The 72,089-nt window shown below is 47.3% G+C and overlaps 1 long non-coding RNA gene and 1 pseudogene across 2 annotated transcripts; both read left to right on the top strand.

Moving 5' to 3' along the window:
* Positions 1–24,524: 24,524 nt before the first annotated feature.
* LOC123095386 (uncharacterized) lies at positions 24,525–25,536 on the top strand (annotated as a pseudogene).
* Positions 25,537–27,112: 1,576 nt separating this feature from the next.
* LOC123095402 (uncharacterized) lies at positions 27,113–28,474 on the top strand. Of its 2 annotated transcripts, XR_006446252.1 has the most exons (4): positions 27,113–27,441; positions 27,519–27,731; positions 27,826–27,969; positions 28,076–28,474. It is a non-coding gene; the product is annotated as an uncharacterized lncRNA (long non-coding RNA). The 2 variants fall into 2 exon arrangements; XR_006446249.1 differs by having other exon boundaries at positions 27,826–28,474.
* The last annotated feature ends 43,615 nt before the right edge of the window (positions 28,475–72,089 follow it).

The raw sequence follows: 72,089 nt of genomic DNA on the forward strand, positions 1-72,089 counted from the left end.
TAAGGGAACTATTCTCCCTGGAAGATGTTTCTTACTAACCATGTAATATAACATAACTAGTTGGGCACTTGTCTGATAAAGCACTAATGACCCCTACACCTGGTCTCCATGGATGCCCCGGTTCTTACATAACCGAGAGGGTATTCGGACCACTCCGGACTATCGGTCCTGAGTATAAGCGAAAAGGTCCGCCATGACAAACGAGCTACAATCTGGCTAGAAGGCATTTTACATGTCATTTTAAATTACATAGTCAATTTGACTGGGTATATTCTTCTTCGATACCATCCAACAGGCTGTCTAATTTACAGTCCTGTTGGGAATACTTGGCGGCCAGCTCTACCTGGCCGTACACTAAACTGACAGGGATCTCCTTCCCATCGGGCCCCACAGGTCTGACCTCAGCCATGTGGTTTGGGTCAGCCTTCGTGTACCGCGTCTTCACCATGGCCCGGGCCTCCCTGGCGCCTGAACAGCAGGCCGATATCTTCCATAATCGGAAGTGCCGCCGCGCTCCCTTCAGCTTCTCTGCAAGCTCTCCAAGGCCTTCGGGGATGGACACGGATGGCCACAGAGCCTGGGCGATGCCTTGCATCACCTGCCGAACTCGTTCGTGCAGTTGTGAGAGCTCGGGAAGAAGGTCACCTGTAGAACCGGGCATTTCCTCCGCAGGTCGACCTATCAGCATACCTACAGACATAACTCTGTCAATTCGACTTCCTCGCCGAACTCTTCTTTTCATAGTTCGTTCAAGCACTTAATAAAAATACCGCGTTGAAGCCGCTGATTCTCCTTCACGGAGTCCGATAGCTGAGCACCAACATCCTTTAGTTCCTCGCCCAGCTGGGTGTTGGCATCTTGAAGCTTGTTCTTCTCTTGCCTCACCCTCGTAAGCACGCTCTCGCCGGCCTTTAACTGGCGCAAGAGTTGCTGCTTGTCCAGATCCACTCTGGCGCCATCTGCACTGTTATTGTCACAATTTCACAAATGCCGCACTTCACAACATACTTATCTTTCGAAGCGTATATTACCAGAGGGGGTATCATTGGCCTTCCCTGTTGCGGCTAGTGCAGCCTCAAGTTGGGCTTTGCACTCTTCCAACTCCTGGGACAGCTGGGTATTCTTTTCTGTAAGATCCTGCATTACAAATGATCCTTAAATCAGCTATTCTAATTGTTTCAAGTCTCGGGGGCTACTGACATATATAACCATAAAATTTTCTCACCCGTATGTCTTTTACATACTGCTCCGTGGCTCTGGCTAGAGCATTTTGAGCGGCACGGAGGTACGCATCTCCCGTATTAAAGGCGTCCAACGCCTCTTGGGAAAAACAAGCGTCACGAAGAACATTCCGCCGACGCCTGTGGTTCATGGCACTCTCCACCTCTGAATTGGTGGCAGATAGCCCGTCCGCATCCTCTGTCGGAGGAGCGTCTGGTGCGCGCCCCATGTTCGCCTCCGCTTCCGGACCCGGCCTTGAAGCCTGGCCGGTGGATATAGTCCCGCGGGCGCTCTTCTTCCTGAAGAGAGCATGAGTGCTAGTATGCCTTGAGGGCATAAATCCTGGGCATTAAAGTTGCACGCCATACCGTTGCGCCGGCGTCTCGATCCGGTCCGCACTTCTTTTTAGCCCGCTAGGCCTCGATGGCCCTTGTTGGCTAGCCACCGCGGGCTCGGCCCTCCGCCTCAAGGACTTCCCCTGCAAAAAACGCCATTGGTATACAGCGATCAAAAATAATCACGGATGGATCCTCTTAAAAGTACTGGGACTTCGGTCTCGGTTACCTTTGAGGCTGGAAGTAGTCCGGGATAATCGGCCGTGATGGCCACTAAGATGTTGTCCTTACTCAACTGATGAAACACCCCATCAATCAGCTCCACACATAAGTCTGGGTCCTCTTGGGAGTCCGGGTCGAGGGACCGTTCTGGGTCCTCGGGTTGTGTAGGAGGGCTGTTTATCTCCTTTACAGTCTGGCATAGCTCCTGCGTTAAAATGTCTAGACTAAGTACTTACTATGGGAATATGAAAACGGATGGGCAAGTGAAAGTGTTTGCTTACCCAGCTTGGAGGATTGTACATAGAAAATCCGCCATGTGGGTTGACACAGAGGAATTCCTCCTCCTCTCCCTTGTACAAAGCGGACAAGATCTTCATTAGAGTGGCAGCCGAATCCGGCCCCTTACGGCCGCACCGCTTGGCGTTGTCCTCCCCGTTGAAATCCCACATGGGGTGGCCTCTGTACTGAAGCGGCTGCACCCCCCGCGTAATGCATGTGGCCATGACCTCGATCATGGTCAGTCCGGAATGAGCTAACAACCTTATCCGGTTCATCAGGTAAAGGGCGTCCCTGTCATTTTCCTTATGAGGTCTCCGTGGGCGCCAGCTCAGGCGCTTCTTCGAGGGAGCAGTATTGAACTCAGGGAGGCCGACCCGTACAGGGTCCGGCAGAGGGACGTCTTCTATATAAAACCATTCTGAAGGCCCGTCTACGGACGCCTTCTTTGGGGTTCCGGATAGATATCTGGTCTCGGCGATGCGCCATAGTTCGGCTCCGCCCACTTGATATATCGCCCCCTCCTGAGAACGGGGCACGAGGCATAACAACTTATTCCACAGAGCGAAATGGGCATCCCTGCCTCTTTTATAGGCGGCCCATTTACGCAGCTAGGGGGGTAAAATGAAAACACACCCTGTCTTTTCGCATTCTTTTGACACGTGAAAGATGGACATTAATGGGCGCAAAAGCCAAGGGGCGCAACATTCACCAGAAGCCGAACACTATTCGACAGGTATATGGGATTTGGAGAAGAACCCGCCTTGCAATGCCGAAGACAAATCTGCGCGCCGGACTCATCGTCATTGAAGCCTGGTTCGGGGGCTACTGAGGGAGTCCCGGATTAGGGGGTGTCCGGATGGCCGGACTATGACCTTTGGCCGGACTCCCGGACTATGAAGATACAAGATTGAAGACTTTGTCCCGTGTTCCGATGGGACTTTCCTTGGCGTGGAAGGCACGCTTGGTGATACGGATATGTAGATCTCCTCCCATTGTAACCAACTCTGTGTAACCCTGGTCCTCTCCGGTGTCTATATAAACCGGAGGGTTTTAGTCTGTAGGACGAACAACAATCATACCATAGGCTAGCTTCTAGGGTTTCGCCTCTCTGATCTCGTGGTAGATCTAATCTTGTACTACCCATATCATCAATATTAATCCAGCAGGAGTAGAGTTTTACCTCCATCGAGAGGGCCCGAACCTGGGTAAAAACATCGTGTCCCTTGTCTCCTGTTACCATCCGCCTAGACGCACAGTTCGGGACCCCCTACCCGAGATCTGCCTGTTTTGACACCGACATCTGGCGTACCGCAGAACGGAGGAAACGGCCTTGTGTTTGATCGGCCACGTTCGAAACGGGGTCCAGTTGATCGGGAGGGGTGTGGCATACCGCAAAACGGAAGAAATGGACCTCCTATGGTCGAAACAGGGGTCCTGTTGATCGGGAGGGGTGTGGCATACCGCAAAACGGAGGAAACGGACCACCTACGGTCGAAACGGGGGTCCTGTTGATCGCGAGGGGTGTGGCGTACCGCAAAATGGACGAAACGAACCTCCTACGGTCGAAACGGGGGTCCTGTTCATCGGGAGGGGTGTGGCGTACCGCAAAACGGGACTCCACGGGATACTGTTCATCTCCACCGGCGACCTCCTCCAGCCTTCATGGGCTACCATCGACCTCCTCCGGCCTCCACGGGCTACCGTCGACCTCCTCCAGCCTCCACGGGCTCCTGTTCATCCAGCCTCCACCGCGCGCTACTCCACCGGCTACTATTCAACCACCCCTCCACCGTCTACTATTCATCTAGCCCTCCACTGTCTACTATTCATCCAGCCCTCCACACCAAGGGTCCTGTTCAACCACCCCTCCATGGCCACCCCTCCATCGTCTACTGTTCATCTAGCCCTCCACACCACGGGGTCCTGTTCATCCAAAGGCAACGCCACCGCTCAATGTTCAGCCAACCCCCCCCCCCCCCTGCAAAGCTCACTGTTCATCCAATCGATCGGCTTCAGTTAGCAGCAGTAGCGAACAAATCGCTCCATCGAGTTCAGTTAACAGCCATCGATCGATCGCTCGGGTTCAGTAACGCGTAGCCTGCAGTGCAATCGCTCGGGTTCAGTTAGAGCCCAACGCCTCGCTCGGGTTCAGTTAGAGCCAATGCCTCGCACACATGCGCGTACGTGTACGAGAGAAACACTCATCGCTCGGCCCCCAACCTCCCACCGTAACCGGCAACTCCCCGAAATTTTCCTCCCCCTCGTTTCTACCACGGTTTTTTCCGTCATGGACGACCCAAAGAATGCCATGCAGCTGCATCTCCGTCCCATCCAGGACGAAAAGCCCATTTTCTGTCATGATTTTTTGTCATAGAAGTAGGAGTGTTGGTGTCAAAACCGGCGGATCTCGGGTAGGGGGTCCCGAACTGTGCGTCTAGGCGGATGGTAACAGGAGACGAGGGACACGATGTTTTTACCCAGGTTCGGGCCCTCTTGATGGAGGTAAAACCCTACGTACTGCTTGATTAATATTGATGATGTGGGTTACAAGAGTAGATCTACCACGAGATCAAGGAGGCTAAACCCTAGAAGCTAGCCTATGGTATGATTGTTGTTCATCCTATGGACTAAAGCCATCCGGTTTATATAGACACCGGAGAGGGCTAGGGTTACACAGAGTCGGTTACAATGGTAGGAGATCTACATATCCGTATCGCCAAGCTTGCCTTCCACGCCAAGGAAAGTCCCATCCGGACACGGGACGAAGTCTTCAATCTTGTATCTTCATAGTCTTGGAGTCCGGCCGATGATGGTAGTTTGGCTATCCGGACACCCCCTAGTCCAGGACTCCCTCAGTAGCCCCTGAACCAGGCTTCAATGACGACGAGTCCGGCGCGCATATTGTCTTCGGCATTGCAAGGCGGGTTCCTCCTCCGAATAATTTATAGAAAATCGTGAACACCAGGATAGTGTCCGGCTCTGCAAAAATAAATTCCACATACCACCGTAGAGAGAATAATATTACACAAGATCAATCTGCTGACGTATTCTGCGGCGTGACGTCACACCACTTCCAAGCCTTTACTCGAATTGTTTTTATTGTTCCACCTCAGCGTGTTTAGCGAGGCGGTTTCCTTGGCATGTCTTGTCGAAGCAGAGATAGTGTTCCCCTTATTCCGAGATTCCCATTAATACGGACGTGGGTAACCCAACCGCGCCCATTGCCACGCCCCCTCCATCGAAGGCGGGTTCCAAACGGTCACGGGGACGGCTCTTGGTATTCTTCCTCTTTATAATGAGACCAAGGCCTGTTCTTTTTATTCAATCCTTTATCGAATCTGCCCCTCTCCCTGAGTTCCAACACCCAGGGCTCCGAATTCAGGTACCTTCGATCCTCGACAATGTCCGGTCCTAATCTACGAGGCCGGTGGATGCCCTCCTCCGTCACGGAGGAGGATGTGCTAAAGCTGAGAGATGCCAAGTATTTAACCTATGAGATTTCGCATAGGCTGCCTGCCCGAGGGCAAGTTATCCCAACTCTCGAGCCTGGCGAGATCGTCGTGTTCACGTCTCACTTCCGTCGGGGTTTAGGCTTCCCGACGGATCCCTTCATGAGGGGCTCATGTTTTACTATGGGCTGGAATTCCACGACCTAGCTCCGGAGTCCATCCTCCATATCTCATCATTCATTGTCGTCTGTGAAGCCTTCCTCCGCACTACCCCTCACTTCGGCTTATGGCTCAAAACCTTCAACGTGGAGCCGAAGATGATCGAGGGGCGTCAGGCAGAGTGCGGCGGGGCGGTTATAAGCAAGAGGGCCGAAGCTCCATGGCCCAAGGGCTCTTTCCTAGAGGAGCTCGGCTTGTGGCAACAGGAGTGGTTTTATATCACCGCTCCCCAGGGCAGCAGGCAGAAGCCGCCGCCCGTCTTTTGCTCGGGCCCTCCACAGTAGCTGACGTCATGGGTCAACAAGGGGCGTGACTGGGGGCCGCCCAAAGACGTCCCCCTATTGCAGGACCGGATTCGAGGCCTCCAGGAAAGGGAGATCAATCTAGTCGCAGTGGTGCAGGTCATGTTGATCCGGCGCCTACTGCCCTGCAAACGTCGCCCCCTCCGCCTGTGGGAATTTAATTCGGAGGGGCCGCGAGCTCTTCAACACTTCGTGGGTTTGACTCCCATGGAGATGTATAAACTGTTCTTCGGATCGCAAGAGACGCATCCGGAATTGACCGAGGACGCTGGCCTAAGCTGCAATCGCCCGGATACTCAAGTAAGTAGCCCTGTGTCCGGACACACCATCCATTTATTTATCGTGAGCTTTCCTTTTAACCAGCTATCCCTGGACAGGAGTGGATAGCGCAAGCAAAACTGATACGGTGTCCGGGCCCCCTCCCTGAGACCACGCAGGATCCCGTGTTAATCAAAATCTTGGAGGTTGCCCCTTCGAATGAGGGTGAAGGGGGGCACGGGGAAACTGTCACCTCTGCCAAGGAGGCGTTTAGTAAGGGAGGAATCGAGAGTCCCTCCTTCTAGGGGGAGAAGAGGAACGCTTCCGAAGACCCAGAGGCCAAGGCCTCAAAGCGGGGAAAGAAATCTGTACCAGAAGGTCCTGCGCCAGAAAGAGCTCCGGCCGTACTGTCTCCTCGGAGGTATCAGCCCTCTAACGAGCCGTAAGTGAAAAGGGGGATTTTATAATTATCAGACACCCCTGCTTAATGTCTAAAGGTAACGAAGTTTTTACCTTGTAGTTCGGATCCCAGCCCATCTCAGCACAGCTCATCTTCGGGAGACCTTCGTCCGGAGATTATGGAAAGCGAAATGCCTTCATCTGCCGCCCCATCGTGCGGGGCGGACGACCCTGAGGTGTCGTCGCAGAGGGTCTCCCCGAATCTGGCGGGACCGGAGAGTTCGGCGCCCATTGGAGTACGGCCGGTGGAGCTGCAGGATTTGCTTAAGAGGGCGTCCATGTCAGAAGATCACCGCACATTAATGGGTGATGTGATTGAGAGGATCTCGTCCGCCGAAACCGGGTTGTATGAGGCCGTCGGAAGTTTACTGATGGGATTTGAGGTACGCAAAAAATGACATACCTGTTGATAGTTTTGCACATGAAGTGCGCCCTGTATAGATAGTAGCCCCCGAGACTTGGTATGCTGTCGAAAACGACAGCATGCCTAGGATCGCAATCTCGGTTATTAACTGTCGCCTTTCCCATGCAGGTGGCGGAACGTTCGGTGGCCAGCCGGACTGATGAATTTGCCGAGCTGAAGAAGAAACTCGACGCTGCAGATGCGGACATCTCGCTGGTCAATAGACGACTTGATGAGTCACAAGGTATGTGGTTGCCCCGCGGTTGGTTAGTAAGGGAGCTGACACCCATTCCTTACAAATTGTATGCTTAGATGCAGATGGTGCTGCTGCTGTAGAGGACCTTTGAGCAGAACTTGCTCGGGCCAAGGAGCAAGCCAGAAAAAGATGGGCGGCTGCCTTGAAGGCAACGGAAGGGCTAGAAGCCGAGAAGGCTGCTCACTGCCGAAGCAGGGAGGAGATGGCTGGAATGGCCATGAAATTAAGAGTTGCTACCGACCGCCTGGAAGTTCTTGAAGGAGAACACGAGCGGAGCAAGAGGACCTGAAGAAGGCCGATGCCGAGGCCAAGGATGCCCGTAGTGCGATGCAGGCTATGAAGGAGGAACTGCGTCAGGTCAGAGACATTGTGGCTGGAAAGCCCTTTATGCTGTGTAGGAAGTTCACGGATCCGAAGTATGCTCAGCTGGGCCGATTGTACGGCGCGGAGGATCCTTATCTGGACTTGGCGGTGAGTGCGGCTGACGCAGTCATGCACTTTCGAAGCCAGGAGGATCATGAAATGGAAGAGCTTTTCTGGTCTCAATTCCATAGTCCGGAGCGTCCACTTCCATTGAGTGATCGGCTGGTTGAGTGGGCTGAGCTGAATAGATTGTCCGGACTGGCCATAACGGATGTGGTAACTCATCTGTGGCCGAAAAGGCCCAAGCCGAAGAGTTATTTTGGCTTGTTGCAGCAATTCCTTGGGGCAGTGCCGCATATTAAGGCGATGAAGCGGTCGGCATGCATAGAAGGTGCGCGGATGGCTCTCGCCCGTGGTAAAACATACTGGGTGGAGATGGATGTCACCGCTGTTGCATCCCGGGGTTCGGAAAAAAGCCGATTCCCCACCGAGCATTACTTTGAGGAAGTCCTGCAGGGCGCTCGTATAATAGGGTCGCAGTGCTCGAAAGATGTTATGTTTGAATGACATGTATGATTTCTAAGATCATGTTTATAATGCAATGACTTTTTATACTTGTGTGTTCAAGTAGTGAACTATCTCCTGTGCGGCCGTATATGTATGTATAATCTGAAAGATGGCAGTCTTTGGCTTCAGCCCCCACGCACATGGTGCGGGGGTGTTTGCAAAAAGAAAAACGCTTTTTCACACTTACTCCAACGTCTTGGTCCTTTTAAGGAGGTGATAGCATAGCAAACTAGGCAACCGGACTATAATGCTTTATCACTTTCACTTAGCCATAGGAGCTCGAATGTGGGGCTACTATATAGCCCCTGATGGCACCGCACTTCTCCGAACTTGGGGCGCGTATGTGCCTAACAGGGAAGCGGTCCTTCATCAAAGCGGAGGAATTCTAAACATTCCAATGGTCGATCGAGTGGTTGACCAGTCTCTCGCTATATCATGATAGTCAGTTTTCGGCTTTCTCTACTGAGGTGCTCTCCCGGCCGAACCGGGGCACAATTGCAGTAGTTCTCCTGGTGCCACGTTAGCCGATGATACGGAACGTAAGGCAGCAAAACACAGAAGCCGGGCAAACCCAACATTTGACCAAAGACATGATTCGGAGCTGATGCATATAAGGCCTAACTCAAGATGCCGAACACTCCCTGAGGTGTTCGGTCTTTATGATATTGGGCAGAATAAACGCCCTAAGCCCCTAGTGTCCAGGTACAGGCGGGAACTTCTGACGCGGCCGATGCCAAAACGCCAGCCTCCTCCTCGGCTCTAGTAAGAAACCGGGGGATGTTTATCAACAAGAGACAGTGAGAAAGGTTTACGCAGGGTCTTAATCTAAAAAGAATCCTTGCAACGGGTCCTTACTGCACGTCTGCGCCCGTGTCTCCGTTGTGCTGTATCCTGGATGGGTGTCGCACGTGCTTCATCTGTAAAAGAGAAGGACTTAGTTTCTAAGAAATATCGTGCAAAAAGTGTATCAAAATAAAGTATAATTTGGAAGATGAAGAAAGTTGAGCTTTATTAGCTTTCATCATTTATGCGCGCGGCCCCCTAAAAAAAGGGGTATGCGGCTGGGAAGCCCCTTGTTAAGTTACGCCGGACTTGTCTAACCATGTCCGAGGTCTAAATGACCTGTTTTTAGGGGCTTTGACCTGCAAGGTCGGAATAATGTGTGGCTGTCTAGGCAGCCGCACATTCTCCGTGGTCGAGAGACACCTGGAGTCTTAAGAATATGCCAAGTGGACCGGGCATTTTTAAGCGTAAGAGACGCATAATGTGGTATTGCATTAAAGCGGGCGAAAGCTGCACGCCCCAGTAGTGCTTAAGGGCTACTGCTAAATGGGGCGATGGAGGGTGAGCTTTTCGCGACGGAGGTTGTCGGATGAACCGAAGACGACCCCTAGTGGTACAGAGCCTGTAAAATTGGCTAAAAAGGCCTGGCGTCACTCCTTTGAAGGAAGTGCTTGCTATAGCGAATTTTGGTGGGTTCTATCCCCAGTCTGCGGACGGTGTCCTGGTATAGCAGGGGCCGCGCTGTGTGTTATCACGTGAAGTGAGTTCACTGTTTTGACTTCTAATGGGAAAGTCTTTTGGTTTCTGGAGCGCTTCTTTTGGGTTTTGTCACTTTCACTTGGTGTGTCGAGCCCTTTGTGTTCGGCGTTAAGTCGGCCGGACTGCTTGAAGACCCAACAATCTCTGTGGGTATGGTTTGCAGGCCTCCCGGAGGTACCGTGTATTTGACACAATCTATCCAGAATCTTGTTGAGGTTGGATAGCTCGTCACTGTTATCCTTTAAGGGCAGTGTTTTGTTGTTCGGCCGAGAGCTTTTGAATCCGGCGTTGACCGCCGTACTATTTGGGCCATTCTCCTTGTTCCGGCGCTGATCTTTTTTGCATCGTGATTTCCCATTTCCATCCCTGATTTTGGGTGTACTCGGGTCGCTGGTGCTGCATCTAGCCAACCAGTTGTCTTCCCCCGCGCAAAAGCGGGTCATGAGACTTGTTAGTGCGGCCATTGTTCTTGGTTTTTCCTGGCCGAGGTGTCTGGCGAGCCATTCGTCTCGGACGTTGTGTTTGAAGGCTGCTAAGGCTTCAGCGTCCGGACAGTCGACTATTTGGTTCTTTTTAGTGAGGAACCTGTTCCAGAATTTGCGTGCTGATTCTCCGGGCTGTTGAGTTATGTGACTTAAATCATCTGCATCCGGAGGCCGGACATAAGTCCCCTGAAAATTTGCTCGAAACGCATCCTCAAGCTCTTCCCAACTCCCAATCGTATTTTCTGGGAGGCTTTTAAGCCAATGCCGGGCCGGCCCTTTGAGCTTGAGGGGAAGGTATTTTATGGCATGGAGATCGTCTCCTCTTGCCATGCGTATGTGTAGGATATAATCCTCAATCCAGACTCCGGGGTCTGTTGTTCCGTCGTATGCCTCTATGGTTATGGGTTTAAATTCCGCTGGAAATCCATGATCCAGTACCTCGTCGGTAAAACATAGTGGGTGTGCGGCGCCCCTGTATTTGGGTGTGCCGTTGTCTTCAAATGCTCGGCTGGTTGTGTGACTTCCTGGAGTCTTCTTTTTTGGCCCATAGATAGACCTGGCCGGGTTATCCTTTTTCTGAAGATCTTTATGCTGATCATATGCCGGCTTGTGTGTGGCGCCCCGTGTTGCTCTTGGCCTGTCATCTGGTCGTCTATCCGGCCAGGTGGCCCCTTTATTTTTTGAGTGCGGGGGCTCGAAGGCCTCCTCGTCAAATTCGGGCAACAACTTGCGCTTCGGGTAGCTCTTTGTCTGGTGACTAGTGCCATATTTATCTGCGGTGTTGAGTACTTTGCTCCATCTCATTCTGAGTGTGTCTTCCGCTGTTTTGAGCTTCCGCTTTTGCTTCTTCAAACTTCTTGCAGTGGCGACGAGCCTGTTATGGAGATTCATATGCTCTGGTGATGTGAGATCATCTTCGCCGGGGATGGGTTGCTTGTCTGGTTCATGTCCGGCTGGCTGCTTGTTGACGTGTGTGTCGTCCATTGCTTCGCCCTGCTCTAGGGCTGGGTCCATATGGGTACTGTTTTTGTCGATGCCGGTCTTCGGGCGGCGCTTGCGTCGCCGCTTTGTTTGTCTGTTGGGGGAGTTGTCCTTCGCCACGTCCCGTTTTTCCTCATTGTCGCTTCCTTTTGGTGTGTCCACCATGCATACGTTGTGGGATGGGGTGGCTTTCCTGCGCCCGTTAGGCACTGGTTCTTGGTCATCCCCGGCATCGTCGTCCATACCGTCGATGCCCTCGGAGTCGTAGTCTAGCATGTCAGTTAAATCGTCGACAGCGGCTACCAAGTGGGTGGTGGGTGGGCTTTGAATTTCTTCGTCGTCCGCATCCCAGCCGTCCTGACCACAATCTGGCCAGGTCTCTCCTGATAACGAGAGGTATTTTAGCGAACTCAAGATGTCACCGAAAGGTGAGTGTTGAGAGACGTCCGCTGCGGTGAACTCCATGATCGGCGCCCAGTCGGATTCGATCGGGGCGGGCGCGGGAGGTTCGGAGTCCGGCGAGGAGTCCGGCACCTTGGAGTCACGAGCTTTATGAGGGACGAAGTCAGTGTTTGGCTCTATCGCCGTAGAGGTTGCAGCCCCCGAGGCGGTGTCTAGGCATCCATCCTCAATCTACGGAGCTGGCTCTGAATTGAAAATCGGAGTGGTTTTGAGTGCGGCCTCCAGGGTACTGTCCGGCGGCAGAGCTAAATCATGCCCATCGTGACAGTACGGCATGCTCGGCTGTGGCTCGAATCCGTCGAAGATCAAGTCCCCGTGGATGTCAGCCGTGAAGTTCAAACTTCCAAATCTGACCTGACGGCCAGGGGCGTAGCATTCGATCTTCTCCAACTGGCCAAGCGAATTGGCCCGCAGTGCGAAGCCGCCGAATACGAAGATCTGTCCGAGGAGGAAGGCCTCACCCTGGACTGCATCGTCGTTGATGATCGAAGAAGCCATCGAGCCTATCGGTGACGACACAGAGGAACTCTCAATGAAAGCACCAATGTCGGTGTCAAAACCGGCGGATCTCGGGTAGGGGGTCCCGAACTGTGCGTCTAGGCGGATGGTAACAGGAGACGAGGGACACGATGTTTTTACCCAGGTTCGGGCCCTCTTGATGGAGGTAAAACCCTACGTCCTGCTTGATTAATATTGATGATGTGGGTTACAAGAGTAGATCTACCACGAGATCAAGGAGGCTAAACCCTAGAAGCTAGCCTATGGTATGATTGTTGTTCGTCCTATGGACTAAAGCCATCCAGTTTATATAGACACCGAAGAGGGCTAGGGTTACACAGAGTCGGTTACAATGGTAGGAGATCTACATATCCGTATCGCCAAGCTTGCCTTCCACGCCAAGGAAAGTCCCATCCGGACACGGGACGAAGTCTTCAATCGTGTATCTTCATAGTCTTGGAGTCCGGCCGATGATGGTAGTTCGGATATCCGGACACCCCCTAGTCCGGGACTCCCTCAAGGAGCCCACCACATCTATGATGATACCGGGTTTTGTCACAATTATCGTCATAGAAGTGTCATATGTATGACAGAAAAAAATTCGTTCGGCCCAAAATGTCGCGGATGTGTCTTTTTTTTGTAGTGCACACACATATGTAGTTCTAGATGATATCGAAGACAATCATCATCCTCAAGCCTGTGCGGTTGGTGTTCCTGATAGTAATTAGGATGCCCTGTCCAACACGAAGATTCTTGCCATCGAGGAATTTCTTCCACCCAATCGAGTTTAAGTGTGTGCGACCGTCCGCGTCCACGCGGTAAGTACAGGTTGTGACGGAGCCCCTTGCAGTAAGGCGTAGTCCAGCTGAGCCTTCTTCATCAGGCTCGATACCATAACTCACAGATATGCTCTTTGCCAATTTCTGAATAAGAAAAACATATCAATTAATAAATAGCCTCGCAAATAAGTACATATGGATTATCTACACTATTAATAGTTTCCTTAGATTCTACACTAATAAGCATGTGATCGAATTCTACACTAAAATATATCATTGACTAGATTCCACACAACATACCATATCATTGGACTGTACACTAAGTATTTCATCGGATAATTTGCATTTGTAAGTATAACATACCATATCATGTCGATCAACCATGGTATTTGTCAGGCGGGTCACGAATGGCACCCCGACAAAGTCAGCACATGGCAGAATTATGTCCCACAGGTTAGATACCTCCTCCTCGCTCAGCCTTGTTCTTTGAGCTACGATGGCTTCATGAAGTGGGTCCTCATCATCTTCATCGAGTGGGTCCTCATTATCTTCATCATCTTCGTCATCTTCATCATCTTCCACCAAGTTGAGATAAATGACGGCCAGCTTGGGTCTTTCTGCTCTGAAGGAGAAGCTGATCAACTCACCACCAGTAAGATGCATGCGAGCAACAAAACGGGCCCATTCATCTCCTTCAATCTGCAACATATTGCGTCCTTTGTCGACCTCCATAATGTACGGCCCCCAGGAGCCTCAAATGTCACAGTGTCTCCTACCAGCTTGTTGAATTTCAACCTCACATTGCATGGACGATCTGTGTAAAATAAGCAAAAATGACACAATGCAGTAATGCCAACACTAAAAAATAAAATAGTTATTACATTTCATCTAATTTCTTACCGCCGCATGACGAAAACTCGGCTGTAAGAAGATGCCGAACAGCTTGCCAGTTGCAAGGCTGCTGGTGCACCTTGACTTGCACAGTCGACATAGTGGTGGTGGTGGTGGCGTCATTTTTCCTAAAGCAATATGAGCAAAGGATTAACGATCCACTTCACAGGAAAGAAAAACAGTAGCATGTGATATTTTTGGTTCATACTAAATCAACTAAATGGTGCATACTAAATCAACTAAATGAACTAGCCTACTAAATCAACTAAATCAAAATGTTCTAAATCAACTAAATGAACTAGCCTACTAAATCAACTAAATCAAAATGTTCTAGATCAACTAAATGAACTAGCCTACTAAATCAACTAAATCAAAATGTTCTAAATCAACTAAATGAACTAGCCTACTAAATCAACTAAATCAAAATATTCTAAATCAACTAAATGAACTAGCCTACTAAATCAACTAAATCAAAATGTTCTAAATCAACTAGATGAACTAGCCTACTAAATCAACTAAATCAAGATGTTCTAAATCAACTAAATGAACTAGCCTACTAAATCAACTAAATCAAAATGTTGCATATGAACTAGCCTACTAAATCAAAATGTAGCAGGCAGGAGGAAGAAGGAGGGGCGACTCGAGGAGGGAGAAGAGAGTAGGACGGAGGAGGAAGGCGGAGCGAGGAGGGGCCGGCCGGCGGCCAGTGGAGGGAGGACGGAGGAGGAAGGCGGAGCGAGGAGGGGCCGACCAACGGCGAGTGGAAGGAGGACGGAGGAGGAGGCCGGTACCGAGTCCAGGAAGGAGGAGGAGGTGACGGCGGCACAAAGGAAGGAGGGGCGACGAGGGAGGACCGGCGCGGGGGATTGAGAGGGGATCCAGTGAGTGTGTGACTGTGAGTGGATCGGATAGAGGAGATGGGGGTGGGAGATGGAATGGCTTAGCAGTAGCGCTCTATAGAGAAAGACGTTACTGCTAAACTACCTAGCAGCAGCGCCTTTCACAAAGAAGCGCTATTACTATGTGTCAGCATGTAAAAATAGACTTAGTTCAATGTATCAAAAATACATTGATTATCAACGATCTTTTTGTGTACAATCTGATTTGTCAATATGAGTCCTCACCGGTTTAGAAACTGGTGAAGACTCATATTGCAGCCACAAATTCTACACATAGAGTTCAATGAAGATCAAGTGCTTGTCAAAGTTTAAGAAGTAACATATTTAAGGTGGTAGAAACTCTCTTCACGAAGCGAGGTGGGACTAAATTTTTGTAGTAAACGTAGCAGTAGCGCTTATTGGCGAAATGCGCTGCTACTATGCTACGTAGCAGTAGCGCTCGTCTTTATAACGCGTTGCTGCTATAACTAGCCTCGCGGCGACCTCGTGGGAATTATAGCAGCAGTTCGTCTTTGAGCCGGCACTCTACTGCTATATATATTTCAGCAGCGAGTTATGCTTGAGCTCGCTACTGCTAATTGGCAACAGCGTCTTATTTTAAAGCGCGCTGCTGATAAGATTTTGTGTATAGCTTTTTCCCTAGTAGTGAGGTGGTCAATCGTTGGGCAAGGTTTCTAGGAGGGAGGGTTTACGGGAGGGGTTTATTCACAGTCGAAAATGGATGAATAACATATACTCGGAAACGGGGGAATATCGCTCATGCCTATCCTATCTCCTAACCTATGTGTTCGAGTTGCAACGAAATGCGCATAGTAGCGAACATTCCTTCTCTATTCTATGAGCCATGTCTGCTCAAGTTGCTCTCGTTTGTACCTTTGTATTTCTAGCGAGAGCTCCTATTGGACGCCCGTGCCCGTCAAATAGGGGAGGCTCCACCTGATGCCAGGGCAAATGGATCGGCCCACTCTGCATCTGAGCATGTTTTCTCTCTTCTATTTTTTAGTCATTCTCACCCCTTAGCCGTGTTTTTTCAGGGCTAGATATATAAAAAAAACCTATTTTAAAATTTTAAAATATTTTATAAAAATGTTCAGTATCTCTTTTAATAAAAATAGTCTATACTAAAAAAATTCATCATATATTATAAAATCAATATTCACTAACAAAGTTCAACGTATAATTTTAAAAATTTCATCATATATATTAAAAAATCATATGTATATTAAAAATGTATTCATCATATATTAAGAAAATGCTCGATGATTAGTTTCAAAATATTCTCTGTATACTAAAAAAAAGTTAGTGTGCGTTCGAAAAATGTTCACAGTACTCAATTAAAAATTTCACGTTATTAATAAAAATGTAAGCTTAAAAATGAATAAAACAAAATCAATATATGAAAAGAGAAAAAGGAAAAATATAAATGAATAAAGAACAAAAACTAAAAACCATACTAGGAAAAAATAACTTATAGCAAAAAACAAATAAAAAAACTAACAAAAAGAAAAAAACGAAAGAATTGAACCAGAAAATAGTTCATCAAATTTGGAAAAAAATATCGAATTTGAAAAAAAAATTATCAAATTTTAAATATAATTTATCGGATGCAAAAAAGTTCATCGAATTTGAAAAAAAGATTGTTAATTTAGGACAAAGGTTCACAAATTTTTAAAAAGAGTGCATTAAAGGAAACAAAAAGAACTAACACAAAAGGATAAGAAAAAGGTAAAAGAAAAAAGAAAAGAAAAGGAATGGAACTAAAAAGAAGGGTAAAAGAGAACAATAGTTCGACAACTATAGCTTTGCCTGGAGGTTGGAAGGTTGAGTTCTCGTCCTATAGGTTGGGGGTTCGAATCTCAGTTGCTCCATGTTTTTATGCGTCTCAAAAATACGTTGATTTTATGATTATCAAAAATACAAGATGGGCCGGCCAGCGCGGGGCGCTGCAGGCGCCCATTTGCGGAATGCACGTTAACGGGCGCCTGCAGCACCAAATAGGATTCGCCAGATCGACGCGCACCGCAGGCCGCCTCGGACTGGGCCGGTCAACCTATGGTGGGCTGTGGGCGAAGCTAGCCCTATTTTCCGCCTATTGGCGACATATATGATCCACCATTCCTAGGGAGTAATAAGTACTTAAGAGGTAGGCCTCGGATCACACCAAGTATTATGCCAAACTGTCGTCACGCCCTCAATATTTCTCTTTTTTCAAATAAACGTGTTTTCATGTCTTTTTTCGGGGGGGGGGGGGGGGTCAGTTCTTCGGTTTTTCCTGCGTTTTGATAGTATTTTTTTTGAAAGTAGTGTTTTTCCATGAGAAATGTGCTTGTGCGAACCATGCTTAAAATGAGAAAACCGCAACCTATTCTTTCGCAAAAAGCATAGTTGTGTTTTCCCAAACAGAGAAAGTATAGATGTGCTTCCACGAGAAAGCATAGCTATACTTCTCGAAAAAGAAAAGCATACTTGTGCTTCCCAAAAAGAAGAAAGGACAAATGTGCTTCCATGAAAAGCACAATTGTGTTTCTCGAAAAGGGGACAAGACAACTTGTGTTTCCGCGAGAAGCACTTCTGTGTTTTTCAAAAATGAAAAAACACAACATGTGCTTCTGGAAAATGGAAAAGCACAGCTGTGCTTCCCAATTTTTTCGCAAAAGCACATGCTTTTATGCGGCCCAAAAATACGATGTTTTTATGCGTATCAAAAATACTAGATGGGCCGGCCCAACGTGGGGTGCTGCAGGCACCCGTTTGCAGAATGCACGTTAATGGGCGCCTGCAGCGCCAAGTAGGATTCGCCTAATCGACGCGCACCGCGGGCCGCCTCGAACTGGGCCGGTCGACCTATGGTGGGTTGTGGGCCAAGCTAGCCCTATTTTCCGCCTATTGGCGACATATATGATCCACCATTCCTAGGGAGTAAGTAATTAAGAGGTAGGCCTCGGATCACACCAACTATTATGCCCAACTGTCGTCACGCCCTCAAGATTTCTCTCTTTTCAACTGAACGTGTTTTCATGTCCTTCTTTGGGGGGGGGGGGGGGGGGGGGTCAGTTCTTCGGTTTTTCCTGCGCTTTGATAGTAAGTTTTTTTGAAAGTAGTGTTTTTCCATGAGAAATGTGCTTCTGCGAACTATGCTTAAAATGAGGAAAACGCAACATATTCTTCCACAAAAAGCATAGTTGTGTTTTCCCAAACATAGAAAGTATAGATGTGCTTCCACGAGAAAGCATAGCTATACTTCCCGAAAAAGGAAAGCATAGTTGTGCTTTCCAAAAAGAAGAAAGGACAAATGTACTTCCACGAAAAGCACAATTGTGTTTCTTGAAAAGGGGACAAGACAATTGTGTTTCCGCGAGAAGCACTTCTGTGTTTTTCAACCTGTTGGCGACATATATGATCCACCATTCCTACGGAGTAAGTAATTAAGAGGTAGGCCTCGGATCACACCAAGTATTATGCCCAACTGTCGTCACGCCCTCAAGATTTCTCTCTTTTCAACTAAACATGTTTTCATGTCTTTTTTCGGGGGGGGGGGGGGGGGGGTCAGTTCCTTGGTTTTTCCCGCGTTTTGATAGTAACTTGTTTTTGATTTTTTTTGAAAGTAGTGTTTTTCCATGAGAAATGTGCTTCTGCGAACTATGCTTAAAATGAAAAAAACGCAATCTATTCTTCCGCAAAAAGCATAGTTGTGTTTTCCCAAACAGAGAAAGTATATATGTGATTCCACGAGAAAGCATAGCTATACTTACCGAAAAAGGAAAACATAGTTGTGCTTCCCAAAAAGAAGAAAGGACAAATATGCTTCCACGAAAGGCACAATTGTGTTTCTCAAAAAGGGGACAAGACAACTTGTGTTTCCGCGAGAAACACTTCTGTGTTTTTCAAAAATGAAAAAACACAACATGTGCTTCCAGAAAATGGAAAAGCACAGCTGCGCTTCCCAATTTTTTTTGTAAAAGCACATGTTTTTATGCGTCTTAAAAATACAATGTTTTTATGCGTATCAAAAATACTAGATGGGTCGGCCCAGCGCGGGGCGCTGCATGCGCCCGTTTACAGAATGTACGTTAACGGGCGCCTGCAGCGCCAAATAGGATTTGCCAGATCGACGCGCACCGCAGGCCTTCTCAAACTGGGCCGGTCGACCTATGGTGGGTTGTGGGCGAAGCTAGCCCTATTTTCCACCTATAGGCGACATATATGATCCAACATTCCTAGGGAGTAAGTAATTAAGAGGTAGGCCTCGGATAACACCAAGTATTATGCCCAACTGTCATCATGCCCTCAAGATTTCTCTCTTTTCAACTGAACGTGTTTTCATGTCTTTTTTCGGGGGGGGGGGGGTCAGTTCTTTGGTTTTTCCTGCGTTTTGATAGTAAAAAAATTTCAAAGTACTGCTTTTCCATGAGAAATGTGCTTCTGTGAACTATGCTTAAAATGAGAAAAACGCAACCTATTGTTCCGCAAAAAGCATAGTTGTGTTTTCCCAAATAGATAAAGTATAGATGTGATTCCACTTGAAAGCATAACTATACTTCCCGAAAAAGGAAAGCATAGTTGTGCTTCCCAAAAAGAAGAAAGGACAAATGTACTTCCACGAAAAGCACAATTGTGTTTCTTGAAAAGGGGACAAGACAATTGTGTTTCCGCGAGAAGCACTTCTGTGTTTTTCAAAAATGAAAAAACACAACATGTGCTTCCGGAAAATGGAAAAGCACAGCTGTGCTTCCCAATTTTTTGTAAAGCACATGTTTTATGCATCTCAAAAATATGATGTTTTTACGCGTATCAAAGATACTAGATGGGCCGGCCCAGCGCGGGGTGCTGCAGGCGCCCATTTGTAGAATGCACATTAACGGTCGCTTGCAGCGCCAAATAGGATTCGCTAGATCGACGTGCACCGCAGGCCGCCTTGAACTGGGCCGGTCAACATATGGTGGGCTGTGGGCGAAGCTAGCCCTATTTTCCGCCTATTGGCGACATATATGATCCACCATTCCTAGGGAGTAAGTAATTAAGAGGTAGGCCTCGGATCACACCAACTATTATGCCCAACTGTCGTCACGCCCTCAAGAATTCTCTCTTTTCAACTGAACGTGTTTTCATGTCTTTTTTTTGGGGGGGGGGGGGTCAGTTCTTTGTTTTCTCCTGCGTTTTGATAGTACTTTGTTTTTGATTTTTTTTAAAGTAGTGTTTTCCCATGAGAAATGTGCTTCTGCGAACTATGCTTAAAATGAGAAAAACGCAACTTATTCTTCCGCAAAAACCATAGTTGTGTTTTCCCAAAGAGAGAAAGTATAGATGCGCTTCCACGAGAAAGCATAGCTATACTTCCCGATAAAGGAAAGCATAGTTGTGCTTCCCAAAAAGATGAAAGGACAAAGGTGCTTCCACGAAAAGCACAATTGTGTTTCTCAAAAAGGGGACAAGACAACTCGTGTTTCCGCGAGAAGCACTTCTGTGTTTTTCAAAAATGAAGAAACACAACATGTGCTTCCGGAAAATGGAAAAGCACACCTGTGCTTCCCAATTTTTTGTAAAAGCACATGTTTTTATGCGTCTCAAAAAATACGATGTTTTTATGCGTATCAAAAATACTAGATGGGCCGGCCCAGCGTGGGGTGCTGCAGGCGCCCATTTGCAGAATGCACGTTAACGGGCGCCTGTAGCGCCAAATAGGATTCGCCAGATCGACGCGCACGCGGGCCGCTTCGAACTGGGCCGGTCGACCTATGGTGGGCTGTGGGCGAAGCTAGCCCTATTTTCCACCTGTTGGCGACATATATGATCCACCATTCCTACGGAGTAAGTAATTAAGAGGTAGGCCTCGGATCACACCAAGTATTATGCCCAACTGTCGTCACGCCCTCAAGATTTCTCTCTTTTCAACTAAACATGTTTTCATGTCTTTTTTCGGGGGGGGGGGGGTCAGTTCCTTGGTTTTTCCCGCGTTTTGATAGTAATTTGTTTTTGATTTTTTTTGAAAGTAGTGTTTTTCCATGAGAAATGTGCTTCTGCGAACTATGCTTAAAATGAAAAAAACGCAATCTATTCTTCCGCAAAAAGCATAGTTGTGTTTTCCCAAACAGAGAAAGTATATATGTGATTCCACGAGAAAGCATAGCTATACTTACCGAAAAAGGAAAACATAGTTGTGCTTCCCAAAAAGAAGAAAGGACAAATATGCTTCCACGAAAGGCACAATTGTGTTTCTCAAAAAGGGGACAAGACAACTTGTGTTTCCGCGAGAAACACTTATGTGTTTTTCAAAAATGAAAAAACACAACATGTGCTTCCAGAAAATGGAAAAGCACAGCTGCGCTTCCCAATTTTTTTTGTAAAAGCACATGTTTTTATGCGTCTTAAAAATACAATGTTTTTATGCGTATCAAAAATACTAGATGGGTCGGCCCAGCGCGGGGCGCTGCATGCGCCCGTTTACAGAATGTACGTTAACGGGCGCCTGCAGCGCCAAATAGGATTTGCCAGATCGACGCGCACCGCAGGCCTTCTCAAACTGGGCCGGTCGACCTATGGTGGGCTGTGGGCGAAGCTAGCCCTATTTTCCACCTATAGGCGACATATATGATCCAACATTCCTAGGGAGTAAGTAATTAAGAGGTAGGCCTCGGATAACACCAAGTATTATGCCCAACTGTCATCATGCCCTCAAGATTTCTCTCTTTTCAACTGAACGTGTTTTCATGTCTTTTTTCGGGGGGGGGGGGGGGGTCAGTTCTTTGGTTTTTCCTGCGTTTTGATAGTAAAAAAATTTCAAAGTACTGCTTTTCCATGAGAAATGTGCTTCTGCGAACTATGCTTAAAATGAGAAAAACGCAACCTATTGTTCCGCAAAAAGCATAGTTGTGTTTTCCCAAATAGATAAAGTATAGATGTGATTCCACTTGAAAGCATAACTATACTTCCCGAAAAAGGAAAGCATAGTTGTGCTTCCCGAAAAGAAGAAAGGACAAATGTGCTTCCACGAAAAGCACAATTGTGTTTCTCAAAAAGGGGACAAGATAACTTGTGTTTCCGCGAGAAGCACTTCTGTGTTTTTCAAAAATGAAAAAAGACAACATGTGCTTCCGGAAAATGGAAAAGCACAGCTGTGCTTCCCAATTTTTTTGTAAAAGCACATGTTTTTATGCGTCTCAATAATACGATGTATTTACGCGTATCAAAAATACTAGATGGGCCGGCCCAGCGCGGGGCGCTGCATGCGCCCGTTTGCAGAATGCACGTTAACGGGCGCCTGCAGCGCCAAATAGGATTCGCCAGATCGATGCGCACCGCGGGCCGCCTCGAACTGGGCCGGTCGACCTATGATCGGCTGTGGGTGAAGCTAGCCCTATTTTCCGCCTATTGGCGACATATATGATCCACCATTCCTAGGGAGTAAGTAATTAAGAGGTAGGCCTCGGATCACACCAACTATTATGCCCAACTATCATCACGCCCTCAAGATTTCTCTCTTTTCAACTGAAGGTGTTTCATGTCTTTTTTCGGGGGGGGGGGGGGGGGGGGGGGGGGGGGGGGGGGGGGTCAGTTCTTTGGTTTTTCCTGCGTTTTGATAGTAATTTGCTTTTGATTTTTTTTGAAAGTAGTGTTTTTCCATGAGAAATGTGCTTCTGCGAACTATGCTTAAAATGAGAAAAATGCAACCTATTCTTCCGTAAAAAGCATAGTCGTGTTTTTCCAAACAGAGAAAGTATAGATGTGCTTCCACAAGAAAGCATAGCTATACTTCCTGAAAAAGGAAAGCATAGTTGTGCTTCCCAAAAAGAAGAAAGGACAAAGGTACTTCCACGAAAAGCACAATTGGGTTTCTCGAAAAGGGGACAAGACAACTTGTATTTCCGCGAGAAGCACTTCTGTGTTTTTCAAAAATGAAAAAACACAACATGTGCTTCCGGAAAATGGAAAAGCACAGCTGTGCTTCCCAATTTTTTTGTAAAAGCACAATTTTTCTCTCGATTTCTATTCTTTAGTTTTTACTTTTTCAGTTATTGGTGTTTTCTTTATTTCTGTTTTTTGGCTTTTTATTCCTGTTTTTTTTTTGGTGGAAAAAGTTCATCGAAACCTATTAACACGAGATCTAATTTCAAAGATCTCCATGCAAGAAATCCAACAATGAAAACGGTTTATGGTTTGGACGAATGATCCAAGGAATAAATTGTTTTGAAAGAATTATCTACGAAAAGAGAAAACTCTCAATTTACGGCATGCAGTGTGCTACTTGCTACCATAAAACAAGGTGAAAGTGACATTTGGAAGGTATAAACCCCTTAATTAGTGACTTCGTCATTTCTAGCCACCTTCAAAGAGTAAGAGAAGGAATCTAAATGTTGATCCTAACAAAGTCGTGATTTCGCCCTTTATTAGCTATTTTTTCTCGAGTTTATGACCCTTATTTAGTTGGACAAGTTTGTACATGGCCGTTTTGTTCCTGGAATATATGCTCCCTGATGAACAGTAAATTTAAAATAAATAATAAAAAAGTAAAAAAATTCTAATTGTTTAGATGTTTATGTTAGTGTAAACAAGCATTCTTGATAATTTTCATGTGAAGCGGGATAGCAGTGCTTCGGTAGTAAAAAAGAAACAAAATTAAGTGTAGCATTTGAAGGCAACATTTTTTTTTAGAACGAAGACACTAGGAACGTCCGACTTTAAATTAATAAAGCTCCCAACATAGGCAGCGTTAACAGTACTGAAAACATAAAAACGTAGCGGAACGAGCACGGAGGCTCGGGAGAGACGTGCACGGAGGCACAGGAGTAGCGGCAGGCCAAAAGGCACATGCGGTCACAACGAGTCTAATACAGGCTACAAGCCAAGAGCTTAGAGCATGCAGGCTCGCTCGCTAGACAAAAAGCCACTTCACGACGAAGGAGTGGCGGTTGGCTCCCTAGCCAAAAGGTAGACTTGACGAAGACGATCTTGAGCTAGCTTCATTTTCTTCGCATCCTTAGACCTCGCCAACGGACTCCACTGCTGCAGAAAGATGTTGCATTTGTACAAAATGTTAGCAGGGTGAGAAGGGAAAACTCCCTCGATTGCTAGTTTGTTCCTGGTGAGCCACATCGCCCAAGCCAAGGCACCTAGGCAACTCCAGAGCACGCGCTTATTGCCACCATTCATCGTTGCAACTATGGCCGCTAGGTCCCTAGCCGAGTGCGGGTCCCAGGTGAAGTTGGTGGCCTCACGGACTGCACTCCAAGCAAAACGCGCGAGAGGGCAACGGAATAACATGTGATTCGCATCCTCCGCGGTGTTGCAAATGGCGCAAAGGCCGGAAGACGGGCCATTGCGTTTGGCAATATTGGCCGAAGTGGGAGGTCTATCACGAAAAAGTTGCCAGAAGAAGGCAACATTTGACGACTTGTTTTTTTGAGACAGGTCAAAATGCTTAAGGGTTTCCCTTAAAAAAATTGAAGTAGCATTTGGTTGTGACAATGAACACATTATTTTTATTGTTTTGACATTTGCAAAATACTACTAGTACGTTCTGGAGCCAAATTGGATTTCGATATCCAGGTAAGGTTTGTTTGTTTGTTTTGTTCGTTGTATTGCCGCAAAAAAAAAAGGCTTGTTCGTTGTAAGGCCCATACAGAGTATGGGTCCACAAAATTGCCGGTCTGAGAGAATCCCAACAAACTCCGATCATCCCGTGACGAGCATGATCCAAACGTAACCGATGGCCGATTCCACCGCGCACCCGCCGCCGGCGGTGGATCAGCGAGTCCAACGGCTGGCTACCCGCGCCTCCATCGCACTCGCCGCTGCGGCGACGCTCTTCCTCGTGTACCTCGTCCGGCACGTCTCCACCTCCTGCTTCCGCGCGTCCCACACCACCCCTCTCTCTCCCTTCCCCCGCAACTCCTGCGACGCCGCCTCCCGCCACGTCCTCCCCCCAGACCGCCGGCTCGCCAAGCTCCGCTCATCCTCTCGCTGGCGCCGCCTCTCTGCCACGCTGGCTTCCTCCTTATTCCCGCCGCTACACGGCCTCCGCCTCCTGGCCACCTCTTCCCGCGTCCTCTGCCTCGCGGCCGGCGCCGGCAACGCCGTCGACGCGCTCCACGCAGCGGGGGTAAGCGAAGTGACCGGGATCGACCTCGTGGACTTCCCGCCGCTCGTCCGTCGCGCAGACCCCCATCGCCTCCCCTTCTCTGACGGCGCCTTCGATCTCATCTTCTCCGACGACCCGGCGGGGATCTCCGGCGCGCTCTTCCCGGCTCGCGTCGCCGCGGAGGCCGAGCGCGCTGTTCGCCACGGAGGCGCCATCGCTCTCGCCGTCGACCGGCAGCAGGACCCCGCCGCCGTCGCCGCGCTCTTCAAGAGGTCACGCGTCGTGGATACCAGGGCTGTCACCTTGGATGGCTCCCAGGTCAGGTTGCTAATTTTTTCAGAGTAATGGCACCACCCCTGAACCCGCGATGAGTTGTAATGGGGAGCAACTTCTTAAGAATGTAAGATAAGTCTAGATACAACCATTTCGAGGATAAATATTTCCGGACGAAGGGAGTAATTCTAATGTTCATTATGTTGTTTATGTTAAGATCAAACACTAGTTTTTTCCGAGCTATGGATTTCTGCATCAGAATATAACTGTAACTGTGTAGATGAATAGTTGAGAAAAATGAAAGATTGTTGCGGTGCCGGTTGCTTTAGCGATAATAAATTTCTAACATTCCCTGAAAGTTCGATCCTTTTGCTGTGTTTGTTTTTCTAGCTATGACCATAGGAATTAGGATCAACATTTATCAATTCAATACAGATTTTGGGAATATATATACGTTCATAATCATATGCACCGCTTTGCGATTTTGCAAACTTGTGCGCTTTTGATAGTTAGCAAAAGGATCATGGTACTATAAATATTGATTTAGATACATATATACAGAAATGTGTGAGGAAGATATGATCATTTATCTACTGTACAAAATAGAGTGCTTCTATGCTTGATGGAGTTTTTTCTTCTTCTGCAATTTAAAGCAAATTAATGGCTGTGATTAGAGGACTACTCCGCCGGTCTTGTTTTAAGAAAGGTTAGTTTGGTTAGTTACAAACATTGGTATCCAGGTTCAAAGAGGTGAAGACTAAAAACCCATGGGCAACCCATGTACGCACTTCCCACAAGCACTTGTCTGAAAACTATCAGGTCCAATACCATAGTGGTGTACTAGTCTCCTTCGCCGGACTGCCTGGACTCTGAAGAGAAGACGATACCGGCTTGCCGTGCATCCTAGCCCTCAGAAATCCCAAATTCCAAATTAAATTATTGTCCTTGACCTCCAATTTGATCATCATCCGCACCCGGAGCTCTCTGGCGCACAAATCCTAAACCTGGGTCATCTGCCCAAATGAGTCCTAATTATTGTACCATCCCAATGTTCAATGTATTATCTCTACTCGTAAAGACGGACTTGGTAGCTTTTCCTTTACGTTTTTTTTTGCCTCACCTCCCACCACCATCTATTTTCGTCTGTTTTTTTTTTGCCTCACCTCCAACCAATGCTCAATGCTGGTTTTTTACTCTCCCACCAATGGCCAAAACACCTACGCACACATCTCTCTCGCTCGCCTCTCCCCTTAGAGCATCTCCAGCCGTCCGGCCCCCAGGACGCCGAAAAAGAGCGGCCTGAGGGCGAGCCGGCGCTAGATCGGCCCCTGGGGTTCTTTTCTCCCCAGCCACGCGCCCAGGTGCCGGCCCCCAAGGCGCTCCATATTTGAAATCCATCATTCCCGCCCTGTTGCACCTGTCGGCGGTGATGGCCTCCCGGCGCTCCACATCCGCCTTCCACTCGGCGTTGGTCATGCCGGGGGCTTTGACAGCGGAGCCCTAGGCTTCCTTTGCTTCGGCGGGGCGGCGGCGGCGGGATCCGTCGCGGTGCGTGGCATCACGTACTTCTTCGGCGGCATGGCGGGCGAAAGGGCAGGGTGGAGGCGGGGGTTTGGCGGGAGGAATGGAGAAGAGAGGGGGGAAGCGGAAGGAAACGGCGGGAAAAAGTCTTCCAGTCACCGACAGAGCGGCCCCACGCCGCTTTTCGCTTCTGCCGGCGCGCTCAGGCGACACCCGGCTGCTTGGGTTCGGGGCGGGATCGCCGGCTCTGGATTTCGCCCAAACCGGCGCTAAACGAGATCCTGGGGGCACGACTGGGCCGATTTTCGGCCACCGGCGCTAAATATTCGCCCGCGCGGGGGGGGGGGGGGGGGGGGGGCTGTTGGGGGGCGCGGCTGGAGATGCTCTTACGCCCATCTCGCCTCTCCTTCTCACGCCGTCGCTGCTGCTGTCCAGTACAGATCACTTCTGCTACTGATTGGCGCCGCCACTGCACAACCGGATCCCATCCGGCTCTCCTTCTTTCCAACATCCATCGATGCATCGTTGCTCTGCCCCCGCGCGCGGCCGCCCGGCTAACCCTAGCCGCCTCTATCTCTGATGATGACCCCGACGCCGGTGCCTCACCGTTACCCTCCCCGGCGCTCTCCCTGTTTGGCTCCCGAAATCCTTCTGCCTCGCCGTCACTGACGTCGATGATGACGCCTCCCTGAGCCTCGACAGGTAATGTCACATCATCTCAGTTTCTTGAGAATTGACATGGTCAGTCATGTACTAAAAGTGTGATGTTCTTTCTGTAGTTAGCCCTTTAAATAGCAAGTGGGGTGTGTGTGTTGCATCTGATGTGCACGAGCTCAACCTGGCGAGCTCCTGGGAGAAGAAAAAACGGAGCCACAACAGCCCTGGCGAGCTCGAGACGACGAAGGTGCCACAAGTGGTGTGGGAGAGGAGATGGTCTCCATCCGAGGTCTGAGGACCAGCCATGACGTCGAGCTGCTGCAGCGCGGAGTCAGGTGTGTGTTCGCACCCCGGCGTGTCCCAGTATGTGCTTTGGAAGACAGGCATCAATCTCAACAGACCCTGATGCGTCCACATTATTTGCTTCAGAAACAGATAGCAGCTCTCCGATGTAGTAAGGACAAACCAAGAATGACAGAGCATCCTCATGTCAAACTCAACACACCCTGGCACTTCTCCATTGTTTGATTCAGAAACAGGCAGAAACAACTGCTATCTCCGAATTTATTTAAGGTTGTTTCTCTTATCTCTATTCTGATGTACATGCATCTTCCCTTTCTATTTTCCCTACATATATGTGCTACAACCATGCCATTTTTGTCCTGTAAATGTCCTACAGATATGTGCAGCAAAGTAGTCTTCATGTGCGAGGAGCAAAGAAGATATGATGCTATGCAATCATGCTCCATGTTAGTTGGAAGTTCAATCTCAGCTTGATTACCGCTCTTTAAGCAAAATTATTAGTAACAAACAGATCTTATCCTAGATGATTCTTGCTTAAATGATTTTAGAAGCACGGCTACCAGTATGTGCACTTAATAAAATGCAAGTCCGAATGCAGATGCTGAAAATAGTTTGGAAATTATACATTATTCAATCTCCCAGTTTGTGATTTGCTTTTTGTTTATGTTGTCCAGAAATGTACAAACGAGTGGCATGTGTCATCTATAGCATGCCCCCTTTGTCTGAATGTTCAACCAGAAGAGTTTCATCTCATTTGGCAAGGAGCACTGCAATAATACATACTCCCTCCGTTCCTAAATACTCCCTCCGTCCGAAAATACTTGTCGGAGAAATGGATAAAAATGGATGTATCTAGAACTAAAATCCGTCTAGCTACATCCATTTCTCCGACAAGTATTTCCGGACGGAGGGAGTATAAGTCTTTGTAGAGATTTCACTATGAACTACATACGAAGAAAAATGAGTGAATCTATACTCTAAAATACATCTACATACATCCGTATGTGGTTCATAGTGAAATCTCTACAGAGACTTATATTTAGGAACAGAGGGAGTACAAATCTTCACAGCTACTAACATGAAGTTGCACTCAGGCTCTAGCATGGACTAAAGAGTTATTGTCGGTATGTATCACTTTAATTTTTAGTCTATAGGTTTATTTATGTGGCCAGTATTGATCTCAAGGACGACATACTGTGATTTCCTCTATTACTTCTGATCAATATTGCTGTAACTACAGTCACTACCATTCAAAATTTTCTTTAGAGGAACTACAATAGGTATTTTGCTGACCTGAACATTGAACTAAGCAATGCAGAAGGTTCATGTTGTTCCCTTTCCAGATGCTTTAGAACAGACAAGCGATGATGTTGGAATAAGAGGCTGCTCGATTCCCTTTTATGTCATAGTTCATACTACAACACACACATACTGCAGCCTCTTAAATTATAAGATTATTGTCTTTTAGATTATAAATTTCATGATATCAAATTATACGTCCTGCAAATTTTCTTCTTTTTACTGCCTGATTAATTGCAGCAGCAATGCACTGGTTAAATAGAATAACTGAACCCGGTTCTAGTGATCGATACAATTTGTAGGTAAACAAGTTGTAACTATTATAAGACATCCGTGCTCCACTACTTCTTTTATTCCTATATCATAGACATCGTTTCTACTCATCTCAGTAGGGGCACTCGTCATGATATAAAAGTGAATATATCTATATCTATATCTATACCTCTATACCTACTAATAAAGCGGCTAACGCTTCTTACCACCATAATTTCGTCCATTTTCGTCCGTCCGTCATACGTCCACTTCGCTCATCTTATTTTCTATATCCGAGATGGTACTAATCGTTAGGGCTGGGCGTTCGGTTAATATGGTTTATACGGTTCGGTTTATTCGGTTTTTTATAATTTCAGTTTTCACTAAATGGCAACCGAAATAATCACACATAAATTAGCCACCAAACCTTATTAACCAAAATATATCGGTTCGGTTTATTCGGTTAACCGAAAAAACCAAAGTACATCTACCCAACTGTCTAAGAGACCTGACTCATGAGCAGCGATTTACATTCTACAGAATGTATAAAATAATCAGAAGAGCTAGCTTTATGGATACACTAGCTCATGATGGTCGTTTCATACAAAACAATAGTAAAATATTCCTAGTAGATCAAACCAATCACTTGCATGAGGGTACGTTACGTACTATTGTACTTACATGTACTGAGATTTGACAGATTAGAATGAAAGTACTTGTTGCTGACTATGGAGCGCCGACTCACCAAGCTGGCTCGATGAGCAGTTGATCGCTCGCCTAGGGTTAGAGAGAGGGCGCCGCCTGACGAAGTGATTGAGAGATGGGCAGGGCGCCGCCTGACGAAGTGATTGAGAGATGGGCGATGTCTAGTCTAGGTTTTACGTACGTACACATGAACGTGGATGTTTGGGAATTAGTAGTAATCGGGGGATGTTGGGCCCGTGGACAAATGGGCTGTCCTCGCAATCACGTACGGCCTCACGGGAAACAGGAATCGTAAATAAGATCGGCTTCTTCGGTGATTACGGTTTTTGATGTGCGGAAACCGAACATACACCGAACACCGAATAGCGATGGAAGTTCCCACCGAACCAAACAACCGTACACCGAATAAACACACAAATCGGTTAGTCCGGTTCGGTTCGGTTTGGTTTTTCGGTTTTCGGTGTGACAGTGCCCACCCCTACTAATCGTTGTTTATAAGACAAAAAGTCTCGCTCCTTGACTTGGGCCGGCAGGCTAAGTTTCGCTCCTCAACTTGGGCCTGCAGGCTGTCCGTTCACCTCCCCCGCCAGTTTCTTCCGTGTCACATGGGCCAGAATTTGCTCCTTATGCATATAATTAATGGTCCCACCTTGCTCCTTTGAATCAAATCCTACCATGTTATATATGTTTCTTTGCAAGAATCAAACAGCCAAGGCAACAACCAAAAAAGGATGAGAGCAGATAGACAGGAAGAACGAACTGGCGACACTGCAGGGCAGGAGATGGACTACCCCTTCGTGGGCAAGAAGGGCCGAGCGGCAGGCGATCCGGAGGCGGGGCGGATAGATCACAGATCGAGGCGGAGGAGCACAGATTCGATGGCAGGTCGGACAGATCGAGGCGGAGGAGCATGAGGCTGGCCATAGTGGGGGTAACATAACCGTTATCATGCACTTGGGACTCGCAAACATGCTTGTATGACATATAATTAAAGAAGAGAGAGAGGGTTATAGTACCTCTCTCTCAGTTTACAAGGCGTGCGTGTATCCCTAGGTTATCAATTTGACCAACCTAATATAAATAATATATTACAAAAAATATACCAATATAAACTTCAGATGTTCTATTTTCAAAAGATATAATTTTTGTGTTATATAGTTTATGTTAGAGTGATCAAATTGGCAACCTAGATAACGTTTACTGTAGATACTGTATCATAATAAATGTTATGCTACCATGTGTCTTGCATGGCAATAAATGAGATCATCTATGATACTAATCCATGATACTATGCATTATAAGGCTGGTCATAGTGGGGAGTAACTTAGACTACTAACATACATATGTTACTAGTCTATGTTACTACCTTCATAGTGGGTAGTGTCATAGGTGTGGTAACATAGTTGCCTTCATTTATTACTTTGTAGACTCATTATGCATTGAAAACCGCTATGTGATGGTAACATATTATGTTACTCTATTTGCCTCTCTCCTCATTAACTACTTGCCACATCATCATTTTTGCTTATGTGGCATCTATGTTACTACCCATGTTACTCCCACTATGACCAGCCTAAATGTAGTATCATACACTAGTATCATGCCACTATGACCAGCCTGAGGCCCACAGATAGGTGGCCGGAGGTGGCGAATTCTAAGGTGGGGTTGGCCTCTGAAGAAATTTAATGAAGGAGGAAAAAAGCCGGAGGAGAGGGGCAGCGGCTGTGGCTGGTCTGCTTGAGGAGGCGGCTCGGGGCACAGAGGAGCTCCCCCTGTCCTGACGCGCACTGCTGGAGGTCATGAGGCAGGGGCGGGAGAGGCCGGCTGCTGGCCTTGAAGTGGGTGGGGTGGGGTTCGTGGAGAATAAAGATAGAGACACATCAGAGTAAGATAAATACAAATTGCGGTTGAGGCCACGTAGTTTGAATCTTCACATTTGACTGACCGTAGTTTCTAGATAGATACTCCCTCCGTTCGGAATTACTTGTCTCGGAAATGAATGTATCTAGAACTAAAATACGTCTAGATATATCCATTTCTGCGACAAATAATTCCAAACGGAGGGAGTACACAAGTAGTACTAAGGAGCTGAAAACTGAACCAGTCCCCATCTTCAGAAACGCATCGCTTCCTACCAGGTCCTGCGGATGGATTACCTTGCGCTGGCTGCTTATGCTGAATTTTCTATATTGGCCGAGTGGAAGTACTTTTATTAGTGGAAAAAAATTCTGCCGACAGAGTTTCAGACTTCGGAGTTCAAATATTTGAATAAAATGATCCACTGATGATGACCCGATGATATCTGAATGCTGTCCTAAAGACGTGCACTCGTGTTGCTTAGTCACATTTTGTTCTGCTTAGAGCATCCGTCAGTCCGTGGACAGCGCCCGCCGGTCCCTCTTATGTTGTGCTGTAAATCCATATACTTCAAATGCGGATCCTCAAATCTATGCACGTCGATCATACGACACAAATTGTCCGAATTCAACAGTTTGAAACAAAGCAAAGTAAATCATAGTTCAACAAACAGAACATGCCAAAATGGTATCAATGTCCGAGCGTGACGGATGGCGCGCTTGTCGGATGACTGGCCCGGCGCCACTGCTCCGAGCCTAGGTGGACTACATCCTGCTCCGCCTTGCAAGACGGATCCGAGGAAGGGAAGTCGATGGATGAGGCAGACTGCGTCTCCACCGCGACGGTCTGAGACGGGCTGGACGACACTGCAGGGCAGGAGATGGACGGCCCATTCGTGGGGGAGAACGACCGATTGTGATGATGTGGAGCAAAAGTGGCGGACGGCGAGGGCTTGGGCGTGGGAAAGGTTGAAGGGCGACGAGAGGAGGAAGGGTTTGGTTGATTTGGTGATGATGGGGTCAAGCTGTCGGGTCTGACGTGGCAGGTGCGCCCGGGCGCCCCCATATCCGCCCTATATTTGGGCTGGATATCAGGGGTGCCGGTCAGCCCGGACATTTGAGGCTCATTTAATTAAGGAGCCCGTCTAGGTTGAAATTTCGCGACCGACCAGTGACCGAGCGGCCCACCCGGACGTATGAGGCGTGTTTGGGGTGCCCGACTGTAGATGTTGTTATGTTAGCATTGTCCGTCTTGATCGAAATGGATGTACTGGTATTGTATTAAGGTGAGGATATGATATTGAGTTGAGGTCTTACAACATTTAAAAATAGTGAGCTGTGAAAAACAGAGCAAGACAAGTTGGCTGTATTCATATTTTCCTTCCAAGCAATTTGAAGTTTAGCAAAAGAAACATACATTAGGTTTTGATTTATTTCAGCGCTTTATTTGAATCTTATTTCAATTAACTCATATGTTGTGTGAATGATGCTAGGCTTTAGGCTGATCGATGCTTAACGTCCTGTTCATTTACTGTATTTTGTAAACCTTGCTTGCTCACATAAACTCTGCTACTATATCTGAATGGGGAACGGGAAGGGATATCGAGTTCGTGTGTCTCCTTTTTTAAAGTAACATAGAGGGAGAAAGAGTACGTGTTGTCTCTATGTGTGTCGGTCAAATCCTTCTGCTTGGGCCAAGCTTTTAAAAAATGTTCTGAAAATTACAAAAAAAACATTTTCAAAATATATCCGTATTTTCCTAAAGAAGAAAATATAAAACAGATTGAAAGACTATTGCATGCACAACTACTCTTTGATCGGATGAAAGTGTGGAGCTGAATCGGGTCCTGACAGATGCCATTAGGGTGGCTTCTTCACATCTCCCGTTCAAAATGCTATGCCGGTGTAAACTTATTTCGTAAGTGTTGTTTAGTGCCTGGGGCATGTTCAAATTTTTTCGCCCGTTGCAACGCACGGGCATTTGTACTAGTAACACCTATACTTGAAATTGATTCAATGGTCCTCCTGTGTTCCGGCCCCTTGTTTGTTTGTTATTAAGATATGGGTGGGACTGTTTAATTTTAGTCGCTCTTGCCAAAGTTCTGGGCAAAGGATTCAATCAAATTGGTAGGAATCAATGGGATCCTGCCGGCGGTCGTTACAAGCACACAGGGATAGGAAATGAAGATGAGATCAAATCTCATGATTCCATCTCGTCTCGGTCCTGGCGGACGGGGTTCGGGTTGAGTTGTTCGTTTAATCGACCACAATTTTTGGGTGCTTATGAAATATGCAATGCATGTATTGAGAAGCAAGATATTTAGTTTGATTTTCTCGGGGAAACCATACTCTTGACATTCCAAAATCTCTACTATTACAGGTGTAATTTGATTGTTTTTTTGCAGGCCTAATTTGATTGTAATTTGATTGTTTAACTTCATATATAATTTGATTGCTGCATTGGACTATGAGATTGGAAAAAGAGTAGCTACCTACTACCCACGGAGGTGGCTAATCCTTCCAGTGGCTTATATATATGTAACTATGTAAGTTAGGCTCGATTCCAAGTTAGCCCATACTATTTTGTCAATTTACTTTGTTCTGTTACCACTTGCCAATATGTATTTTAATATGATCAAACTCCTATAGTTGTCTTCAGTACAGAGGGAATAAATCTAACTAATGTTTCGCCACATTCATGCTACCTATCTTTTGCATTTAAAATCCAACATGCAATAGGCAGTCATAGCAAATATATATACTACTGCATAAACCTTTACTTGAAAGGATTAAAGCACATAAATTGCCCCATCCACTATAATTGATGATGTCTATACAATCAACCCAGCAAACAAATATTAGGCCAAATGATCACGCACAGAACCAACAAAAACCTTAGTTCCATATGAAGTTGCCTAACTGAATCCATAACTTACATTGACTAATAAAGTTCCTGCTTTAGTTTAACATTCGAGCACGTTCAGGAATCACAAGCATGCAAATTGGTTATTTATTATAGTTGGAAAAGAACTATTGTTAAATCGGAATCTCGGTCAAGAAGTTCGTTAGTCTTAGCCCCTTCTTATGGACACATGGAAATTTCAATTTTTCATTTGTTAAAGTTTATATTAGCGTCTTTTTGGAGTATTGAATGTGGAGGAATTGATATAATAAAGTTTCAATCAGATGTAATTGTTATATCCATTGTCAATTTAGTTGAACATCTTTTGAGCAAAAATTCCACATAACTTGTAAGGTATCATGTTTCGCCCGAGGCAGCGGTGGTCGGCGTGGCTACAGGCTACAAGCTGTGCGAGAGAAGATGTGGGAGATGAATGGCACCCTGCTTGGTGTTGCATCCTCCTGATGATGGTTCGGAAAGCTCGATGCTGCCGCAGGTGGGAGGACGAGATGGTGGCTAGGGGAAGAGGAATGTTGTCGTGTTGGGGAACGTTGCAGAAAATAAAAAATTTCCTACGGTTTCACCAAGATCCATCTATGAGTTCATCTAGCAACGAGTGATAGTAGTGCATCTACATACCTTTGTAGATCGCGAGCGGAAGCGTTCAAGAGAACGGGGTTGAGGTAGTCGTACTCGTCGTGATCCAAATCACCGATGACCAAGTGCCGAACGGAGAACACCTCCGCTTTCAACACACGTACGGAGCGGATGACGTCTCCTCCTTCTTGATCCAGCAAGGGGGAAGGAGAGGTTGATGAAGATCCAGCAGCACGACAGCGTGGTAGTGGATGCAGCAGGGTTCCGGCAGAGCTTCGCCGAGCTTCTGCGAGAGGGAGAGGTGTAGCAGGGGAGAGGGAGGCGCCAAGACTTCAGGGTGCGGCTGCCCTCCCTTCCCCCCTCCTTTATATAGGCCCCCAGGGGGGGCTCCGGCCCTGGAGATTGAATCTCCCAAGGGGGGCGGCGGCCAGGGGGGTGGAGTGCCCCCCAAGGCAAGTGGAGCGCCCCCCTAGGGTTTCCAGCCCTAGGCGCAGGGGGGCCCACGGGGGGGAGGGGCGCACCAGCCCACTAGGGGCTGGTTCCCCTCCCACTTCAGCCCACGGGGCCCTCCGGGATAGGTGGCCCCACCCAATGGACCCCCGAGACCCTTCCGATGGTCCCGGTACAACACCGGTGACCCCCGAAACTCTCCCGATGGCCGAAACTGCACTTCCTATATATAATTCTTTATCTCCGGACCATTCCGGAACTCCTCGTGACGTCCGGGATCTCATCCGGGACTCCGAACAACTTTCGGTTTGCTGCATACTCATATTCATACAACCCTAGCGTCACCGAACCTTAAGTGTGTAGACCCTACGGGTTCGGGAGACATGCAGACATGACCGAGACGGCTCTCCAGTCAATAACCAATAGCGGGATCTGGATACCCATGTTGGCTCCCACATGCTCCTCGATGATCTCATCGGATGAACCACGATGTCGAGGATTTAAGCAACCCCGTATACAATTCCCTTTGTCAATCGGTATGTTACTTGCCAGAGATTCGATCATCGGTATCCCAATACCTCGTTCAATCTCGTTACCGGCAAGTCACTTTACTCGTACCGTAATGCATGATCCCGTGACCAGACACTTGGTCACTTTGAGCTCATTATGATGATGCCCTACCGAGTGGGCCCAGTGATACCTCTCCGTCATACGGAGTGACAAATCCCAGTCTCGATCCGTGTCAACCCAACAGACACTTTCGGAGATACCTGTAATGCACCTTTATAGTCACCCAGTTACGTTGTGACGTTTGGTACACCCAAAGCATTCCTACGGTATCCGGGAGTTACACGATCTCATGGTCTAAGGAAAAGATACTTGACATTGGAAAAGCTATAGCAAACGAACTACACGATCTTTGTGCTATGCTTAGGATTGGGTCTTGTCCATCACATCATTCTCCTAATGATGTGATCCCGTTATCAATGACATCCAATGTCCATAGTCAGGAAACCATGACTATCTGTTGATCAACGAGCTAGTCAACTAGAGGCTTACTAGGGACATGTTGTGGTCTAAGTATTCACACGTGTATTACGATTTCCGGATAATACAATTATAGCATGATGTTGGGGAACGTAGTAATTTCAAAAAATTTCCTACGCACACGCAAGATCATGGTGATGGTATAGCAACGAGAGGGGAAAGTGTTGTCCACGTACCCTCGTAGACCATAAGCGGAAGCGTTATGACAACGCGGTTGATGTAGTCGTACGTCTTCACGGTCCGACCGATCCAAGTACCGAACATACAGCACCTCCGTGTTCAGCACACGTTCAGCTCGATGACGTTCCCCGGGCTCCAATCTAGCAAAGCGTCAGGGATGAGTTCCGTCAGCACGACGGTGTGGTGACGATGATGATGTTCTTCCGGCGCAGGGCTTCGCCTAAACTCCGCGACGATATGACCGAGGTGGAATATGGTGGAGGGGGGCACCGCACACGGCTAAGGAACGATCCGTAGATCAACTTGTGTGTTCTAGGGGTGCCCCCTCCCCCGTATATAAAGGGGGAGAGGAGGAGGGGGCCGGCCAAGGGGAGAGGCGCGCCCTAGGGGGGGCAATCCTACTCCAAGTAGGTTTGGCCCCCCCTTTCCTATTAGGAGTAGGAGAGGGAAGGAAGAGAGGGGAGGGAAGAAGGAAAGGGGGGGGGCGGCCCCCCTCCCAATTCGGATTGGGCTTGGGGGGGCGCCCCCTCCTTTGCCCCTTCTCCCTCCTTTCCACTAAGGCCCAATAAGGCCCATATACTTACCGGGGGGTTCCGGTAACCTCCCGGAGCTCCGGTATATTCCCAATCTCATCCAGAACCTTTCCGGTATCCAAATATATCCGTCCAATATATCAATCTTTATGTCTCGACCATTTCGAGACTCCTCGTCATGTCCGTGATCACATCCGGGACTCCGAACAAACTTCGGTACATCAAAACTTATAAACTCATAATAAAACTGTCATCGTAACGTTAAGCGTGCGGACCCTACGGGTTTGAGAACTATGTAGACATGACCTAGAACTATTCTCGGTCAATAACCAATAGCGGAACCTGGATGTCCATATTGGTTCCTACATATTCTACGAAGATCTTTATCGGTCAAACCGCATAACAACATACGTTGTTCCCTTTGTCATCGGTATGTTACTTGCCCGAGATTCGATCGTCGGTATCCAATACCTAGTTCAATCTCGTTACCGGCAAGTCTCTTTACTCGTCCCATAATACATCATTTCATAACTAGCTCATTAGTTACAATGCTTGCAAGGCTTAAGTGATGTGTATTACCGAGAGGGCCCAGAGATACCTCTCCGACAATCGGAGTGACAAAACCTAATCTCGAATTATGCCAACTCAACATGTACCTTTGGAGACACCTGTAGAGCACCTTTATAATCACCCAGTTACGTTGTGACGTTTGGTAGCACACAAAGTGTTCCTCCGGTAAACGGGAGTTGCATAATCTCATAGTTACAGGAACATGTATAAGTTATGAAGAAAGCAATAGCAACATACTAAACGATCAAGTGCTAGGCTAACGGAATGGGTCATGTCAATCACATCATTCTCCTAATGATGTGATCCCGTTAATCAAATGACAACTCTTTTGTCCATGGCTAGGAAACATAACCATCTTTGATAAACGAGCTAGTCAAGTAGAGGCATACTAGTGACTATATGTTTGTCTATGTATTCACACATGTATCATTGTTTCCGGTTAATACAATTCTAGCATGAATAATAAACATTTATCATGATATGAGGAAATAAATAATAACTTTATTATTGCCTCTAGGGCATATTTCCTTCAGTCTCCCACTTGCACTAGAGTCAATAATCTAGATTACATAGTAATGATTCTAACACCCATGGAGTCTTGGTGCTGATCATGTTTTGCTCGTGAGAGAGGCTTAGTCAACGGGTCTGCAACATTCAGATCCGTATGTATCTTGCAAATCTCTATGTCTCCCACTTGGACTTGGTCCCGGATGGAATTGAAGCGTCTCTTGATGTGCTTGGTCCTCTTGTGAAATCTGGATTCCTTTGCCAAGGCAATTGCACCAGTATTGTCACAGAAGATCTTCATTGGTCCCGATGCACTAGGTATAACACCTAGATCGGTAATGAACTCCTTCATCCAGACTCCTTCATTTGCTGCTTCCGAAGCAGCTATGTACTCCGCTTCACATGTAGATCCCGCCACGACGCTTTGTTTAGAACTGCACCAACTTACAGCTCCACCGTTTAATAAAAATACGTATCCGGTTTGCGATTTAGAATCGTCCGGATCAGTGTCAAAGCTTGCATCGACGTAACCATTTACGACTAGCTCTTTGTCACCTCCATATACGAGAAACATATCCTTAGTCCTTTTCAGGTATTTCAGGATGTTCTTGACCGCTGTCCAGTGATCCACTCCTGGATTACTTTGGTACCTCCCTGCCAAACTAATAGCAAGGCACACATCAGGTCTGGTACACAGCATTGCATACATGATAGAGCCTATGGCTGAAGCATAGGGAACTCCCTTCATTTTCTCTCTATCTTTTGCAGTGGTCGGGCATTGAGTCTGACTCAATTTTATACCTTGTAATACAGGCAAGAACCCTTTCTTTGCCTGATCCATATTGAACCTTTTCAACACTTTATCAAGGTACGTGCATTGTGAAAGTCCAATCAAGCGTCTTGATCTATCTCTATAGATCTTGATGCCCAATATGTAAGCAGCTTCACCGAGGTCTTTCATTGAAAAACTTTTATTCAAGTATCCTTTTATGCTATCCAGAAATTCTATATCATTTCCAATCAACAATATGTCGTCCACATATAATATTAGAAATGCTACAGAGCTCCCACTCACTTTCTTGTAAATACAGGCTTCTCCAAAAGTCTGTATAAAACCATATGCTTTGATCACACTATCAAAGCGTTTATTCCAACTCCGAGAGGCTTGCACCAGACCATAGATTGATCGCTGGAGCTTGCACACTTTGTTAGCTCCCTTAGGATCGACAAAACCTTCCGGTTGCATCATATACAACTCTTCTTCCAGAAATCCATTCAGGAATGCAGTTTTGACATCCATTTGCCATATTTCATAATCATAAAATGCGGCAATTGCTAACATGATTCGGACAGACTTAAGCATCGCTACTGGTGAGAAGGTCTCATCGTAGTCAACCCCTTGAACTTGTCGAAAACCTTTCGCAACAAGTCGAGCTTTATAGACAGTTACATTACCGTCAGCGTCAGTCTTCTTCTTAAAGATCCATTTATTCTCAATGGCTTGCCGATCATCGGGCAAGTCAACCAAAGTCCATACTTTGTTCTCATACATGGATCCCATCTCAGATTTCATGGCCTCTAGCCATTTTGCGGAATCTGGGCTCATCATCGCTTCCTCATAGTTCGTAGGTTCATCATGGTCAAGTAACATGACTTCCAGAATAGGATTACCGTACCACTCTGGTGCGGATCTTACTCTGGTAGACCTACGAGGTTCAGTAGAAACTTGATCTGAAGTTTCATGATCAATATCATTAGTTTCCTCACCAATTGGTGTAGTTGTCACAGGAACCGGTTCTTGTGATGAACTACCTTCCAATAAGGGAGTAGGTACAGTTACCTCATCAAGTTCTACTTTCCTCCCACTCACTTCTTTCGAGAGAAACTCCTTCTCTAGAAAGGATCCGATTTTAGCAACGAAAATCTTGCCCTCAGATCTGTGATAGAAGGTGTACCCAATAGTTTCTTTTGGGTATCCTATGAAGACACATTTCTCCGATTTAGGTTCGAGCTTATCTGGTTGAAGTTTCTTCACATAAGCATCGCAGCCCCAAACTTTAAGAAACGACAACTTTGGTTTCTTGCCAAACCACAGTTCATAAGGCGTCGTCTCAACGGATTTTGATGGTGCCCTATTCAACGTGAATGCGGCCGTCTCTAAAGCATAACCCCAGAACGATAGCGGTAAATCAGTAAGAGACATCATAGATCGCACCATATCTAGTAAAGTACGATTACGACGTTTGGACACACCATTACGTTGTGGTGTTCCGGGTGGCGTGAGTTGCGAAACTATTTCACATTGTTTTAAATGTAAACCAAGCTTGTAACTCAAATATTCTCCTCCACGATCAGATCGTAGAAACTTTATTTTCTTGTTACGATGATTTTCCACTTCACTCTGAAATTCTTTGAACTTTTCAAATGTTTCAGACTTGTGTTTCATTAAGTAGATATACCCATATCTGCTCAAATCATCTGTGAAGGTGAGAAAATAACGATACCCGCCGCGAGCTTCAACATTCATTGGACCACAAACATTAGTATGTATGATTTCCAACAAATCAGTTGCTCGCTCCATAGTTCCGAAGAACAACGTTTTAGTCATCTTGCCCATGAGGCACGGTTCGCAAGTACCAAGTGATTCATAATCAAGTGATTCCAAAAGCCCATCAGTATGGAGTTTCTTCATGCGCTTTATACCGATATGACCTAAACGGCAGTGCCACAAATAAGTTGCACTATCATTATCAACTCTGCATCTTTTGGTTTCAACACTATGAATACGTGTATCACTACTATCGAGATTCAATAAAAATAGACCACTCTTCAAGGGTGCATGACCAGAAAAGATATTACTCATATAAATAGAACAACCATTATTCTCTGATTTAAATGAATAACCGTCTCGCATCAAACAAGATCCAGATATAATGTTCATGCTCAACGCTGGCACCAAATAACAATTATTTAGGTCTAAAACTAATCCCGATGGTAGATGTAGAGGTAGCGTGCCGACCGCGATCACATCGACTTTGGAACCATTTCCCACGCGCATCGTCACCTCGTCCTTAGCTAATCTTCGCTTAATCCGTAGTCCCTGTTTCGAGTTGCAAATATTAGCAACAGAACCAGTATCAAATACCCAGGTACTACTGCGAGCATTAGTAAGGTACACATCAATAACATGTATATCACATATACCTTTGTTCACTTTGCCATCCTTCTTATCCGCCAAATACTTGGGGCAGTTCCGCTTCCAGTGTCCAGTCTGCTTGCAGTAGAAGCACTCAGTCTCAGGCTTAGGTCCAGACTTGGGTTTCTTCTCTTGAGCAGCAACTTGTTTGCTGTTCTTCTTGAAGTTCCCCTTCTTCTTCCCTTTGCCCTTTTTCTTGAAACTGGTGGTCTTGTTAACCATCAACACTTGATGCTCCTTCTTGATTTCTACCTCCGCGGCTTTTAGCATTGCGAAGAGCTCGGGAATAGTCTTGTCCATCCCTTGCATATTATAGTTCATCACGAAGCTCTTGTAGCTTGGTGGCAGTGATTGAAGAATTCTGTCAATGACACTATCATCAGGAAGATTAACTCCCAGTTGAATCAAGTGATTATTATACCCAGACATTTTGAGTATGTGTTCACTGACAGAACTATTCTCCTCCATCTTGCAGCTATAGAACTTATTGGAGACTTCATATCTCTCAATCCGGGCATTTGCTTGAAATATTAACTTCAACTCCTGGAACATCTCATATGCTCCATGACGTTCAAAACATCGTTGAAGACCCGGTTCTAAGCCGTAAAGCATGGCACACTGAACTATCGAGTAGTCATCAGCTTTGCTCTGCCAGACGTTCTTAACGTCGTCAGTTGCATCAGCAGCAGGCCTGGCACCCAGCGGTGCTTCCAGGACGTAATTCTTCTGTGCAGCAATGAGGATAATCCTCAGGTTACGGACCCAGTCCGTGTAATTGCTACCATCATCTTTCAACTTTGCTTTCTCAAGGAACGCATTAAAATTCAACGGAACAACAGCACGAGCCATCTATCTACAACAAACATAGACAAGCAAAATACTATCAGGTACTAAGTTCATGATAAATTTAAGTTCAATTAATCATATTACTTAAGAACTCCCACTTAGACAGACATCTCTCTAGTCATCTAAGTGATTACGTGATCCAAATCAACTAAACCATGTCCGATCATCACGTGAGATGGAGTAGTTTTCAATGGTGAACATCACTATGTTGATCATATCTACTATATGATTCACGCTCGACCTTTCGGTCTCCGTGTTCCGAGGCCATATCTGTATATGCTAGGCTCGTCAAGTTTAACCTGAGTATTCCGCGTGTGCAACTGTTTTGCACCCGTTGTATTTGAACGTAGAGCCTATCACACCCGATCATCACGTGGCGTCTCAGCACGAAGAACTTTCGCAACGGTGCATACTCAGGGAGAACACTTCTTGATAATTAGTGAGAGATCATCTTAAAATGCTACCGTCAATCAAAGCAAGATAAGATGCATAAAGGATAAACATCACATGCAATTAATATAAGTGATATGATATGGCCATTATCATCTTGTGCTTGTGATCTCCATCTCCGAAGCACCATCGTGATCACCATCGTCACCGGCGCGACATCTTGATCTCCATCATACCATCGTTGTCGTTGACGCCATCTATTGCTTCTACGACTATCGCTACCGCTTAGTGATAGAGTAAAGCAAATACAGGGCATTTGCATTTCATACAATAAAGGGACAACCATATGGCTCCTGCCAGTTGCCGATAACTTCGGTTACAAAACATGATCATCTCATACAATAAAATATAGCATCACGTCTTGACCATATCACATCACAACATGCCCTGCAAAAACAAGTTAGACGTCCTCTACTTTGTTGTTGCAAGTTTTACGTGGCTGCTACGGGCTGAGCAAGAACCGTTCTTACCTAAGCATCAAAACCACAACGATAGTTTGTCAAGTTAGTGCTGTTTTAACCTTCACAAGGACCGGGCATAGCCACACTTGGTTCAACTAAAGTTGGAGAAACAGACACCCGCTAGTCACCTGTGTGCAAAGCACGGCGGTAAAACCAGTCTCGCGTAAGCGTACGCGTAATGTCGGTCCGGGCCGCTTCATCCAACAGTATCGCTGAACCAAAGTATGACATGCTGGTAAGCAGTATGACTTGTATCGCCCACAACTCACTTGTGTTCTACTCGTGCATATAACATCAATGCATAAAACCTGGCTCTTATACCACTGTTGGGGAACGTAGTAATTTCAAAAAATTTCCTACGCACACGCAAGATCATGGTGATGGTATAGCAATGAGAGGGGAGAGTGTTGTCCATGTACCCTCATAGACCGTAAGCGGAAGCGTTATGACAACGTGGTTGATGTAGTCGTACGTCTTCACGATCCGACCGATCCAAGTACCGAACGTACGGCACCTCCGTGTTCAGCACACGTTCAGCTCGATGACGTTCCCCGGGCTCCAATCCAGCAAAGCGTCGGGGATGAGTTCCGTCAGCACGACGGCGTGGTGACAATGATGATGTTCTTCCGGCGCAGGGCTTCGCCTAAACTCCGCGACGATATGACCGAGGTGGAATATGGTGGAGGGGGGCACCGCACACGGTTAAGGAACAATCCGTAGATCAACTTGTGTGTTCTAGGGGTGCCCCCTCCCCCGTATATAAAGGGGGAGAGGAGGAGGGGGCCGGCCAAGGGGGGAGGCGCGCCCTAGGGGGGCAATCCTACTCCAAGTAGGTTTGGCCCCCCTTTCCTATTAGGAGTAGGAGAGGGAAGGAAGAGAGGGGAGGGAAGAAGGAAAGGGGGGGCGGCCCCCTCCCAATTCGGATTGGGCTTGGGGGGGGGCGCCCCCTCCTTTGCCCCTTCTCCCTCCTTTCCACTAAGGCCCAATAAGGCCCATATACTTACCGGGGGGTTCCGGTAACCTCCCGGAGCTCCGGTATATTCCCAATCTCATCCGGAACCTTTCCGGTATCCAAATATATCCGTCCAATATATCAATCTTTATGTCTCGACCATTTCGAGACTCCTCGTCATGTCCGTGATCACATCCGGGACTCCGAACAAACTTCGGTACATCAAAACTTATAAACTCATAATAAAACTGTCATCGTAACGTTAAGCGTGCGGACCCTACGGGTTCGAGAACTATGTAGACATGACCTAGAACTATTCTCGGTCAATAACCAATAGCGGAACCTGGATGTCCATATTGGTTCCTACATATTCTACGAAGATCTTTATCGGTCAAACCGCATAACAACATACGTTGTTCCCTTTGTCATCGGTATGTTACTTGCCCGAGATTCGATCGTCGGTATCCAATACCTAGTTCAATCTCGTTACCGGCAAGTCTCTTTACTCGTTCCGTAATACATCATTTCATAACTAGCTCATTAGTTACAATGCTTGCAAGGCTTAAGTGATGTGTATTACCGAGAGGGCCCAGAGATACCTCTCCGACAATCGGAGTGACAAAACCTAATCTCGAATTATGCCAACTCAACATGTACCTTTAGAGACACCTGTAGAGCACCTTTATAATCACCCAGTTACGTTGTGACGTTTGGTAGCACACAAAGTGTTCCTCTGGTAAACGAGAGTTGCATAATCTCATAGTTACAGGAACATGTATAAGTTATGAAGAAAGCAATAGCAACATACTAAACGATCAAGTGCTAGGCTAACGGAATGGGTCATGTCAATCACATCATTCTCCTAATGATGTGATCCCGTTAATCAAATGACAACTCTTTTGTCCATGGCTAGGAAACATAACCATCTTTGATAAACGAGCTTAGTCAAGTAGAGGCATACTAGTGACTATATGTTTGTTTATGTATTCACACATGTATCATTGTTTCCAGTTAATACAATGCTAGCATGAATAATAAACATTTATCATGATATGAGGAAATAAATAATAACTTTATTATTGCCTCTAGGGCATATTTCCTTCACATGAATAAAAGACAATTATCATGAACAAGGAAATATAATAATAATCCTTTTATTATTGCCTCTAGGGCATATTTCCAACAGTCTCCCACTTGCACTAGAGTCAATAATCTAGTTACATTGTTTTGAATCGAACACCCATAGAGTTCTGGTGTTTATCATGTTTTGCTCGCGGAAGAGGTTTAGTCAATGGATCTACGACATTCAGATCCGTATGTACTTTGAAAATATCTATGTCTCCATATTGAACATTTTCACGGATGGAGTTGAAACGACGCTTGATGTGCCTGGTCTTCTTGTGAAACTTGGTCTCCTTGGCAAGGGCAATAGCTCCAGTGTTGTCACAGAAGAGAGTGATTGGCCCCGACGCATTGGGTATGACTCCTAGGTCGGTGATGAACTCCTTCATCCATATTGCTTCATGTGCTGCCTCCGAGGCTGCCATGTACTCCGCTTCACATGTAGATCCCGCCACGACGCTCTGCTTGCAACTGCACCAGCTTACTGCTCCACGATTCAACATATACACGTATCCGGTTTGTGACTTAGAGTCATCTAGATCTGTGTCGAAGCTAGCGTCGACGTAACCCTTTACGACGAGCTCTTCGTCACCTCCATAAACGAGAATCATGTCCTTTGTCCTTTTTAGGTACTTCAGGATATTCTTGACCGCTGTCTAGTGTTCCTTGCCGGGATTACTTTGGTACCTTCCTACCAAACTTACGGCAAGGTTTACATCAGGTCTGGTACATAGCATGGCATACATAATAGGTCCTATGGCTGAGGCATAGGGGATGACACTCATCTCTTCTTTATCTTTTGCCGTGCTCGGGCATTGAGCCGAGCTCAATCTCACACCTTGCAATACAGGCAAGAACCCTTTCTTGGACTGATCCATTTTGAACTTCTTCAAAATCTTATCAAGGTATGTGCTTTGTGAAAGACCTATGAGGCGTCTCGATCTATCCCTATAGATTTTGATGCCTAATATGTAAGGAGCTTCTCCAAGGTCCTTCATTGAAAAACACTTATTCAAGTAGGCCTTAATGCTGTCCAAAAGTTCTATATCATTTCCCATCAGAAGTATGTCATCTACATATAATATGAGAAATGCTACAGAGCTCCCACTTACTTTCTTGTAAATGTAGGCTTCTCCATAAGTCTGCATATACCCAAACGCTTTGATCATTTCATCAAAGCAAATGTTCCAACTCCGAGATGCTTGCACCAGCCCATAAATGGATCACTGGAGCTTGCATACCTTGTTAGCATTTTTAGGATCGACAAAACCTTCCGGCTGCATCATATACAGTTCTTCCTTAAGATAGCCGTTAAGGAATGTCGTTTTGACGTCCATCTGCCATATCTCATAATCATAGTATGCGGAAATTGCTAACATGATTCGGACGGACTTCAGCTTTGCTACGGGAGAGAAAGTCTCATCGTAGTCAACCCCTTGAACTTGCCGATAACCCTTAGCGACAAGTCGAGCTTTATAGATGGTAACATTACCATCCACGTCCGCCTTCTTCTTAAAGATCCATTTGTTTTCTATCGCTCGCCGATCATCGGGCAAGTCTGTCAAAGTCCATACTTTGTTTTCATACATGGATTCTATCTCGAATTGCATGGCTTCAAGCCATTTGTTGGAATCTGGTCCCGCCATCGCTTCTTCATAGTTCGAAGGTTCACCGTTGTCTAACAACATGATTTCCAGGACAGGGTTGTCATACCACTCTGGTGTGGAACGTGTCCTTGTGGACCTACGAAGTTCAGTAGCAACTTGATCCGAAGTACCTTGATCATCATCATTAATTTCCTCTCCAGACAGTGTAGGCACCACAGGAACATTTTCCTAAGTTGCACTACTTTCCGGTTCAAGAGGTAGTACTTCATCGAGTTCTACTTTCCTCCCACTTACTCCTTTCAAGAGAAACTCTTTTTCCAGAAAGGATCCGTTCTTGGCAACAAAGATCTTGCCTTCGGATCTAAGGTAGAAGGTATATCCAATGGTTTCCTTAGGGTATCCTATGAAGACGCATTTTTCCGACTTGGGTTCGAGCTTTTCAGGTTGAAGTTTCTTGACATAAGCATCGCATCCCCAAACTTTTAGAAACGACAGCTTAGGTTTCTTCCCAAACCATAATTCATACGGTGTCGTCTCAACGGATTTAGACGGTGCCCTATTTAAAGTGAATGTAGCTGTCTCTAGAGCGTATCCCCAAAATGATAGCGGTAAATCGGTAAGAGACATCATAGATCTCACCATATCCAATAGAGTGCGATTACGACGTTCGGACACACCGTTACGCTGAGGTGTTCCAGGCGGCGTGAGTTGTGAAACGATTCCACATTTTCTTAAGTGTGTACCAAATTCGTGACTTAAATATTCTCCTCCACGATCTGATCGTAAGAATTGTATCTTTCGGTCACATTGATTCTCTACTTCATTATGAAATTCCTTGAACTTTTCAAAGGTCTCAGACTTGTGTTTCATCAAGTAGACATACCCATATCTACTTAAGTCATCAGTGAGAGTGAGAACATAACGATATCCTATGCGAGCCTCAACGCTCATTGGACCGCACACATCGGTATGTATGATTTCCAATAAGTTGGTTGCTCGCTCCATTGTTCCGGAGAACGGAGTCTTGGTCATTTTGCCCATGAGGCATGGTTTGCATGTGTCAAATGATTCATAATCTAGAGACTCTAAAACTCCATCAGCATGGAGCTTCTTCATGCGCTTGACACCAATGTGACCAAGGCGGCAGTGCCACAAGTATGTGGGACTATCGTTATCAACTTACATCTTTTGGTATTCACACTATGAATATGTGTAACATTACGTTCGAGATTCATTAAGAATAAACCATTGACCATCGAGGCATGACCATAAAACATATCTCTCATATAAATAGAACAACCATTATTCTCGGATTTAAAAGAGTAGCCATCTCGCATTAAACGAGATCCACATACAATGTTCATGCTCAAACTTGGCACTAAATAACAATTATTGAGGTTTAAAACTAATCCCGTAGGTAAATGTAGAGGCAGCGTGCCGACGGCGATCACATCGACCTTGGAACCAATCCCAACGCGCATCGTCACCTCGTCCTTCGCCAGTCTCCGCTTATTCCGCAGCTCCTGCTGTGAGTTACAAATATGAGCAACGACACCGGTATCAAATACCTAGGAGTTACTACGAGTACTGGTAAGGTACACATCAATTACATGTATATCACATATACCTTTAGTGTTGCCGGCCTTCTTGTCCGCTAAGTATTTGGGGCAGTTCCGCTTCCAGTGACCCTTCCCTTTGCAATAAAAGCACTCAGTCTCAGGCTTGGGTCCATTCCTTGACTTCTTCCCGGCAACTGGCTTACCGGGCGCGGCAACATCTTTGCCATCCTTCTTGAAGTTCTTCTTACCCTTGCCCTTCTTGAACTTGGTGGTTTTATTGACCATCAACACTTGATGTTCTTTCTTGATTTCTACCTCTGCTAACTTCGGCATTGAAAATACTTCAGGAATAGTTTTCACCATCCCCTGCATATTGTAGTTCATCAAAAAGCTCTTGTAGCTCGGTGGGAACGACTGAAGGATTCTGTCAATGACCGCCTCATCCGGGAGGTTAATGTCCAGCTGGGACAGGCGGTTGTGCAACCCAGACATTTTGAGTATGTGCTCACTGACAGAACTGTTTTCCTCCATCTTACAACTATAGAACTTGTCAGAGACTTCATATCTCTCGACCTGGGCATGAGCTTGGAAAACCAATTTCATCTCCTCGAACATCTCATATGCTCTGTGTTGCTCAAAACGCTTTTGGAGCCCCGGTTCTAAGCTGTAAAGCATGCCTCACAGAATGAGGGAGTAATCATCAGCACGTGACTGCCAAGCGTTCATAACGTCTTGGTTCTCTGGGATGGGTGCTTCACCTAGCAGTCCTTCTAGGACATATGCTTTCTTGGCAGCTATCAGGATGATCCTCAGGTTCCGGACCCAGTCCGAATAGTTGCTGCCATCATCTTTCAGCTTGGTTTTCTCTAGGAACGCGTTGAAGTTCATGTTGACATGAGCGTTGGCCATTTGATCTACAAGACATATTTTGCAAAGATTTTAGACTAAGTTCATGATAATTAAGTTCATCTAATCAAATTATTTAATGAACTACCACTCAGATTTGACATCCCTCTAGTCATCTAAGTGTTACATGATCTGAGTCGACTAGGCCATGTCCGATCATCACGTGAGACGGACTAGTCATCGTCGGTGAACATCTCCATGTTGATCGTATCTTCCATACGACTCATGTTCGACCTTTCGGTCTCTGTGTTCCGAGGCCATGTCTGTACATGCTAGGCTCGTCAACCCTAAGTGTTTTTGCATGTGTAAAACTGTCTTACACCCGTTGTATGTGAACGTAGGGATCTATCACACCCGATCATCACGTGGTGCTTCGAAACGACGAACTTTAGCAATGGCGCACATTTAGGGGGAACACTTTCTTGAAATTATTATAAGGGATCATCTTATTTACTACCGTCGTTCTAAGTAAACAAGATGCATAAACATAATAAACATCACAAGCAATTATATAGTAGTGACATGATATGGCCAATATCATATAGCTCCTTTGATCTCCATCTTCGGGGCTCCATGATCATCTTCGTCACCGGCATGACACCATGATCTCCATCATCATGATCTCCATCATCGTGTCTCCATGAAGTTGCTCGCCAACTATTACTTCTACTACTATGGCTAACGGTTTAGCAATAAAGTAAAGTAATTACATGGCGTTAAATCATTGAGACGCAGGTCATACAATAATTAAGACAACTCCTATGGCTCCTGCCGGTTGTCATACTCATCGACATGCAAGTCGTGATTCCTATTACATGAACATGAGCTCATACATCACAATATATCATTCATCATTCATCACAACTTTTGGCCATATCACATCACATAGCAACTGCTGCAAAAACAAGTTAGATGTCCTCTAATTGTTGTTGCATCTTTTACGTGGCTGCAATTGGGTTCTAGCAAGAACGTTTTCTTACCTACGAATAACCACAACGTGATTTTGTCAACTTATATTTACCCTTCATAAGGACCCTTTTCATCGAATCCGCTCCAACTAAAGTAGGAGAGGCAGACACCCGCTAGCCACCTTATGCAACTAGTGCATGTCAGTCGGTGGAACCTGTCTCACGTAAGCGTACGTGTAAGGTCGGTCCGGACCGCTTCATCCCACAATACCACTGAAGCAAAATAATACTAGTAGTGGCAAGCAAGTTGACGAGATCTACGCCCACAAGAGATTTGTGTTCTACTCGTGCAATAGAGAACTATGCATAGACCTAGCTCATGATGCCACTGTTGGGGAACGTTGTAGAAAATAAATTTTTCCTACGGTTTCACCAAGATCCATCTATGAGTTCATCTAGCAATGAGTGATAGTAGTGCATCTACATACCTTTGTAGATCGCGAGCGGAAGTGTTCAAGAGAACGGGGTTGAGGTAGTCGTACTCGTCGTGATCCAAATCACCGATGACCAAGTGCCAAACGTGTTGGGGAACGTAGCAGAAATTCAAAATTTTCCTACGTATCACCAAGATCTATCTATGGAGAGACCAGCAACGAGTAGAAAGGAGAGTGCATCTACATACCCTTGTAGATCGCTAAGCGGAAGCGTTCAAGTGAACGGGGTTGATGGAGTCGTACTCGTCGTGATTCAGATCACCGATGATCCTAGTGCCGAACGGACGGCACCTCCGCGTTCAACACACGTACAACTCGACGATGTCTCCCACGCCTTGATCCAGCAAGGAGAGAGGGAGAGGTTGAGGAAGACTCCATCCAGCAGCAGCACAACGGCGTGGTGGTGATGGAGGAGCGTGGCAATCCTGCAGGGCTTCGCCAAGCACCTACGGGAGAGGAGGAGGTGTCACGGGAGGGAGGGAGGCGCCAAGGGCTCAGGTATGGATGCCCTCCCTCCCCTCCACTATATATAGGGGCAGGGGAGAGGGGGGAGGCGCAGCCTTGCCCCTTCCTCCAAGAAAGGGGTGCGGCTAAGAGGGGGGGAGGAGTCCATCCTCCCCAAGGCACCTCGGAGGTGCCTTCCCCCTTTAGGACTCTCCCCTTTTTCCTATATCTTGGCGCATGGGCCTCTAGGGGCTGGTGCCCTTGGCCCATGTAGGCCAAGGCGCACCCCCTACAGCCCATGTGGCCCCCGGGGCAGGTGGCCCCACCCGGTGGGCCCCCGGGACCCTTCCGGTGGTCCCGGTACAATACCGATGACCCCGAAACTTGTCCCGATGGCCGAAACAGGACTTCCTATATATAAATCTTTACCTCCGGACCATTCCGGAACTCCTCGTGACGTCCGGGATCTCATCCGGGACTCCGAACAACATTCGGTAACCACATACAAGCTTCCTTTGTAACCCTAGCGTCATCGAACCTTAAGTGTGTAGACCCTACGGGTTCGGGAGACATGCAGACATGACCGAGACGTTCTCCAGTCAATAACCAACAGCGGGATCTGGATACCCATGTTGGCTCCCACATGTTCCACGATGATCTCATCGGATGAACCACGATGTCAAGGACTCAATCGATCCCGTATTCAATTCCCTTTGTCTAGCGGTATTTTACTTGCCCGAGATACGATCGTCGGTATACCGATACCTTGTTCAATCTCGTTACCGGCAAGTCTCTTTACTCGTTCCGTAACACATCATCCCGTGATCAACCCCTTGGTCACATTGTGCACATTATGATGATGTCCTACCGAGTGGGCCCAGAGATACCTCTCCGTTTACACGGAGTGACAAATCCCAGTCTTGATCCGCATAAAACAATAGATACTTTCGGAGATACCTGTAGTGCACCTTTATAGTCACCCAGTTACGTTGTGACGTTTGATACACCCAAAGCACTCCTACGGTATCCAGGAGTTACACGCTCTCATGGTCAAAGGAAGAGATACTTGACATTGGCAAAGCTCTAGCAAACGAACTACACGATCTTTGTGCTATGCTTAGGATTGGGTCTTGTCCATCACATCATTCTCCTAATGATGTGATCCCATTATCAACGACATCCAATGTCCATAGCCAGGAAACCATGACTATCTGTTGATCACAACGAGCTAGTCAACTAGACGCTCACTAGGGACATATTGTGGTCTATGTATTCACACGTGTATTATGATTTCCGGATAATACAGTTATAGCATGAATAAAAGACAATTATCATGAACAAGGAAATATAATAATAATACTTTTATTATTGCCTCTAGGGCATATTTCCAACAGTCTCCCACTTGCACTAGAGTCAATAATCTAGTTCACATCGATATGTGATTAACACTCAAGGTCACATCCCCATGTGACTAACACCCAAAGAGTTTACTAGAGTCAATAATCTAGTTCACATTTACCATGTGATTAACACTCGATGAGTTCTGGGTTTGATCATGTTATGCTTGTGAGAGAGGTTATAGTCAACGGGTCTGAACCTTTCAGATCCGTGTGTGCTTTACAAATCTCTATGTCATCTCCTAGATGCAGCTACCACGTTCTATTTGCAGCTATTCCAAATAACTGTTCTACTTGGAGCTATTCTAAATTGTTGCTCCATTATACGTATCCGGTATCTCTACTCAGAGCTATCCGGATAGGTGTTAAGCTTGCATCGATGTAACCCTTTACGACGAACTCTTTTACCACCTCCATAATTGAGAAAATTCCTTAGTCCACTAGTTACTAAGGATAACTTTGACCATTGTCCTGTGATCCATTCTTGGATCACTCTTGTACCCCTTGACTGACTCATGGTAAAGCACACTTCAGGTGCGGTACACAGCATAGCATACTGTAGAGCCTATGTCTTAAGCATAGGGGACGACCTTCGTTCCTTTCTCTCTATTCTGCCATGGTCGAGCTTTAAGTCTTAACTTCATACCTTACAACTCAGGCAAGAACTCCTTCTTTGACTGATCCATCTTGAACACCTTCAAGATCATGTCAAGGTATGTGCTCATTTGAAAGTATTATTAAGCATTTTGATCTATCCTTATAGATCTTGATGCTCAATGTTCAAGTAGCTTAATCCAGGCTTTCTATTGAAAAACACTTTCAAAATAACCCTATATGCTTTCCAGAAATTCTACATCATTTCTGATCAACATGTATTCATCAGAAATTCTATAGTGCTCCCACTCACTTCTTTGGAAATATAAGTTTCTCATAAACTTTGTACAAACCCAAAATCTTTGATCATCATCAAGGCATACATTCCAACTCTGAGATGCTCACTCCAGTCCTTAGAAGGATCACTGGATCTAGCATACCTTTTAGCATCCTTAGGATCGACAAAAACTTTCTGATTGTATTACATACAACCTTTCCTCACGAAAACTGGTAAGGAAACTCGTTTTGATATCCATCTGCCAGATTTCATAAATACAGCTAATGCTAACATGAATCCGACAGACTTTAAGCATCGCTACGGATGAGAAAATCTCATCGTAGTCAACTCCTTGAACTTGTGAAAAACTTTTCGCCACAAGTCGAGCTTCATGGACGGTGACATTACCATCCACGTCCGTCTTCTTCTTAAAGATCCATTTATCTTAATGGCTTGCCGATTATCGGGCAAGTCCACCAAAGTCCATGGATCCGTTCTCGGATTTTATGGCCTCGAGCCATTTATCGGAATCCGGGCCCACCATCGCTTCTCCATAGCTCGTAGGTTCATTGTTGTCCAGCAACATGACTTCCAAGACAGGATTACGTACCACTCTGAAGTAGTACGCATCCTTGTCATCCCACGAGGTTTGGTAGTGACTTGATCCGAAGTTTCATGATCAATATCATAAGCTTCCACTTCAATTGGTGTAGGTGCCACAGGAACAACTTCCTGTGCCCTGCCACACACTAGTTGAAGAGACGATTCAATAACCTCATCAAGTTTCCACCATCCTCCCACTCAATTCTTTCGAGAGAAACCTTTCCTCGAGAAAGGACCCGATTCTAGAAACAATTCATATTGCTTTCGGATCTAAATTAGGAGGTATACCCAACTGTTTTGGGTGTCCTATGAAGATGCATTTATCCGCTTTGGGTTCGAGCTTATCAGCCTGAAACCTTTCCACATAAGCATCGCAGCCCCAAACTTCTAAGAAATGACAGCTTAGGTTTCTCTAAACCATAATTCATACGGTGTCATCTCAACGGAATTACGTGGTGCCCTATTTAAAGTGAATGTGGTTGTCTCTAATGCCTAACCCATAAACTATAGTGGTACTTCGATAAGAGACATCATGGTATGCATCATATCCAATAGGGTGCAGTTATGATGTTCGGACACACCATCACACTATGGTGTTCCAGGCTGTATTAGTTGTGAAACTATTTCCACAATGTCTTAATTCTGTGCCAAACTCGTAATTCAGATATTCATCTCTATGATCATATCATAGACATTTTATCCTCTTGTCACGACGATCTTTCAACTTCACACTGAAATTACTTGAACCTTTCAATAATTCAGACTCGTGATTCATCAAGTAAATGTACTCAACATCCACTCAAATTATCTGTGAAGTAAGAACATAACAATATCCACTACATGCCTCAGCACTCATTGGACTGTACACATCAAAATGTATTACTTCCAACAAGTTGCTATCTTGTTCCATCTTACTGAAAACGAGGCTTTTCAGTCATCTTGCCCGTGTGGTATGATTTGCATGTCCCAAGTGATTCAAAATCAAGTGAGTCAAAACGGTCCATTTGCATGGAGTTTCTTCATGCATATACACCAATAGACATGGTTCGCATGTCTCAAACTTTTCAAAAACGAGTGAGCCCAAAGATCCATCAATATGGAGCTTCTTCATGCGTTTTATACCGATATGACTTACGTGGCAGTGCCACAAGTAGGTGGTGCTATCATTACTATCTTTTGGTATGAACATGTGTATCACTACGATCGAGATTTAATAAACCATTCATTTTAGGTGTAAGACCATTGAAGGTATTATTCAAATAAACAGAGTAACCATTATTCTCCTTAAATGAATAACCGTATTGCGATAGACGTAATCCAATCATGTCTATGCTCAACGCAAACACCAAATAACAATTATTTAGGTTTAACACCAATCTCTTTGGTAGAGGGAGCGTGCGATGCTTGATCATATCAAGCTTGGAAAAACTTCCAACACATATCGTCAGCTCACCTTTAGCTAGTCTCCGTTTATTCCGTAGCCTTTTGTTTCGAGTTACTAACACTTAGCAACCGAACCGGTATCTAATACCCTGGTGCTACTAGGAGTACTAGCAAAGTACACATTAACACAATGTATATCCAATATATTTCTATCGACCTTGCCAGCCTTCTTATCTACCAAGTATCTAGGGTAATTCTGCTCTAGTGGTTGTTCCCCTTATTATAGAAGCACTTAGTCTCGGGTTTGGGTTTTACCTTGGGTTTCTTCACTAGAGCAGCAGCTGATTTGCCGTTTCATGAAGTATCCCTTCTTGCCCTTGCCCTTCTTGAAACTAGTGGTTTCACCAACCATCAACAATTGATGCTCCTTCTTGATTTCTACTTTCGCGGTGTCAAACATCGCGAATACCTCAAGGATCATCATATCTATCCCTGATATGTTATAGTTCATCACGAAGCTCTAACAGCTTGGTGGCAATGACTTTGGAGAACCATCACTGTCTTATCTGGAAGATCAACTCCCACTCGATTCAAATGATTGTTGTACTCAGACAATCTGAGCACAAGCTCAACAATTGAGATTTTCTCCTTAGTTTGCAGGTTAAGAAAGTCATCGGAGGTCTTATACCTCTTGACATGGGCACGAGCCTGAAATCCCAATTTCAGCCCTCAAAACATCTCATATGTTTCGCGATGTTTCAAAAACGTCTTTGGTGCCTCAACTCTAAACCGTTTAACTGAACTATCACGTAGTTATCAAAACGTGTATGTCCGATGTTCGCAACATCCACAGACGACGTTTGGGGTTCAGCACACTGAGCGGTGCATTAAGGACATAAGCTTTCTACTGTCCGCATAATCGCTACTATCAACTTTCAACTATATTTTCTCTAGGAACATATCTAAACAGTAGAACTATAGCGTGAGCTACGACATAATTTGCAAAAACCTTTTGACTATGTTCAGGATAATTATGTTCATCTTATGAACTCCCACTCAGATAGACATCCCTCTAGTCATCTAAGTGATTACATGATACGAGTCAAACTAGGCCGTGTCCGATCATCACGTGAGACGGACTAGTCATCATCGGTGAACATCTTCATGTTGATCGTATCTTCTATACGACTCATGTTCGACCTTTCGGTCTCCGTGTTCCGAGGCCATGTCTGTACATGCTAGGCTCGTCAAGTTAACCCTAAGTGTTTTGCATGTGTTCCGAGGCCATGTCTATACATGCTAGGCTCGTCAACACCCGTTGTATTTGAACGTCTGAATAAAACACCCGATCATCACGTGATGTTTTGAAACAGCGAACTGTCGCAACGGTGCACAGTTAGGGGAGAACACTTCTTGAAATTGTTGTAAGGGATCATCTTATTTACTACCGTCGTCTAAGCAAATAAGATGTATAAACATGAGAAACATCACATGCAATCAAATAGTGACATGATATGGCCATCATCACTTTGCTCCTTTTGATCTCCATCTTCGGGGCTCCATGATCATCATCGTCACCGGCATGACACCATGATCTCCATCATCATGATCTCCATCATCGTGTCTTCATGAAGTTGCCTCGCCAACTATTACTTCTACTACTATGGCTAACGGTTAGCAATAAAGTAAAGTAATTACATGACGTTTAAGTTGACACGCAGGTCACAAATAAATAAAGACAACTCCTATGGCTCCTGCCGGTTGTCATACTCATCGACATGCAAGTCGTGATTCCTATTACAAGAACATGATCAATCTCATACATCACATATATCATTCATCACATCCTTTGGCCATATCACATCACATAGCATACCCTGCAAAAACAAGTTAGACGTCCTCTAATTGTTGTTTGCATGTTTTACGTGGATGCTATGGGTTTCTAGCAAGAACGTTTCTTACCTACGCATGAACCACAACGTGATATGCCAATTGCTATTTACCCTTCATAAGGACCCTTTTCATCGAATCCGATCCGACTAAAGTGGGAGAGACAGACACCCGCCAGCCACCTTATGCAACTAGTGCATGTTTGTCGGTGGAACCGGTCTCACGTAAGCGTACGTGTAAGGTTGGTCCGGGCTGCTTCATCCCACGATGCCGCCGAATCAAGATAAGACTAGTAACGGCAAGCATATTGAACAATATCGACGCCCACAACTACTTTGTGTTCTACTCGTGCATAGTAACTACGCATAGACCTAGCTCTGATACCACTGTTGGGGAACGTAGCAGAAATTCAAAATTTTCCTACGTATCACCAAGATCTATCTATGGAGAGACCAGCAACGAGTAGAAAGGAGAGTGCATCTACATACCCTTGTAGATCGCTAAGCGGAAGCGTTCAAGTGAACGGGGTTGATGGAGTCGTACTCGTCGTGATTCAGATCACCGATGATCCTAGTGCCGAACGGACGGCACCTCCGCGTCAACACACGTACAGCTCGACGATGTCTCCCACGCCTTGATCCAGCAAGGAGAGAGGGAGAGGTTGAGGAAGACTCCATCCAGCAGCAGCACAACGGCGTGGTGGTGATGGAGGAGCGTGGCAATCCTGCAGGGCTTCGCCAAGCACCTACGGGAGAGGAGGAGGTGTCACGGGAGGGAGGGAGGCGCCAAGGGCTCAGGTATGGATGCCCTCCCTCCCCTCCACTATATATAGGGGCAGGGGAGAGGGGGGAGGCGCAGCCTTGCCCCTTCCTCCAAGAAAGGGGTGCAGCTAAGAGGGGGGGAGGAGTCCATCCTCCCCAAGGCACCTCGGAGGTGCCTTCCCCCTTTAGGACTCTCCCCTTTTTCCTATATCTTGGCGCATGGGCCTCTAGGGGCTTGTGCCCTTGGCCCATGTAGGCCAAGGCGCACCCCCTACAGCCCATGTGGCCCCCGGGCAGGTGGCCCCACCCGGTGGGCCCCCGGGACCCTTCCGGTGGTCCCGGTACAATACCGATGACCCCGAAACTTGTCCCGATGGCCGAAACAGGACTTCCTATATATAAATCTTTACCTCCGGACCATTCCGGAACTCCTCGTGACGTCCGGGATCTCATCCGGGACTCCGAAAAACATTCGGTAACCACATACAAGCTTCCTTTATAACCCTAGCGTCATCGAACCTTAAGTGTATAGACCCTACGGGTTCGGGAGACATGCAGACATGACCGAGACGTTCTCCAGTCAATAACCAACAGCGGGATCTGGATACCCATGTTGGCTCCCACATGTTCCACGATGATCTCATCGGATGAACCACGATGTCAAGGACTCAATCGATCCCGTATTCAATTCCATTTGTCTAGCGGTATTTTACTTGCCCCAGATACGATCGTCGGTATACCGATACCTTGTTCAATCTCGTTACCGGCAAGTCTCTTTACTCGTTCCGTAACACATCATCCCGTGATCAACCCCTTGGTCACATTGTGCACATTATGATGATGTCCTACCGAGTGGGCCCAGAGATACCTCTCCGTTTACACGGAGTGACAAATCCCAGTCTTGATCCGCATAAAACAATAGATACTTTCGGAGATACCTGTAGTGCACCTTTATAGTCACCCAGTTACGTTGTGACGTTTGATACACCCAAAGCACTCCTACGGTATCCAGGAGTTACACGCTCTCATGGTCAAAGGAAGAGATACTTGACATTGGCAAAGCTCTAGCAAACGAACTACACGATCTTTGTGCTATGCTTAGGATTGGGTCTTGTCCATCACATCATTCTCCTAATGATGTGATCCCGTTATCAACGACATCCAATGTCCATAGCCAGGAAACCATGACTATCTGTTGATCACAACGAGCTAGTCAACTAGACGCTCACTAGGGACATATTGTGGTCTATGTATTCACACGTGTATTACGATTTCCGGATAATACAGTTATAGCATGAATAAAAGACAATTATCATGAACAAGGAAATATAATAATAATACTTTTATTATTGCCTCTAGGGCATATTTCCAACAAAATGGACAGCACCTCCACGTTCAACACACGTATGGAGTGGATGACGTCTCCTCCTTCCTGATCCATCAAGGGGGAAGGAGAGGTTGATGAAGATCCAGCAGCACGACAATGTGGTGGTGGATGCAGCAGGGTTCCGGCAGAGCTTCGCCGAGCTTCTGCGAGAGGGAGAGGTGTAGCAGGGGAGAGGGAGGCGCCAAGACTTCAGGGTGCGACTGCCCTCCCTCCCCCTCCTTTATATAGGCCCCCAGGGGGGGGCGGCCCTGGAGATTGAATCTCCTAAGGGGGGCGGCGGCCAGGGGGGTGGAGTGCCCCCCAAGGCAAGTGGAGCGCCCCCCTAGGGTTTCCAACCCTAGGCGCAGGGGGGCCGAAGGGGGGGTGCACCAGCCCACCAGGGGCTGGTTCCCCTCCCACTTCAGCCCACGGGGCCCTCCGGATAGGTGGCCCCACCTGGTGGACCCCCGGGACCCTTCCGGTGGTCCCGGTACAATACCGGTGACCCCCGAAACTCTCCCGATGGCCGAAACTGCACTTCCTATATATAATTCTTTACCTCCGGACCATTCCGGAACTCCTCGTGACGTCCGGGATCTCCGAACAACTTTTAGTTTGCTGCATACTCATATTCATACAACCCTAGCGTCACCGAACCTTAAGTGTGTAGACCCTACGGGTTCGGGAGACATGCAAACATGACCGAGACGGCTCTCCAGTCAATAACCAACAGCGGGATCTGGATACCCATGTTGGCTCCCACATGCTCCTCGATTATCTCATCGGATGAACCACGATGTCGAGGATTTAAGCAACCCCGTATACAATTCCCTTTGTCAATAGGTATGTTACTTGCCCGAGATTCGATCGTCGGTATCCCAATACCTCGTTCAATCTCGTTACTGGCAAGTCACTTTACTCATACCGTAATGCATGATCCTGTGACCAGACACTTGGTCACTTTGAGCTCATTATGATGGTGCACTACCGAGTGGGCCCAGTGATACCTCTCCGTCATACGGAGTGACAAATCGCAGTCTCGATCCATGTCAACCCAACAGACACTTTCGGAGATACCTGTAATGCACCTTTATAGTCACCCAGTTACGTTGTGACGTTTGGTACACCCAAAGCATTCCTACGGTATCCGGGAGTTACACGATCTCATGGTCTAAGGAAAATATACTTGACATTGGAAAAGCTCTAGCAAACGAACTACACGATCTTTGTGCTATGCTTAGGATTGGGTCTTGTCCATCACATCATTCTCCTAATGTTGTGATCCCGTTATCAATGACATCCAATGTCCATAGTCAGGAAACCATGACTATCTGTTGATCAACGAGCTAGTCAACTAGAGGCTTACTAGGGACATGTTGTGGTCTAAGTATTCACATGTGTATTACGATTTCTGGATCATATAATTATAGCATGAATAAAAGAAAATTATCATGACCAAGGAAATATAATAATAATCCTTTTATTATTGCCTCTAGGGCATATTTCCAACATGTCGTTGCGGTTGTTGCATCCTTCGTTGGGAGATGAATGGCCCGTAGGCGTTGCATCCTTGAGGAGACAAATGGCGTCCTGCTTGGTTGCATCCTTCCAAAGGGAGAAGAATGGCGCTGTTGCGGGGTTGCATCCTCCGTCCAGTTGGCGACGCGGATGCAAGGTTGGAAGCATGTCGAGCTTGCCGGGGATGTGCGGTTTACCGTGGAGGCAGGGGTAGTGGCTTGGTCTGTAAGTTGATTGGATCCTGGGCTCGAACTGTGTAAGTGAGACGGTCGGCGAAACTCGTACTCCGGTTGTCGCGAGAGTCGTCGATGGCGGCGCCATCAGGCATGGCTCTCTCGTTGGAGGCATCAATGTAGCTGTTCCCACCTTGCCTTTCCTGCCATGCTCCGGGGGAAACCCTTGATCTACTTAAGACCAGACGATGCATGGTGGCGCTATCCGGCGCCGCGTTCCCTCCCGGGGGCATCGTCCTGAAGGCGGATCCGGTCACAGGGACCCGTGGCTCGTGAGGATGTGTGTGTTGTTTGCCGAAAGGCGCTGTTTGTATGGTTTTTAGGTCCGGTTTCCCTCATAAACTGGACCAACCTCCTCCCGTTCAATGAATTTAGCAGTAACGCTAACATTTGAAAAAAAAGAAAATCTGCAAGGAATAATTAGTGACCCTTTGACCACATACACTTTGATCACCGATCAATTTCTATATGTCAGTTGTACCGCTATTGGGATCACTTGTTCCTGGAACTCCCCTTGCTGTAGGAGAAACTGGAGAAGTACATCGATGAGGCCTCGGCGACTGGATCATGGAGCCAAAGCGCGCTTTGCACCACCACAGATGCTTGGTTGAAAGAAGGGTTGAAGCCTCATTGCATCGCCAGCGACTTGAAATGGGGTGTCCCTGTCCCACGTGAGAAGTAGAAGGATAAGGTTTGCCACGTGAGAAGTACAAGCACTACTGCAGGATGCTGCTAACGCGACACTACGATCAGAGACCCTTCGACGAAACTATGTGCGATGCATTAATCAAAGACATTCTTATTAAATCAATTCACGTTTGTTTGGGTCTCAGCACACAGAAATCACGCCCCGATGCGGGGAAGCAAGCGGACGAGTGTCCGTTCTTTTGTCCACCATGACCGATTATTGGCCCAAATTTGGGCCGGGTTTGTGTCCATGCAGACACACTGCAGACGGTCACAACACCCTCCCCTTGTCCTCCCCTATCCCGCCCTTCGATGGCACAACGATCATTGTTTACCTCCCCAGTCCACTACAACACCCCGACCTCATCGCCCTCGCATCGGCACAAAGTTTCGGTTGCTTCGCCACCGCCTCAGCCCCCCGCAGCCGCATCCATCGATGACCCTACCGCCACCGTCGGCATTATCGCCCACTCTTTGGCAGCGTTGTTGTCGCTCCATGTCGCTGTCGGAGGACTACAAGAAACACCGAGGCCCAAGTCACCGTCAGCACCTCTACCTCCACGGATACCGCAAAAGGATGTGGGCTTCATCAGGCCGGCCGTGACGGGCTGGGAGAGGGTCCTTTCACCAGGCGCATCTCGTCCACGCTCGTGGCAGTCGACGCTCGCAAGGTGTTCGACAATTTTCCCAGTCGAGCCTCCTCCACACCACAAGGTATGAACTCACCACATTCGAAGGGGCAATGGTGGATAGCTGGGATGAGTCTTTTTCCAATAACATCCTATGTTCATCGCACGACCATGAGTCCACGGATGAGGAATTCGTGGTTGCTACTATGGTCATCAACGAGCACATCTTAAGCCAGAGGCGTATGTTTAGTGTACCATCCCGGGCCATGCTCCAGATTTGAATTGTCATAGAGAAAGCAACCATTACCTACTCTACGATGATTACTTCCAGCTCACAAGCCTACTTTTCAATGCCAAGCTTTCCATGCGACGCTTTCGAACGGCAAGACATGTGTTCAACCGTCGTCGGGGCAGAGTGATGGAGTATGATGATTACTTCCAATGCAAGTCCGATGGCCTTGAAAATGTTGGCTTCTCCTCTTATTAGAAATGTGTTGTAGCTGCTCGGATGCTTGCATATGGAATTCCCGATGATCTTGTGGATGAGTATGTCTGCATGAGTGAGTCCACATTCCTTAAGGCATTGTACGTGTTCTGCAAAGCTATGGTTGTAGTGTTCGGTCTGGAGTACTTGGGAGAACCAAATGCTGCAGATACAACTGAGTTGTTAGCGACTAATGAATCGAGAGGCTTTTCGGGGATGTTTGGAAGCATAGATTATCTGCACTGGGCATGGAAGAACTGTCCGTTTGCTTGGCAGGGGCAATATAAGGTACATATTAAGGCTTGCACGGTCATACTTAAAGCTGTGACATCACAAGATCTCTGGATTTGGCACTCTTTTTTAGGTATGGCAAGTTCACACAATGACATCAACGTGCTCCAGCGCTCTCCGGTGTTCGCTAGGATTTTCGAAGGCCTATCGCCAAATGACAACCTTGAAGTCAATGGCCACCAATACAACAAGGGATACTAAGAGAAGAAGACTAGGTTTCCCCAAAAACAAAAGAGTGCTAGGAAGGATGTGGAGCGTGCTTTTGATGTGCTCCAATCTCGATGGGCTATTGTTCGGTACCCTACTAGAACATGGAGCACTCATAAGATGTTGGAGGTGATGACATGTTGTGTGATCATGCACAATATGATCGTAGATGATGAGCGTGATGACAGTCTTTTTGACCAAGGATTTGATTTCCAGGGTGAGAATGTTAAGCCTATGTATGGCGTAGCAACCTATGCACAATTCATCCAATTTCACCAAGAAATGTGTGATTGAACAACTCATATTCAACTTCAAAATGATTTGGTTAAGCATGTGTGGACTCACATAGGCAACCAAGAGATTTATTTCTGCTCCTTTTTTCCAATGTATTTGCTACAATTTTAAATTCATTTGGTTATAAACTATGTGATTTTTATTTATTCTGTAGTAACAAAAACTATTTGACTCATTTGTTTAATTGAGAGCAATGTTTCCTTTTTATGTGCTCATTTAATTAATCTGCATAGATTATTAAATTTAAGAAAATTTGGCAACAAAACAGCCGAGATGCATCAAATGGGTCGTCAGGTTGGCTGCACGGGTCAGAATGAAACAGATAAGACCGGATACGTCAAAGTGACGATGCAAACTGACAAAATAAATAAAACAGATATCCGTTTGCATCCCTGCGTTGGAGTTAGCCTTACTTCCCACATGCCTTCACATATCTCGAGACGCCGGACAGGGATGGATGCCCAGGCTAACGCCACTCCTGAGCATACGTCGTACACGTCCATAGTTAATCCATGGCTGGACGCTCCCTGTTTTTGTTAAATGTATAAGAGCATCTACCGTCGGACATGGCTAATTCGTTCCGTAAATATCCATCGTCCGTGGAGCCTGGGGTGCACAGAAAGTGACCCAGTCACTTAAATGTTCGATACCAAATCCTTAAATCCATACACCTGACTCCCCGCCGCTCCCCCCTCGCTGGCCGCAGCACCACGTGTTCCCCCTGGCTCGCAGCAGCGCGGCACGTCCGCCGGGTGATGGACATGGCCGCCGGCGACGCCGCCGTCATGCTCATGCGCCCCGCCGTGCCGGTTCTAGGCTCTGGCATCCTTGGGGCCCACCCTGGCGCTGTGGCTGATGTCACGCGGGTCTCTGCTCGCCTACGATTGGGCGCGCCCTCCGTATCGGTGCTGGCTCCGGCCCACCACGAGCCGCACGCCGCGCGTGTCCTGCCGCCAATTGTCGAGCCTGGGTTGGCCTCCCCCGCGCCTGGGCCCACCGCGGATTTGAACGACGCGGAGATTGTGGCCTCTTCCTCGCCGTGAGGCCGCTGCCAGCCTTCCAGCGTATGCGCTGATCCTGTAGCCCTGCCCATGCAAGTCGCTCCGACCGCATGCGCTGATCCCACGGCCCCTCCCTTGCATGCCGCTCCTGCCGCGCCTGAGACAATCCTGCTGCATGCCACTTCTGCCGCGCCTGAGCCAATCCCGCTGCTCGAGCTTCCTGCCCAATGGGTGGCTGCCGACAACCCCCTTGGAGACGTATCTTCCTCCGGGCCCGCCTGCGATTCGGTCGTGGCCTCGGATCCGCTGCTTGACCAATCGGCGACCGCGCTAATCCCGGTGACCAAGCCCGACTCGACCCCCGCTCCCCCTGCAAATACTCCTGGTCCCGCACATGCCAATGTTGCTGCCTCGGAGGGCCCCACTGATTTCCCCCCGCGCTTGTCGCCCCATTGGCTGGCGGCGGCCCACCATCAGGTGACATGCCCACGCGCGACCGTTCGCCTGCCGTGGATGCTCTCATTTGCGCGTCGGCCTCCTCACCTTCACCTAGTGCCGTTCCCTCCTCCGCCGCGCATGTAGCTGCAGATAGCGACTCCCACTCCCTGGCTGCGTTCATGGACGTGCTCTCCGTCCGTTCGCAGCCTATCCTCGCCGCACCACCGCGTCACCGTTGTCGTGAGCTGCCCGCCGACTTCGCACCTCGCCGGAGTTACAGAATTGCCAAGGCTGACCAGGGCCTTGACTCCAAGATGAAAGCGAAGCAGGTCCTTCTACGCCGCCTTGGGTTGATCAAAGATGACAACGCGCCCATCCCGCGCGAGATGCTAGACAGATACGCTCTCCTGTTCGAGAAACCTTTGGCAGAGGATGTGGTCGAGGCGTTTGCAGATTTCTTTGGTTGGCACCTTCCTGGACGTGCACCGGTCGAGGCCTCGTGCTCCCGTGCAACGACTCGCGTCATTGAGGCTTAGCTAGCTCGCTCTGTCTTCCAACGCCCCCCATAACTTTGTTAATGGATTGCAACACTAAGATCATCTTTTGGAATGTTCGCGGCCTCAACTCCGGTGCCAAACGTACGACCGTCCGCAGCATGATCTCCGCTGCCGCCCCCACCATCGTGTGCTTGCAGGAGACAAAACTTCCTCATGTCACGAACTCGATCGTCCTTGATACCCTCGGCACCTTATCTTCTTCCTCCCCGACACCGGCACTCGTGGTGGCGTGCTTCTCGCATGGCGCAGATCCCATGTCTCCCCAACCCCTACATTGGCGAGCACCATATCACTGCTCTGGTCTCCCCCGTTGACGGCGCCAGCCATTGGTAGCTCACTAGTGTCTACGACCCCCAAGAGGATGAGGCCAAGCTTGAATTCCTCACCGACCTCCACGACGTGCGCGAGGCGCGCATTGGGCCTTGCTCCTCGGCGGTGACTTCAACAAATCACTTCGGCTGCCGACAAAAATACCCCGAACCTGAACCATCACGTCATGAGCAGATTCTGGCGCTTCATTGCAGACGAGGAGCTCCGAGATATGTACTTGCACGGGGGCCGCTACACTTCGTCCAGTTAGCGTGACACACCTACCCTCGTACGGAATGATTGGATCCTTTGCACGTCCGGATGGGAGATTGCCCACCCGCATTGCCTTCTACATTGTCTCTCCTCCGCGGTGTCCGACCACTGCCCATTGGTTGTTGATTGCATTGCCCGTCCCGCAGGGGCTCGCCGTTTCCACTTTGAGCGTTTCTGGCCAAAGCTCGACGGATTCCACGATACGGTCTCGGAGGCCTGGAACTCGACTACCCCGGAGACGGATCCCTTCCGGCGTATTGTGGCTCACCTTAAGGCCACTGCGCGACACCTCCAGCGTTGGAGCACGCGCACCATCGGCAGTGTCTCACTGCACCTGCAGGTTGCACGGGAGCTGATTGCCCGCCTAGATGCCACGCAGGACTTTCGGCCGCTCTCTCCGCCCGAGGTGTGGCTTAGGCGCAAGCTCACAGGCGCATACCTGGGGCTGGCTTCCCTTGAGCGCTCCATTAAGCGCCAGCGATCGCGCCTATCTTGGCTCCGAGACTCCCCGCTCTCCTACCTCAGTGTGCATGCCTCACACCGGAAGCAGCGTAACCTGATCTCCTTCCTTTGTGTGGATGATCATCTGGTCACCGAGCACGCCACCATGGCCGAGGCAGCCTTCAACTACTTCTCCGGTGTCCTTGGCTCATCGGAAGAGCGCGCCTTCTCCCTGGACCAGTCCCTCCTACGCACGGCACCATTCGACCTATCTGACTTGGAAGGGCCTTTCACAGAGGACGAGATTTGGCGTGCCGTTAAAAGCCTACCAACCGGAAAGGCTCCCGACCCGGATGGGTACACGGCCGAGTTCCTCTGTGCCTGTTGGGATATCATCAAGCACGACGCCTGCGAGGCTTTCGAGAAGCTATACCCCGCCAATGGGCGTGGGTTCCAAAAGCTTAATGAAGCTCTCCTCACTCTCCTACTCAAGTGGCCGGACGCCGCTGCCCTATCCGACTATCGCCCCATTAGCCTTATCCACCTCATTGCAAAACTCTTTGCGCAGGTGTTGTCTCTGCGGCTCGCCCCTCGGCTCGGGACAATGGTGTTGACTAACCAGAGCGCCTTCATCTCCGGCTGATGTATCCATGACAACTTCCTGCTCGTTCAGCAGATAGCGCTTCTCCTCCACAACCTCAAGGTGCCCCACATGCTTCTGAAGCTCGACATCGCACGGGCCTTCGACAACGTCTCTTGGCCCTTCCTCCTGGATACTCTACAGCACCTTGGGTTCGACCAACATTGGCATGACTGGATCTCCATACTTCTTTCCACCGCCTCCACCCGAGTCATTATCAACGGTCACCCGCCCCCCCCCCCGATCGACCACGCCTGCGGCCTTTGCCAAGGCGACTTGGTATCCCCGATGCTTTCACCCTCATCATCGACGGCCTCAACTTCATGCTCACTCGTGTCGTTGAGCTCAGCCTCATCAAGCGGCTGACTATGCGGCATGCAGCCTCTAGCATCTCTCTGTACGCCGACGATGTCGTCATCTTCTGCCACCCTGACCACCACAACATCTCGGCCGTTCATGAGCTACTCCGGGTCTTTCGGGTGGCCTCCGGGCTGCACACCAACTACCACAAGTGCTCGGCCACCCCCATCAAATGCAACGACAAGAACATCGCGACAATCGCTTCCGAGATGCAATGCCCGATGAGGCAATTCCCAATTCAATATCTGGGACTCCCCGTGTCCATTCGCAAGCCGTCTACTACGAGTCTCATGCCGATCGTCCACAAGCTGGAGCATAAGCTCTCCACCTGGCGGGCCTCCCTCCTCTCTCTTGGCGACCGGCTCGCCCTTGTCCGTCATGTCCTATGTGCCATCCCCACACACTTCCTCACCGCCATCGCCTTCAACCCCTCCATCCTCAAGAAGGCCAACCGTATCATCCGCGGTTTTCTCTGGGCTAGGACACTAGTAGAAAAACAACTAATAGTCCCGGTTCATAAGGGTCTTTAGCCCCGGTTCATGAACCGGGACTAATGGGTCATTACTAATACCTCCACCCATTAGTCCCGGTTCAAACACGAACCGGGACCAACGTGCCTCCACGTGGCCCTGTGCGCCGAGCCCAGTCAGGGGGCCTTTGGTCCCGGTTGGTGGTACCAACCAGGACCAAAAGGCATCCACGCGTCAGCATTCCAGTGGCTGGGGTTTTTGTTTTTTTTGAAAGAAGGGGGGGGGGGTTGGGGGTTTTGGGGGGTTAATTTAGGTGTTTCATATATTGTGTTAGCTAGCTAATTAATAGAGAGAAGTGTCCTCTCTTATGTCCGTGCTTGGTCGATGCTACGTACTATATATACATAAGTGATCGAGAGAACCATTGAGTACAGAAGTTCGTCATGCATACCGAGAGAAGTGATCGATCGACCTCTCCTTCTCCGAGAGATTGGTCGAACAACAAGTTTTTGTATATCATGTATCCGACGCTACTGGCTACATACATGTACAATATGTATAAGATCTCTTAATTACAATCCCCTAGCAATTGAAATCAATTTGCATATGGTATTCTCCGCTTTATTGATGACGTGGTCAAGAAAGAATCCCGCCAATTCCTCTTGAATTGCTTTCATGCGATCTGGTTCTAGGAGTTCATTCCGCATCTGCCACGTCTAATTTGAAGAAGGGGGTTAATTAATACATATATATGAATGAAACTCAACAGAAATGATGGTGTAATAAAATGAAATTGTGAATATTATTGCTTACGCACTTCATATTGTCTTTTAGAGTAGCCCCGCTTGTTTTTCAAAGTCGCGTTGTGGATGAACTCGCACACGTAGTATCCACAGAAATCATTCCCTTCTTCCTGCCACAAGCACTTTACGAGAAATAGAGGTCAATCAAACTGATAATGAAGCATTATAAATGGCATTGATGAAAGTATAGCTATAGAATCAACGGGAGATGCGCGCAACTAGCTAGCCAGTAGTACTTACTTTCGGGTATGTATATCGCAGCTCCTTCGGCAGTCCCGGAGCTTCTGCGGTGAACTGTTTCCAAACCCTGCAAGACAAAGAAAATAATTATTATTACTTGAGATATCAGGAAATGAACAAAAAGTTGCCGATATGGTGCGATAATGATCGATTGAACTTACTTGTTGAGCAATTCAGTCATGTCCGCATAGGTTTTGGGATCTTTCCGTCTCGAGTCTAAGACGGTTACTAGTCCCCGCTCAAGCTTAATCTCCAGAAGAACATAGTGGTACCTGCGCACGCATGCATAACTCATCAATTACATTACTATAACCTCGCTCGAGTAATAAGGGAAACCGAATATGCACACGACAGTAACACTCACTTGCCGTTGTAAGGAAAGAGTATGGTATCTTTGTTTTGATTTTTGATCAACGATCGTAGCAAGTTGTCCTCGGCCTCTTTGACGTCCTTTTTAACCAGAAATTCATCTATGATATTTGTGTTAATGAACCCAATATCATAAATTTCTTGTTTTTTGCACTCGACGATCTTCAATCTGCATAATATATTGAGGATAATTAATTATAAATACATGAAATGAAAGAGCCGAGCTATATATAGAGACTTAATGACAGAAATAGTACTTACAGACAGTAGCAAAAGACCATTAGTTTATCGAGGGCCTTTAAATTGAAGAACGCGAAGAACTCATCAAATGTAACCGTCAACAGATCATTTGCAACGAGGTCGTGCTCCTCTTTAATATCCAGATACAAAGCATTCGTACCCCCAGATTCTCTGCAGGTCTCCATGTACCAATTATGGAATCTTCGCATCATTGTTGTCAGAGATTTTTCATCTTTGACGAGAGGCTTCCCGTACTCGTATCTGTGTTCGTCCACCTCCAACAAATCAGGAAGTTGATCGTCAGGCAGGTAATCTCCAAGATTGCCATAACCGGCCACCGTCCCCGGAGCATTAGACACATTGAGCGGGGGGCACGATTGCTATGCTTGTTCGCCGAGCTGGGCGATTTTTTCCCCTTTGCTCGTTCTTTTAACCTTTTAGCACTGACAGTAGTTCCCGACCGCTGGGCTTGGAGATATGTCTGTTCAGTAATGCGCTCATAGTTGGTTCTCGGCGGAGACTTTGGTGGTTTCCTCAGGGCATCGATAGTGCTCTTTGCTTTCACCGGATCTACCTTCTCCACCGGAGGTGGATGTCTCTTTGCTTTCACCCCTTCAAAGAACTCCTTCACATGGGTCCGCACAATCATATCGTTTTCCTCCTCGGTCCTCTCGTACGGTAACTTCTCTAGAGGCTTGAGAGGTGGACCGTATCTGTATTGCCTCCCGCCTCTGGTTGTGCTGCTAGATGCCGGAGCAGACGGAGCGGCTGCGGCGTCTGTCTTATTTCGTGCTTCCTTACGAGGCGGAGGAGGAGTACGACGCGCCGGAGCAGCCGGGGCGGCGGCGGATCTCTTCTGCCCTTGCTGGCGAGGCGGAGAAGGAGGAGGCTGCTGGCTGCTCGGGAGCGCTGGCGCAGGCGGAGAAGGAGGCGGAGTGCCGCCACGCGTGCCCTGATCGTCACTCGCCGAAGGAGGAGGCGGTGGAGGAGGCGGAGTGCCCTGACTCGCCGGAGGAGGAGGAGGAGGCTGAGGCGTCCAGTTCGGAAGGTTGATGAGCTCCTTCCGCCATAGGCATGGAGTCTTTAGAGCAGAACCCAGCCTAGTCTCCCCTTCATCGGTAGGGTGGTCAAGCAGGAGGTCCTCAAATCCCTCCGTTATTTCATCCACCATCACCTTAGCATATCCTTCTGGAATCGGCCGACAGTGATAAGTTGCTCCGGATCCAGTAGGATAAATAGAGCCAACAGCCGCCTTGACCTTCAAATTCATCCATCGCGCCATAATGTGGCAATGTTGAGACTCCGTGATAGCATCCACGGGATAGCTGGCAGGAGCCGTCAAGACATGCTTCGGCTGAAGCAGCTCGGTGGAAGCCACGCTGCTTCTCCGCTGAGATGGCAGGGTAGCTTCGGGGGAAGCTTCGGCAGGTCGTTTGCTGCGATCTGCTGCTTCTCGTTCCTCTTCTCGTTCCTCTAGCCCCATTACCCTTTCATGCAGCGCCTGCAGTTGGCCCTGCTCCAGTTTCTTACTCCTCTCGTGGGTTTTGTAACCCCCTGCGTCCGGAAAACCAACCTTCCACGGAATGGAGCCTGGCGTGCCTCGTGTCCGTCCAGGGTGCTCAGGATTCCCGAGGGCCATTGTGAGCTCGTCCTTCTCCCTGTCTGGTACGAACGTCCCTTTCTGCGCTGCATTGATATAGTGTCGAAGGTTCTTGACTGGTATTTCCAGTTGCTCGTCCGTCCAACGGCACATCCCTGATACAGGGTCCAAGGTTCCGCCAGCCCCGAAGAA

Source organism: Triticum aestivum, chromosome 1B, assembly GCF_018294505.1.
Source record: "Triticum aestivum cultivar Chinese Spring chromosome 1B, IWGSC CS RefSeq v2.1, whole genome shotgun sequence".
Taxonomy (NCBI): Eukaryota; Viridiplantae; Streptophyta; class Magnoliopsida; order Poales; family Poaceae; genus Triticum; species Triticum aestivum.